Below are 60,827 nucleotides of genomic sequence, written 5' to 3' on the forward strand. Positions count from 1 at the left end.
ATTAAAGCTGAAACCAAAATTCAGTTTGTCTCTTATCCCCTGCCCCAAATAAAGAAAGAAGGTAGCATTACATTTCCTGTTTTATAGTTCTTAGAAGTACAGTTCTGAGCCTAAATATTGATTTTAGGAGATGCATTCTCTCTTTTCCTGAATAATCCAATATGTTTATTCTGCAAGACTCTGAAGGAAGAGATAGGGTGCTCATCAATGAATAGGCAGAAGGGGTAGGCTGAAAATAGGATAATGCTATCAAGTCATGCAATCATCATGAAACTGAAAACAATTCAATTCATCTACCACTATGCTGCCATGCTGAGTAAGAGAGAAACATGCATACCCGTGCAAGGTTAGGACAAATTCCATGAAGCACTTTGGATGTTTATTTACTTGTGTGATTTGGTTGTCTCTTTCCTATAACATTTACGGCATTTTATTGTTAGCCATTATGTCTGTTTAAGCATTTAACAGAATATCAAGATTTTAATAAACAAATATCTCTACAGAGGTACAGTACAGAGGGAGCAAGTTTCATAGCCCTTCTTCCTGCAGAAGTCCAAAACCATGGGGGACTCTTGCCTCGCCTACCTTTTATTATGCACTACAACCTAGGAGCAACAAGAAGGCCCCTCAAATCTCCTAAAAAAAGGGGTGTGGCCTGGGCTTTTCATGAGGTCTATTTCTGACCAAACAATGCTTATAACATCACACAGCTTTAGCAGAGGCAACGGCAAGCCTCTTTTTCAGGCCTTACTATCCTTGAGAGTCTCAGACACTGCTCCTCTTCTGAGTCCTTGGGAGCCTCAGACACTGGGCTGCTTGGAGTCCTTTGCCCTTTTCTTCCTTCTTCCCTTGGATGATGTAGGATGCAACAAGCTGTTTTCATGGTGATCATGTTCACACAAGTGTGTCACACACCCTATGGAATTGTGCCTTTTCTCACCTGCTTCTGTTTTGCCTCTCTTTTTCTTGTGCTTTTCTTTCAACCTGACATTCTTGTCTCCTGTTCCCTGATCTCTGACCTGGCTGGCCTCCAGTTGCATGACAGGAAGATGACTTTGCTTTAGGATGTCTTTAAAAGATACTGCGGCCTCTCTGCATCGCTGCCACTCATCTTCACTATCCTCTTCACTGCAGAGCAAAAATAAGGGGCATGTTACAAGCTCACCTATTTCTTCCTTACAACTCAAAACAAGAATGCCATGTGTGAGAAGAGCACAACTGAACTATTACACAGGGAAAGAGGAGCCATTTCTCATAGCATAAGGGGCAGACATTATTTACAGTCTCATTTTGCTCCTCAGCTCTCTTAGACTTCTGTCATTCTGTATATGAACAGAGAGGTGGTTTGTTCTGATGCATGACTTTTGTGTATAGAACTCATTGGTATTTGCAGTCTAGAAATAGATTTTTATGTTATGTTATGGAGGCTCTATATTCACTGGATAGTACAGCATAGTAAAGCATCTGGATAACAGTGCAAAACTCCTGCCTCTGCCAAGCAAAACCTTTATTAACCAAAATACCTCCGATCACATTTTATGCACTCTTTTCTTTGAAGTAACCTATATAGGCAAAAGAGCAGTTAAAAAGCATTTTTCTATCTCTTCCTCCACTGTTCCTGCTAGCCTGTGCACAAGAGAGCCTCTAGACAGCAAAATCCCAAACTCTTGTCACCTTGAGCTAGGAGCACGTTGTTTGCGGGAAGAAACATCAGAAGCTCTTCCACAATTCTCTTCAACAGATGAGAAGAACAAGCGAAAACCTGAAACAGAAAAAAGTTGCAAGAAGAAAAGGGTGCTTATAATACCTAGAGTCTCCATGTTATGTATAGGCTGGGCACTCTTGGGTCAGGCTGTAACAGCACAGTTACTTAAGCCAAAAGGTTCCAGGCAATCTTCTTGCTCACTGGCACTAGGTGTGAATATACTTACAAAAGTGTCTTTAGAAACCATTAACATGATGCACTAAACATACCCTCCTCCTGGGACACTGTATCTGGTACTGCTGTTACTGCAGGTGTGGCCTCATTCTGTGACACCAAGATGCATCTGAAAAAAAAGGAACATTTCTTAAATAAGCTTCAGGAAGTGGGGAACTGAAAGTGATCAGTGAAGAGTATAAGCAACACAATGGAAAGGAGCTTGGAGGTTTGAATTTCTCCCAGTTCCATATAGGTCTGAAGGTCTGAGGTTAAATAGGAAATTTAGTTATTTATTTATGGAGTCATTTTATTGTAAATGTCTTTATTTTCATTTGCTAAATATGAAATGAGAAAGGGAGCTCGCAGCATAGCTAATGCATTGATAGAAGGGATGCATGCAGCATAGGAAGGAAACATGTAGCAAAGATGAAGAGGTAGACACAATAAGAGGGAGGTGGCCAGCATTGAACAAAAATATTACCTGTCTATCATGGCTTCCAGCTTCTTTGCAACAAACTCTCGAAATGCTGGGGTGGTTTTTAATTCGCTTCCATTGTTTTCATGGTCCTCTGTTTTAAGTCTTTAAGGAAAAATAAGATTATAAGGGAAAGAACTTCATAAAGATAAGTTGGGAAATCGAAGATAAACAGAGCCTGCTTTTGGATGCCCAGAAGTGCCCCATTAAATGCTGCTCTTCTCTCCATCCATGTCTACAGGATTTCTGTATTGTGATTTATGCAGGCCATGGCAAAAACAGGCATGGTCTTTTCCTAAAACAACCTTTATTTTTTTTTTTTACATCTAGAATGAAACAAGTGGGGAAAGCATGTAAAACACAACACATGGAATTCTTTCCAACTCCTATGCATGTAAATCTATTCAAACAAGTGACTTGCGAGTTAATGTTGTTAAAACTGATAGATGATTCTTCTAGGGGACCATTAGGTATTATGCTGATATAATAGGCATATCATTCACCAGAATCGTGGTCTAAAGTGCAATTGAAATTTACCAAATCTGTGATGTATATGGCTGCCGACAAGCACGAGATGATGTTCCACCAACTGCTGGCTTTGAGTCCCATTTTGCTTTTTGACATACGCCACCATCATGGCACTGTCAGAGAATACCCTGACAGGAGAGCAACTGATGAATGGAGCAAACTCCTATAGGGTCAACTGGATCGCTCCGAGTTCCAACAGGTTGATGGGCCAAGAAAACGCCTTCGGCAACCATAACCCCCTGGGCGAGATGAGATAATAAGCCCTCCAGCCCAAGAGGTTGGCATCCATTGGCACCACTTCCCAGTGTTAAACTGGAAACAGAATGCCCTTCGACAGGTTGGCCTCCAACAGCCACTATCTCATGCTCCTCTGGGCCTCAGTAGACCATGGATGTCGAACACTGTAGTCCTGGGATACCAGGGAGGGACCAACAGCTGAGGAGAGACTGCTGTAGCGGGCACATGTAAGCCTATGCCCATGAAACTGCCTCCATCGCTGCTGTCATGGACCCTAACAGCTGAACATAGTCCAATGCCCGTGGACTCTACAACCGCAGGAGAGCCCAGGCTTGAAAATGCAATTTCTTCCGCCTGTGCTCTGAAAAAAAACCCTCTCTCCTGGTGGGTGTCAAACAAGACACCCAGGTACTCCAACCACTGAAAGGGTACCAATCTGCTCTTCTCGAAGTTGACCACCCAGTCCTCAAGGACTGTAGCAGATGAATCACTTCTGCTGTCATGGTCTGTCCCCACTGGAATGACGAGGCCCAAATCAGCCAATCATCTAGGTAAGGATGCACTCTGATCCTCTGTTGCGGCAGGAAGGCCGCTACAACCACCATCTTTGGCACCATAGCCAGAACAAAGGGTATGGCCCTGAACCAGAAATGTTTCCTTGCTCTCAGGCTAAGAGGCTGGAGCATGTGCTCAGAAAAAGTGTGGATTTCTGCAACTCCCAGACTGCGGGTTGAGATTGAACACCTGAAGGGACGCAACAGAATAATCTTTTCCCAATCTCTGACTGCATTTCCTTCTGTCTGTGCTCTTTTTTTTTTAGTTCAATAATTTTTATTGAGTATTTTGAAAAATACAGGGAGCATTTCAAATACATAAAAACAAAATAAAGCTTTGTGTATAAAGAATCTGCAAATATATATTTAACTGTAGAGGACCATAGCAGTAAGAAAAGCTCCAAGTATTGGAACTGCTTGTGAAGACTATATGAGAAAAAGATGAGGGAGAACAGAAATAGAAATTAAAAGAGAAAGGAAAGAAAGAAGAAAAGAGAAGAAAAGGAAGGGAAGACATGAGTGTCTACGAAGCAGAGCGTACATAGGAATCCAGGAATGACCAGGGTGATTTTTTGCTCTTCAAATTCATGGAGGTTCGGAGTGTAATTTTATTCTCATATGCATAGGATTCAAATCTATGATACATACACAGAGAGTTCCACCAAAAAGTATAGTCTAGTAGCGAAGATGATTTCCAATTTTTCAGAATGTGCATGAGAGCAGTCACAAACATGGTATTGATGAGCTTAGGAGGACAGTTTGATTGTGCGAAACAGGGATGTTGAGAGCGAAGGATTATAATGTCCATAGAGATCTCTTCCGAGCAGTTAGTGATAGATTGTATGGTGTTCCAAATTTGAGTCCTAAAGGAGCGGACCAAAGTACAATGAAAAAACATATGATCAAGAGTTCCCTCCTCTTTCAAACAGTTCCAGCAAACAGAGTCTTGCTTTAAGTTGGCTTTCCACATGTGAAATGGGGTCCATACTGCATTCCACATAATAAAGAACATTGATTGTGAAACTCTAGAAGATAAAAGCGGGCGGTTTGTTGAAGACCAAAAGAGTTCCCAATCAATGTCAGAAAGCGGAGTGGTGAGTATAATATCCCAGTGTTTCATAGATTGAGGTGAAAAAGTGAAGGAATGATCTCTCAAAATATTATAGAAAAAAGATATAGCCTTGCCTTTTAATAGAGTCAATAAAGACCAATGGCGGATAGTATTTTTGGAAGTCATGAAGTCAAAACGTATATGCACAGAAGACAGCACTCCAATGAGTGAGAGCCACTGTGAATAAACAGAAGAAGGCAGCAGGTTTGTGGAGCAAAGTATATCAAAAGGAACTGACACAGTAGGAGTAGACAATTGATGGGCAAACCATATACCTGCCCGCTGCCACCGTTTCCATGAGAGGGATTTGCCATGGTTTTGGATTTTGGGATTATTCCAAAGAGACATGAATGGGCTAACATTAACTGAGATCTCAGCTAATGTATCTAAAAGATGAAGAGCATGCTGCGTTGAACCCAACAAAGAGTACCTTCTCAAATGTCTGGGTACTGACACCGTTAGTAAGCAGGAGATGTGTAAAGGCGTGCATAAAAAGCACTCCATTTCAAACCAAGCAGGAGGATCTTGGGGATAGGAGTCAGTAACCCAGTAAGCTCCATATTTAGCTAGTGAAGCAATATAATAATGATAGAAATCCAGGAAGTTAAGACCACCGTTAATCTTAGAGGCTTTCAGCTTGGCGAGAGCAATTCGAGGTTTTTTCTTGTTCCAAATGAATTCAGATAGCTTCCTATTTAGCCAATGAAAAAACGACTTCCGGCATAGAAGAGGAAGCATAGAGAGAGTGTAATTAATTTTGATGTAGGGTCATTTTGATGGATGCTATTCTACCCCACCAAGACAAAAAAAGTGGAGACCATCGAGATGTAGTATTTAGAACTAGATTTTTGACTTTAGATATATTAAGATCTTGAGCAAGAACCGGATCCTTATGTATTAAAATCCCCAAGTATTTCACAGCTTCATGTGACCATGAGAAGGGAAAATGAGCCAGATCTGATTGAAGAATGTTATCATTCAGAGGGAAGATCTCTGATTTCTCCCAATTGACAGAGTATCCGGATAGGAGGGAATATTGTTTGACAATATGTATAAGATGAGGAAGAGAGGATAGAGGGTTCCTAAGAAAAATTAAAACATCATCAGCATAGGCTGCTAATTTGAAGTCTCGATCAGAGGAGGGAATACCGTTAATTAAGGGGCTTTGTCTAATAGCAGAAAGAAGAGGCTCCAACACTAAATTAAATAGCAATGGTGAGAGAGGACAGCCCTGTCGAGTGCCTCTTTGAAGGGAAAATTTATTGGATAAAGAGTTGTTAATCAGAATACGAGCTGTGGGTTGGTGATATAACGCTTCTATCCAATTCGTGAAGAATGAGCCAAAATTATACCATTTCAGGACACAGAAAAGAAAAGGTCACTCCACCCGGTCAAAGGCTTTTTCAGCATCAATAGCTAGGCCTATTATAGGGTCTGACATTGTTTTAGCGTGAGCGTTAATATGGTGAAAGAGGCGCAGGTTATCTCCTATATATCTTTGTTTAATGAACCCTGTTTGATCTTTATGTATAAGAGATGGAATCACTTTGGTAAGTCTTAATGCAAGTAATTTTGCCATTATCTTGTAATCTAAGTTAAGGAGAGAGATAGGGCGGAAGTTTTTAACCAAGGTGGCGTCTCTGTCAGGTTTAGGAATTACTACAATGGTGGCTTCAGTGAAATTGAATTGTTTGTCCGGAGTGGAATGGAGGAAATCATAATATGTAAGGAGATGAGGGGCTAAGATGGTGCGAAATTGTTTAAAGAATTCGTTAGTAAAGCCGTCCGGGCCTGGGGCTTTCCCAGCAGGTAGGGAAGATATGGCAGCTTCTATTTCTGATATAGTTATCGGGGAATCTAGTTCCAATTTAACAGAATCCGATATGGTCGGATGAGTTAAGGAGGAAAGAAAGGAGTCTATATCTGATTCAGGAGCAGCAAATTCGAATTGGTATAATGAAGCATAAAAATTTTCGAATTGAGAGGAGATTAAAGATCTGGTTTTGACTAATTGACCTGATGGATCTTGAATAGCCGTGATATGTCTTTTGGATTTAATTTTAAGGTATCTGGCCAAAGGGCGACCCATAAGATTATCTCCCATATAATGACCAGAATTGGAAATGAAGATATCACGCCTGGCTGTACATGAAACTAAAGTATTATATTCATATTTAAGTTTTTGGATACGTTGGAGAGTAGCTGTGTCATGTAGGTGATTAGACATATGTTGTAATTCTAATGTTTTAATAGAATTTTCTAAGTCTTTTTCCTTTATCATGGACTGTTTCTTTTTCCAAGAGGCAATTTTTATCAATTCACCTCTAAGGGTTGCTTTGTATGCTTCCCAGACAATGGAAGGACAGACTTCAGGATCTTTAGAGTTATTTTCAAAAAATTCCGCTGTGAAAGAATTGATTTTTTCAACAGTTTCCTCATCTAGGAGTAAAGCGTTGTTCAGCCGCCAAGAGGGGGATTCTTTGCGTGGAGCCGAGATGGAAATATATAAAGAGATGGCAGCATGATCCGTGAGAGAGATTGGATGTATGATAGTATTGGTAAGATCTTGAATAAGAGAAGAGGATAGGAGAAAGAAATCAATTCTCGAGTAGGTATTATGTGGTGGTGAAAAGTGTGTGTATTCTCTGCCTTTCGGGTGAAGTAAGCGCCAAGGGTCCACAAGGGAGAAGGCATCATTTAGAGCATGAAGAGCTGTGAAAGACTTGGATTTGGAGGGTTTGCAAGAAGAAGATCTATCAATATATAAGTCTTGGATTTGATTAAAATCTCCTCCCAATATCAGAGAACAAGAACCAAATTCAACCAGCGCCAGCTGAATCTCTTTGAAAAAATCCGGGTGATCTTTAACCGGGCCATATATATTGAGAAAAACAAAATTCACTGAGTGCACCGCAGCATGTACCAGACACCATCTTCCCTCCGTGTCTGTTTTAAAAGAATGAATAACGGGAGAAAGTTTATCATTGAGAAATATTGAAACACCATTTTTCTTTTGATGAGTTGCAGGGGAATATAAGTGAGTGGAAAATCCCTTTAGTTGGAATTTCGTGGCAGCAGCGGGTGGGAGGTGGGTTTCTTGCAAGAAAACTACATCAGGGTGTTTGTTGGACACATAATTAGCTATCTTTTTTCTTTTAATGGGATGGTTCAGACCATTCACATTAAAGGAGAAAACATGTAAATCAGCCATAGTATATGATATGCAGTGGTGAAACATATATCTCCTCTGTCTAGAAAAGATAACTGATATATTTGTAAGGTCAGGCAAACACTCCTGTCTAAGAAGAAAAATAGAAAGAGCCCCTCTCCAATACATCCCAAGATGTACCGGGGAGGGGAAGGCCCATTTTGGATGCAGGCCAGCTGGGAGGAGGAAATCCATGAACCTCAGATCATCTACTTAGAGGTGAGGGGGCGTTAGAGGTGGGGGGGAGGTGTTGTATGGCAGGGGGGTGTCACTTGGCAGTGGGAGAGAGTGGGCAACTCTCCTGCTGCAGAAGGCGTACATGGCTGGGCAGTGGTAGGTGTTTCTTGGCAGCGGGAGAAACTCAGAATTTCTCCTGCTGCGGGGGGGGGAGAGTGTTTGCTGTCAGCGGGAGAGAAGCAGCATCTCACTTGCTGCGGGGGGGGGGGGGGGGGGGGGAAGGTTGCCACCGCTGCAGGGAAGGGGTGTTCTGATATAAGGGGAGAGAATGAGCATCTCTCGCCCTGCATCACAACACAGCTTTGTAGCTGTCTCTGACACTGTCAAGTCTTTACCGGCACCACTGGACCAGTCGCTTATTTTTGTTGTCAAAAGCCTACATCACTTTTTGAAAATGACTCAGCATTTTTAAAGAATCCACTAGAGGGCTCATTTCAATGCTGAAGAGCCCATTGCATGTCGTTGTCGGAGACTGCTTGACAGAGATAATCCGCTTTGATAATCTGCCGCTAAAATGTGTACAGGCTAAACCATCAGTAAACAGTTTAGCGACGGTATTAAAGTTTTGAGAATCTGGGCCTTAGAAAAAAATACTTGAAAATAATAAATCTGCAGAGCGATGAAGAAACACTTCTGAGCATCTTGCTTGCAGAAAAAAAACTGAGGGGGCAGGAGCAGCTCCCTGGGAAGGAAGCAGAGTTCAAAAGATGATTGACAGCATTCTGCATGCAACTTGCAGGTTCAAATGCAAAACCCTAGCATTCAGGACCACTAGATACATTGCACTAGAACTGAAATTTATCTTTGACTTCTTTTGTTGGGGCCAATTTGTCTAATACTGATTTATTCCATTGTTCAATTAACAAATCAACATCTTTGTTCTGAATGTCATCTCTTAATTCTTCACACAGTTTTTTGGTGAATATATTAGTTTCAACTTTCAATATTCCCTCTTGTGTACTCAACACAAGGCTAGGATGAAATGGTGGTGGTTGGGGCTGTGCTCACCTGAGGCTATGTCGCAGTGGTGTGGGTGAGACCACTGGGGCATGTACTTACCTGAGGCTAGGATGCGTCACAGTTAATGAAGACTCTTTCTTAATTCCATCTGAGAAAAAAATATACAACAAAATAAATGAAGATAACTGTAAGCTGTCTCTTCCATGTTTCTTGCAGGCTACAACTTGTTATTTTCCCCACGATCATTTGAATCTTTCAGAAAAAGAAATAAAGAACTCTATTACTCCCAGGATCTTGTTGATAGAAATCATATCAAGCACTTATTACACCTCCACCTGTGCTGATCTCCACATACATACATCCCCTTTCTTATCAGATGAAAGGAAAGATTAGGTACTTACCTTGATAATAATCTTCCTAGTAAATAGGCACATCATTCTGGAACACTTGGGTTGTGTATCTCTGATCATGAGATCCTGTGTAGAGAGCCTCATTTACATTTTTCTGCTCCACCTTTCATCCCTCTGGGTTGTCCTGTAATTCCTCAGTTTGTATCAAAGCAAATGGTCTGCCCTAAAAGAGAAAATATAAAGGAGACTATTACCAAGAAACAAGTTTGTTCTGCTCATATCATAACATATAACATGAAATCATGAAACATCTAAACATTTAACCCTTTAATGTGGTGAAACGAACAGGCCATCTACTTGAGTGCAACTTGCATTAAAAGTCCTAGAATTCTGAAAAATACTCCATGGTCTCTTCACAACAGTGCAGGTTCCCCCAATCCTTGACTGTATTGGAGAAAGCAAGAAACAAGGTATCCCAGCAGTTGACGAGACTGCCAAGTTGTGGGGGCCAGCAGGCCACAAATCTCCTGAATTTGCCTCGCAAACTTCAATTTGTTCTGTGTCGTCTCAAAATGGATTCCCAGTTATTCCAGGGATCAATGGACTCTTCCTGAAGTTGACTACCCAGTCCAACGTCTGCAAGAACTGGACTACTTGCTCTACCGCTTTCACTCCCTCATCTCTTGAGGGTGCTCTTATAAGCCAATCGTTCAGGTAAGAATGCACCTGAATTCCTGCTGCCATAACAATCACCTTGGTAAAGGTTCATGGTGCGTTGCTAGGCCAAAGAGAAGAGCAGAGAACTGGGAATACTGGTCCAGAATATGGAACCTCAAGAACTTTCTGTGAGCTGGAAAGATGGGAATTTGCAAGTATGCCACTGTTAGATCAAGAGAGGCAAGGTATTTTCCTGGCGCACCCGAAGCAATGACTTATCGCACTGTTTCCATTTGGAAGCGGGGAATCTTGAGGGCTGCATTGATTGACTTTAGATCCAGAATCGGTCTCCAATCTTCTGAGTTTGTTTTGGGCTCGATAAAGTATTTGGAGTATCTGCCCAAGCCCCATTCTCCTTGCGGTACAGAATTATGGCTCCTAGAGCAATAAGTCTCTGAACTGTTGCCTGCACCCGGGCCGCCTTTTCCGGCAACCCTGCTGGAGAAGTGAGAAAGAGGGCTAGAAGGGGCCAGGAGAATTTTAGCTTGTACCCCTCCCAAATGACATCTAGCACACATTGATCTGAAGTGATCTGTGTCCAATTCTGCCAGCCTGCCCCTCACCCTCAGGGGAACGGCTGCTATCCTGGCATCATTGCTGTTTCTTGGAAGCTGCAGAGGAACAGGATCTGGATCCTTGAGGATGCCTGGTGCTCCCAAATCTTTGTCTCTAGCCCTGGAATATCCTCCGATTGGAGGACGCTGCTGAATACTGGCGAAACTACCGGGAGCCACAAACATTTCCCCTACCAGACCCCCTTGCATTCCAGGGTCTGCTATCTGGCAAGGATTTTAGCTTGTGATCCACTACTAAATCATCCAGGCCCTTGCTAAAGAGCAACTGTCCTAGAAAGGGGAGTTTGCTCAGGGTCGCCTTGGGAGGCAAATCTTCTACCCATTGCCTGATCCAGAGAATTCTGCTGGCGGAGATGGCATAAGCTGAGACCTTGTTCAGGACCCTGAAAAGGTCATACAGAGTTTGCAACCTAATCAACCCCTTCTAAGAGGAACTGGGGGTTTGGCGTTGCTGTCTGGATCTGGAGCCTGGCTTAGCCGAGAGTAGCATGCTCAGGCAATATAAGACACCCCCGCTTCCACTTTCAGTACCAGCGCAGCAGCCTTGAATTGTCTTTTGAGGACAAAGTCTATTCTGCCAAGGTAAGTGAACAGTGTGTCAAATGTACACTTATATTTAAAGGATTTGAAGGGAGGATTAGTAGAAATGTCTTGTGCATCCTTGAGGACTAAACCCCCTTTACTAGGGAGTGAAGACACTTCATAACCTGAACCACAAGTGAATCCACTTTAAGCATAGCAAACCGCTGCTGAAACTCAGCATCCATCAGGTAGAGCTTAGCCATGGACTTAGCTACCCCTAAAAGCCCTTGGGAACATTCCAGCGATCTGTTAACATCTTAGAAATCTTTGAATGCGAGGAAAAAAAGGCATTCTGTTCTTTGGTGCTGCTAATGAGCAAGCACTGAGCTGTGGAGATTTGAGGCAGCTCCAACTTTAATTCCTGGAGCGCCTCCGCAATCAAACCTTGCAGGCTGGAGGGTTTGAATAACCTTCGCACCCTTGGTTCCTCTCCAAGATCCAGGTCTGCCACCTGACTGTGGTCAGCCCCTCCCAGCTAGAATGCTGAGTCTCCCTGAGCCGAGGACCCCCAGTGAGAAATTAAAGGCACTGAACCTTCATTCTCTGAGTCCACCAGATCTTGGGTCCCTATGAAATCTGCATGGCTTCTTTGGGTGGACCCTGTGCCTTTTGCTAAAAATCCTGGCGCAACCTTTGACGAAGCCCCCGTGGGGTTAGGTCAGCTTTTGAAACCTAAAAAGGCTTCATACATCATGTGTATAAATTCGGGAGTGAACTACTGCCCAGAGGATCCTAGCAGGATATCCTGCGCTAGCTTCTAGTGTTTGCCCACAAGCACGTAGCTGCACTTCACCGGGGAAGCCAAGTCCACTTTCTCTGGCTCCAGTCAGAATTCTGGCCCAGAAAATGCTCCAACTGAACACCTAAGCCATTAGAGGCAGAAGAGGTGAAGCCTGAAGCTTCCGCCCTCCTCAGAACGTGGAACGACCCCCTTCAGATCGGCATCCGCCACAAATCTGACATTAATCTGAAGTATTTCCACTTGAGGAGTCCTTCTATACTGTTTTCTGTTAAAAATAAGGGGTATTGAGGCAGATGAAGGCTTTTAAAATAAATTTGGGAAATCCAAGATAGCTGCCACAATAGCTCCCCCCCACACAGTTTTCCCCATAGCCTTAGCCTCCCCCCCCCAAAGTTTTTCCCATAGCCTTACTCACTGTGCCATGCTGCTATGCTGGAGCTGCATAGGGAAACCTTAGATCAGAGGTGAGAGAAGATTTCTGCCTCAGACAAGCCTAGAGTCCAACTGATGTTTTGTTTCTTTGGACTCCTGTCCAGCACCCAACATGGAACTGGACCCTCAGACTTCCATTGGAGCTGCGCAACATCATGGGGAAAGGAATACAGTCAGCCCTGATCCTAGATAAACTGCCACAAGAGCTGCTCAGTTTGAGCTCAAGCCCACTGTGGACAGAATCTGGGGTGAGCTACTCAAGCCCAATGCAGATGAACCTGGGTCGAGACTGCTTCCAAGGGTATAGATCCTGAGCTCTGAGAACTACTGATGTAGACTGACCACACAGGAATCATACAAGGCATGTGACTAAGGGCTACAGATCTCAGCCCTGAGAGTCTGTATCTTCTCCGTAATACTGGGGTCTTCTGCAGCACCAAAAAGACTCTGACTGGATAATAAAAAACACGAAAATAATAAAAATTAAACTCGAGCAGAACAGACAGGATCCCTACTCCTTGCTGTTCAACAGTAAAACTGAAGGGGTGGAGCTCATCCCAGAGTGATGGGAGGTGGAGTAAGAAAACAAACAGTGGGCTCTCTACATCCCTCACAACTAAGGAGAAATTAAGTTCTTACCTGCTAATTTTCTTTCTGTTAGCTTGTAGACTGGAATAGTCCTTATGAATGGGTTATATACCTCACTGTTACTAGCAGGTGGAGACTGAGAACAAACTTGTATATCAGGCTAGAATCTGCCTAGCAACTCAGTCTGCCGAATAGCCAAGCAGAACCTAGGAAAGACTTCAACTGAAAACAGAATAACACATTCCGAACAGGAGTGGATAAAACAACAAATACAGTGGTGCCTCATACAACGAACTTAATCCGTTCCAGGAGCAAGTTTGTTATGTGAAACGTTCGTTGTGTGAAACGCGTTTTCCCATAAGAATACATGTAAAACAAAATAATTCGTTCTGCAGCCCTGTTTTCCCATAAGAATACATGTAAAACAAAATAATTCGTTCTGCAGCCCTACATTTCCCTCCCTCCACCTCACCTTATATGCAGAGTTTGCCAGCTTTCTTTTTCACCCAGCCGCACGCTTTCAAAAAGCTGTGCACGCGCAGCTGCTGAAGTTGATCAATGTTCTCCTCTCCTGCAACTTCCGGTTTCCGGTTGCGTCAGAGGAGAAGATTGAACAACAGAGCATGCGCGCATGTGCTGCTCTTTGAAAGTGTGTGGCTGGCCGAAAAAGAAAGCCGGAAAACTCGGCATCTAAGGTAAGGTGGAGGGAGATGATGGAACACTGCATTCAGACAGGAGGGTGCTGCTGTTCCCGGCTCACATTAGGAAGCGGCGAGAGTAGTTCCGCCCCCCCCCCCCCGGGCCCCTCGGGCGACTTCGTTGTGTGAAACGAAGTTCGTTATAGGGAGCAAGACAAAAAGTTCGTTATGCGCAGCGTTCGCTGTGCAAGGCGTCCGTTATGCGAGGCACCACTGTACTTATAAACTACTGTTGGAACATGTGTAGAACTTAATCCTGGAATAGAAAACATCCCCACAGCTCAACAGCTAAGCCAGCTGAGTCATAGCTGCTGTTCTTACTTCTTCCCAGCCTAGAAATTCTAGAACCCGCAGAAAAAACAAAATCTGTACACGAGCAAAACAAAACACCGCAATCACTGCACAAAAACAGACAGGGTGGGGGACTATATCAGTCTACAAGCTAACAGAAACAAAATTAGCAGGTAAGAACCTAATTTCTCCTTCTGTATCGCTTGGTAGACTGGTATAGTCCTTACGAATGGTCTTACAAAGGAAACATAGAAATAGACGGCAGATAAGGGCCACGGCCCATCAAGTCTGCCCACTCCAGTGACCCTCCCTATCTATCTTTGCGGATAGATCCTACATGTCTATCCCATCTGGCCTTAAAATCTGGCACACTGCTGGCCTCAATAACCTGAAGTGGAAGACTATTCCAGCGATCAACCACCCTTTCAGTGAAGAAGAACTTCCTAGTGTCACTGTGCAGTTTCCCGCCCCTGATTTTCCATGAATGCCCCCTTGTTGCCGCGGGACCCTTGAAGAAGAAGATGTCTTCTTCCACCTCGATGCGGCCCGTGAGATACTTGAATGTCTCGATCATATCTCCCCTCTCTCGACGTTCCTCGAGTGAGTAGAGCTGCAATTTCCCTAACCGCTCCTCGTATGGGAGCTCTTTGAGTCCCGAGATCATCCTGGTGGCCATTCTCTGGACAGATTCCAGTCGCAGCACATCCTTGCGGTAATGCGGCCTCCAGAATTGCACACAGTACTCCAGGTGCGGTCTCACCATGGATCTATACAGTGGCATAATGACTTCAGGTTTACGGCTGACGAAACTCCTGCGTATGCAACCTATGATTTGCCTTGCTTTGGATGAAGCTTGCTCCACTTGGTTTGCAGACTTCATGTCTTCCCCGACAATCACCCCTAAGTCTCTTTCTGCTTCAGTTCTTGTCTGAATCTCGCCATTTAGGGTGTAAATCTTGCATGGATTTTGGCTTCCCAGGTGCATGACTTTCCATTTTTTGGCATTGAAGCTGAGTTGCCAGGACCTAGACCAGTGCTCCAGCAGAAGTAAGTCATGCACCATATCATCTGCCATTGCTTTTTTGTCTGTTGTGCTTTTGCTTACCACATTGCTCAGTTTGGCATCATCGGCGAATAATGTTATTCTACCTCGGAGTCCTTCCGTCAAGTCTCTTATATAGATGTTGAACAAGATCGGGCCCAGGACGGAGCCTTGTGGCACTCCACTTATCACCTCCGACATTTCGGAGGGGGTGCCATTCACCACCACCCTCTGAAGCCTACCCCCCAAGCCAGTTCCCAACCCATTTGGTTAATGTGTCGCCCAAACCTAAAGAACTCATCTTGCTCAGCAACCTAGTGTGGCACGCTATCAAATGCTTTGCTGAAATCCAGGTAGACGATGTCCAGGGACTCACCAACATCCAGCTTCCTCGTCACCCAGTCAAAGAAGCTGATCAGATTGGATTGGCAGGATCTCCCCTTAGTGAATCCATGTTGGCGGGGATCCCGTAGATTCTCCTCGTCCATGATCCTATCCAATTGGCGTTTGATTAGGGCTTCCATTAGTTTGCTCACTATTAAAGTGAGTCTCACTGGTCTGTAGTTTGCCATCTCTATCCTGGAGCCTTTCTTGTGTAGTGGAATGACGTTAGCCGTCTTCCAGTCCATCGGGACGTTACCTGTACTAAGGGAGAGATTGAAGAGCGCGGATAGTGGTTCCGCCAAGATATCACCCAACTCCCTGAGTACCCTAGGGTGTAGGTTGTCAGGCCCCATTGCCCTATTGACCTTGATTTTTGACAGCTCGCAGTAGACGCTGCTGGATGTAAATTTGAAATTACTAAACGGGTCTACTGATTTAATCCTTGTCTGTGGTTGAGGGCCGATTCCCGGTGCCTCGCGGGTGAAGACTGAACAGAAGTATTCATTTAACAGTTGGGCTTTTTCCGAGTCCGTTTCTACATAGTCTCCGTCTGGTTTTCTGAGTCGTACTATCCCGCCCGAGTTCTTTTTCCTGTAACTGATATACCTGAAGAAAGATTTATCTCCCTTCTGGATGTTCTTTGCTAGAGACTCCTCCATGCGGAATTTGGCCTCCCTAACTGCTGCTTTGACGGCTCTTGACTTGGTCAGATAATCTTCTCTGGAGTCCTGTGTCCCTGATTGTTTGTAAGAGATGAATGCTTTTTTCTTCTCTTTGATGAGGTCCGAGATCTCCGTAGAGAACCACTGTGGCTTGTTGTTCCTACTCCGTTTGCTTACTGATTTAACATAGCGGTTGGTTGCTTCCTGTATGGTGGTTTTCAAAGTTGACCACATTTCCTCCACGCTGTTGGTGTCTGCTTGGATTTGTAGCGCCTGGTGAACGAAGTCTCCCATGTCTTGGAAGTTTGTGTCCTTGAACTTGAGAACCTTGGTCAGTGTGGTAGATTTCGTGAAACCTTTCCTGAGATTGAACCATATCATATTGTGGTCACTGGAGGCCAAAGTTTCACCCACCGAGACCTCTGTGATACTTTCTCCATTGGTAAGTACCAGGTCCAAAATTGCCTGATCCCTTGTTGGCTCAAATACGAGTTGCCTGAGTCCTGCTCCATGCAAAGAGTTTAATAGCTTCCTGCTGCTGCTGGAAGCAGAGGAAAGCGTGACCCAATCCACATCGGGCATGTTGAAGTCACCTACCAATACTGTGTCCCCCCACAAGGTGATATTCTCTATATCTCTGATTAATTCCATATCTAGGTCTTCTTGATGTCTTGGGGGTCTGTATACTACGCCAAGATACAGGCATTTATCCTTCCCTCTGGCCAAATTTACCCAAAGGGATTCCCCAGTGTACTATACATCTGTGATTCTGGTGACCTTAATGTCATCTTTAGTATATAATGCTACCCCACCTCCCATTTTGCCCTCCCTGTCCCGGCGAAGCAAGTTGTAACCTGGTATGACCATGTCCCACCCGTGGGAGTCTGTGAGCCAGGTCTCAGATATCGCCACCACATCCAGGTCGGCATTCCTCATTTCTGTTTCCAAGTCTAGGATCTTGTTTCCCAGACTGTGGGCATTGACGTACATAGCCCTCCATGTTGTGTGTTTGTTATATCTCAATGGGGACAATCCCTCTTTATCAACTAGGACACCATTAGTATTTTTCGCGTGTCTCTTACACTCCCTAGACCCAGAGTTACAGCGTGTACCTATCCCGGACTCCCCATGACTACAGTGTGCTCCTATCTCAGACTCGGTAATGTGTGTACCCTGTGGGGGTATTCCCGTTTGGGCTACTTGAGCTCCTTTAGTGCAATTTGCAGCGTATGCACTCTCGCTGGTCCCAGAATTACAGTGTGTACTCCCTCTAGACCCAGAATAGCTATGTGTACTCCCCCTAGACCCAGAATTGTAATGTATCCCAGAAATGTAGTGTTTACTTAGTTCAGACTCTAAAGAGTATTGGTAGCCCGTACCCTCCCCCAACTTACCTAGTTTAAAGCCCTGTGTAGTAGGCGGGCTAGACGGTGTCCAAGGACGTTCTTCCCCCCTCTTGGTCAGGTGTAACCCGTCTGGTCCCAGCAGTCCTTGCAGTGCCTCTCCGTGGTGCAGGAACCCAAAGTTCATCTCCTTGCACCATTCCTGCAGCCAGTCGTTCACCCTCCGGACTCGATCCTCCCTGGCACTGCCCTTGCCCCTCACTGGGAGGATCGAGGAGAAGACCACCTGCGCATCCATCCTCCTCAGCTTCTCTCCCAGGGCTCTGAAGTCTTCAGGTATGCTCTCCGGGGTGCCCCTAGCAGTGTCGTTGGTTCCGACGTGGATGAGAATCATAGGGAAGTGATCTTCGGGCTTGATGAGTCTGCTCAGGCTACCAGTTACATCCCGGATCCTGGCCCCCGGTAAACAGCAGACCTCTCTTGATTGCAGATCTGGTCTACAAATTGGTCCCTCGGTGCCCCTTAGCAGTGAATCCCCGATGACCACAACTCTGCGCTTCCTAGGGGTGGGCCGACCTGTGTACTCTGGAACCGGAACCGTCTGCTCAACCACTTCTTGTACCTCATTGTCAGGACCTTCCTGTAGCAGCTGGTATCTGTTCTTAAGGGGGATATGTGGTGTCGATGTAGAGCTGCCCTGTATGTGAGAGAGAGAAACAGAATTAGGTTTTCTGCGTTTTCCTGTGGAGGAAGTCACCAGCTGCCAGGAATCAGCGTCTCCAGTGACCTCCTGAATTCCGATGGTTGGATTCAAGTCTGAGGTTCTGGAAGCTTTGGGTGTCTCAAGGATGGTCTTGTCAGGCTCTCGTTCGGTGATCTGAGACAGTTCCTGGATTATTCAGTCGATGAAGGTCTCGTCATCACGGATGCTCCTTAAGCGTTGAATCTCTTCTCTCAGACTCCTCAGCTCTAGCAGGCGGCTTTCCTCTGGCTGATCAATTGGTTCCGTCTGAGTGGAGACTGAAGACATCTTTGAGGGGATGGCTTCGGTCTGTACAGAGACCTCTGCCCTCTGTCCAGGCTCCCCTTCTATCTGTACGAAGACCGTAGCCATCCCCTGGGTACTCTCGGTGACTGAGCTGCCTGTCTTGACTGAAGTCTTGCTGCCTCTAGTTCTGCTTGCCATATATAAAGGTTTTTTATTATTATTTATCTTTTTTTTTTTTTTTTAATAGATATGTTAGAATGGGGGCTGTTAGGTGTTGGTCAGAATGTGTTGAGGTTGGAGGGATAAATTAGTTAGTTTGTTTAGGTCAGAGGGATATATTAGTGTGTTAATTGATAGGTTGCCTGTTGTGAGCTAGAGAGGACAGACTAATTTAAATATTATTAAATATTAGAGGATAGATGATAGCGTGGTCTGCCTGTTAGAATAGAGTGGTTGGTGTGGTCCACCTGTTAGGTGTGCTTGTTGGTTAGGTAGGAGTAGAGAGTTGAAAGACCTGGAAGAAGGAAAGATTGAAGTTGATTGGTAAATTAGCTAGTTGTAGGATTTTAGAGACCAGCTGAAATTGATGGCCCTTCCTTGATGCCCTTTGCAAAGGCGCTCTCGCTAAGGCGAGCGCCTTTGCCACGCGCCGAACGGCCGCGCGCCGTTGGCTCGAGCCCTTTTATGGGGGGGGGGGATCTGCTGTGACGTCGGGGGGGTGGGCGGAGTTACCAGCGCGTCCCGTCCGCCTCCTCCTCCGACTCTGGCGATTTCAGCGCTTCTCTCCGCTCCCCTGCTTTGCCTCCTCCGTCCCTTGTAAGCTCCTCCGCTGCTTTTTCTGATCCTTTCTCTGTCTCCTCCACTCCCGTATGCTCTCCGCTCCCTTTCTCCGCCTTCTCCTCCTCTCCGTGAGCTCTCTGCCCCTTTCTCCGCCTCCCTGCACTCTCTCCGCCCCTTCCTCCGCCTCTCCGTATGTACTCTGCTCCTCTCGCCGCTGCTAAGAGCCTCTCTCACTGGTTCAGCCTGCCTGCCTGCCCTCGCTCCCTGCAAGCACTCTCTCGCCGCTCCCACGTGCTTGCCTGGCTGGGAATGCAGAGAAGACCAAACTGCAGCCTTGCAAATATCAGGAATGGCAGTCACACGCTGATCTTTCAACAATCCACGAAAGGCTGACAAGGCCGCAAGCTGAACCTGGAGAGAAGACCAAGCCAGTCCCCTGTCCAGGCCATCCTGCAAAAACTGTAAGATTTTAGGCAGGGAAGCGCGAAAAGAGACCACTCCACACGCATCACACCACTTCTCAAAGAGACGCCAAACCCTCACATAAGCCCGAGAAGTGTACAGCCTCCAGGACCCCAATAGAGTTGAGATCACTTTATCTGAATACCCCTTCTTATCTAGGCGACCCCTTTCAAGAGCCAAGCCATAAGATAGAACATTGGAATGGGGCCCTGAGTCAGAAGGTCGTCCAAGAGAAGCAGAGGAAGAGGATCCGCCACCAGATGCACCACCAGATCCACGTACCAAGGGCATCGAGGCCAATCCAGAGCCACCAGAACCACGAGGCCTGGATGGCGAATTATGTGGAGAACTCTGTCCAGTAATGGCCACGGAGGGAACACATAAAACAGCCTCTCTGTTGGCCATGGTTGAACCAGAGCATCCAGGCCCTCAGCCTGACCGTCTCTGCGATGACTGAAGAAACGGGGTGTTTTGGCGTTGACACTTGTGGCCATCAGGGGCTGACCCCAAAACTGGGATCTAGCACAGGACGACTGAGAAAGTCCGCTTGAACATTCTCCACTCTGGCTATGTGGGAAGCTGATATTTCTTGAAGGTGTAACTCCACGCAGACCATGAGCAGAGTCGCCTCCTGTGTCACCAAAGTGCTCCTGGTGCCCCCCTGATGATTGACATAGGCCACCGCCATGGCATTGTCCGACAGAACCCTGACTGACTTGCCCATCAGAAAGGACTGGAAGGCTAGCAACGCCAGATGGATGGCTCTGGTCTCGAAGATATTGACCGACCAAGAAGCCTCCTCCGTGGACCAGGTGCCCTGAGCTGAGTGACCTAGACACTGAGCTCCCCAACTGAGAAGACTGGCAACCGTGAACATAAGAACATATAAGAACATAAGCAATGCCTCTGCTGGGTCAGACCTGAGGTCCATCATGCCCAGCAGTCCGCTCACGCGGCGGCCCAACAGGTCCAGGACCTGTGCAGTAATCCTCTATTTATACCCCTCTATCCCCTTTTCCAGCAGGAAATTGTCCAATCCTTTCTTAAACCCCTGTACTGTACTCTGCCCTATTACTCCCTCTGGAAGCGCATTCCAGGTGTCCACCACTCGTTGGGTAAAGAAGAACTTCCTAGCATTCGTTTTAAATCTGTCCCCTTTCAACTTTTCCAAGTGTCCTCTTGTTCTTTTATTTTTCGAAAGTTTGAAGAATCTGTCCTTATCTACTCTCTCTATGCCCTTCATGATCTTATAAGTCTCTATCATATCCCCTCTAAGTCTCCTCTTCTCCAGGGAAAAGAGACCCAGTTTCTCCAATCTCTCAGCGTATGAGAGGTTTTCCATCCCTTTTATCAAGCGTGTCGCTCTCCTCTGAACCCTCTCGAGTAACGCCATATCCTTCCTAAGGTACGGAGACCAATATTGGACGCAGTATTCCAGATGCGGGCGCACCATCGCCCGATACAATGGCAGGATAACTTCTTTTGTCCTTGTTGTAATACCCTTCTTGATTATGCCTAGCATTCTATTTGCTTTCTTAGCGGCTGTTGCGCACTGTGCCGTCGGCTTCATTGTCATGTCCACCATTACCCCCAAGTCCCTTTCTTGGTTGCTCTCATTCAATAATATCCCTCCCATCGTATAGTTGTACCTCGGGTTTCTGTTTCCAACATGCAATACTTTACATTTCTCAACGTTGAACTTCATCTGCCATCTCGCCGCCCATTCCCCCAATTTGTTCAAGTCCCTTTGCAATTCTTCGCATTCCTCTTTAGCCCCAGCTCCACTAAATAGTTTTGTATCGTCCGCAAATTTTATTATCTCACACTTCGTGCCTGTTTCTAGATCATTTATGAATATATTAAATAGCAGCGGCCCGAGCACTGAGCCCTGCGGAACACCACTCGTGACCCCCATCCAGTCCGAGTAGTGGCCCTTCACCCCTACCCTCTGTTTCCTACCCGCCAACCAGTTTCTGATCCATCTATGTACGTCTCCGTCCACTCCATGGTTCTTCAGTTTCCGGAGTAGACGTTCGTGAGGCACCTTGTCAAAGGCTTTTTGGAAATCAAGGTATATGATGTCTATGGGGTCTCCTCTGTCCATCCGTTTGTTAATTCCTTCGAAGAAGTGCAATAAGTTCGTTAGGCACGATCTCCCCCTGCAGAAACCATGTTGGGTTGTTTTCAAAAGTTCGTTTCTTTCCAGATGTTCATCGATGTGTTCTTTAATCAGTGCTTCCGTCAGTTTCCCCGGAACCGAGGTCAAACTCACTGGTCTGTAATTTCCTGGGTCACCTCTTGATCCCTTTTTAAAGATGGGCGTGACATTGGCTATCTTCCAATCCTCCGGGATCATGCCTGTTTTCAAGGATAGGTTGCATATTTGCTGCAGTAGTTCCGCTATCTCCTCCTTTAATTCCTTCAGAACCCTGGGATGGATTCCGTCCGGACCCGGGGATTTGTCAGTTTTAAGTTTTTCTATCTGCCTGTGTACATCATCAAGGCTCACTTCCATGGATGTTAATTTTTCTGCTTGATTTCCATTGAATATTTGTTCAGGTTCCGGTATGTTGGTTGTGTCTTCGTTTGTAAATACAGACGAGAAGAACATGTTGAGTCTTTCTGCGACTTCTTTCTCCTCCTTCACCGCTCCCTTCCTGTCTCCTTCGTCCAGCGGTCCTACCTCCTCCCTAGCTGGCTGTTTCCCTTTAACATATCTGAAGAACGGTTTGAAATTTCGCGCCTCCCTGGCTAGCCTCTCTTCATACTCTCTTTTGGCTTTTCGAACCACACGGTGACATTCTTTTTGATACTTCCTGTGCTCCTTCTGGTTCCCTTCAGTTTTGTCCTTTTTCCATTCCCTAAATGAATTTTTCTTATTGCCTATCGCTTCCTTCACTATTTTAGTCATCCATACTGGGTCTTTTGTTCGACCCTTTTTGCACCCCTTTCTGAATCTGGGGATGTGCAGATTTTGTGCCTCGCTCACTGTGTCTTTGAAAAAAGACCAGGCATGTTCTACTGTTTGCCATTTTTTGGAAGTGTTCCTAAGTTTCTTCCTTACCATTTCCCTCATTGCTTCATAGTTTCCTTTCCTGAAGTTGAAAGATGTCGCTATGGTTCTCTTTCCGTTCGGTATGCCTACTTCAACCTTGAACTTGATCATATTATGATCACTGTTTCCCAACGGTCCCACTACTTCCACTTCCTTTGCAGGTCCCCTTAGTCCATTTAGGATTAAATCCAGAGTGGCATTTCCTCTCGTCGGTTCTCTAACAAGCTGCTCCATGAAGCAATCTTGTATAGCCTCCAGGAATTCTGTCTCCCTAGCGCATCTTGAGCTTCCAAGACTCCAGTCTATCCCAGGATAGTTGAAGTCTCCCATAACAACTGTGTAACCGCTTTTGCATTCTCGCTTCATCTCGGCATCCATTTCTTTATCGCTATCTCCGGTTTGCCCGGGTGGACGATAGTATAGGCCCATCTTTATTTCATGCCCTTTCCTACCCGGTATTTTAACCCATAGCGATTCCAGTTTGTTGATCATCTCCGCTGTGTCCATTCTTGTCGATTGTATGCTTTCTTTTACGTATAGGGCTATTCCTCCTCCTTTCTGACCTGACCTATCCCGGCGATAGAGCTTGTACCATTGCGGCAGATCCAGACTCGCCCCTTGTACAAGATGGGGGGTCTGGAGCCACCACCGAAGACTGCCCCGAGCTAAGCCTAGAAGCGGAACAGGGTGATCCAGACTGTGCCTCTGAGGCGACCACCTCCAAAGAAGAGCATTCTGAAGAGGATGCATGTGGGCCCGCGTCCACCTCACTACATAGAGGGAAGCTGCCATCGACACCAAGACTTGGAGGAAATCCTGCGCCTGAGGACACCGGGACGCCATAAGCAGGCGAATCTGAGATTGCAATTTGCTTACCCGGGCCTCCAGAAGGAAGACCTTCCCCAAGAAGGTGTCGAACAGCATACCTAGATACTTCAGGCACTGAGAGGAAGACAGCCGGCTCTTGGCAAGGTTGACTACCATCCCAGCGACTGCAAAAACTCCACCACCCGAGCCATGATCCGGGTGCTCTCCTGTAACGACTTTGCTTGAATCAACCAGTCGTCCAGGTAGGGATGAACTAGAATGCCCTCTTTGCGCAATGCCGCCACAACGACCACCATCACCTTGGTGAACGTCCACAGAGTCATGGCCAGACCAAAGGGAAGTGCACAGAACTGATAATGCTACCCCAAGATCTCAAAGCGCAAGAAGCAATGATGGGAGGCCCGAATAGGAATGTGCAAGTAGGCCTCGGTCAGATCTAGAGAAGTTAGAAACTCACCCAGCTGAACCGCCAGATTCGCAGACCACAGAGTTGCCATGCGGAAGGAAGGCACGTGAAGAGAGCCCTGTTGACCCCCTTAAAATCCAGGATGGGCCAAAAGGTCCTTTTTTTCTTTGGCACCACAAAGTAAATCAAGTACCAACCTGTGCCCCACTCCTGCGGGGTAACTGGAACCACCAAGTGGAGATCAAACAATCTTTGAAGGGTCTGGCGAAAGGCCTGCTGCTTCCACGCCACCTGCGAGGGAGAAGCGAGAAAACGGTCTGGCAAGGAAAGGCAAAATCCAGAGCATAACTGTCCCGAATCACCTCCAGAACCCATTGATCGTACGTGATGTCTGCCCACTTTGGATAAAAATCCCTCAGCCGGGTGCCCACCGGAACCAAGATGGGCGCCAGCAAGGAGTCATTGGGCGGCAGGGGCACTACCTGCACCCCGGCAGGCCCCACGAAAGGACTGCATGCATTGGAAGAACCTGCCTTTAGAGAGCCCAGGGGACTGAAAAGAGGCAGCCCCTCGACAATGGCGGAAACCACATGCAGCGCCACCTCGGGCCAGCGGCCTAGGCCTATCCTCAGGCAAACGAGGCACTTTACAGTCAGTGACCTGTCCAGGTCCTCACCAAACAAGAAAAATCCCTTAAAAGGAAACTTTGTCAACTTAGCTGTGGACGCTGAGTCCAGCGAGCTGCCACTGCAAACACCAACAACTTGACAGAAGCTCTCAAGAGGTCATACATGGTATCTGAAAGATAATAAGCACCCAATTCAATCTTTGCCACCTCGCGCTTGAGCAACACCAGCCCACCACACATCACTGCTTGTACCGCCAGAGCTGTCACATCAAAACTCTGTTTAAGGAGGGACTCCAACTCACGCTCCTCCAGGTCCTTCAAGGCTGTACCGCCCTCAACAGGCATGGTATGCCTCTTAGAGATGGCTGAGATTACCGCGTCCACTACAGGCGACTTCCGTGGAGTGCACAAAACGAAAGAGAGCTTCCGGCACCTGCCACTCTGCGAGCATAATATCCTGAATATCCTGATGCATAGGAAAAGAGTGGGAAGCAGAGCGGATCCCCTTATGCAAGGGGTCCACCGTACATGGGGGCTCCAACACAGTGTCCTCAAAGTGCAAAACTGAGGAGACCTGAAAAATTAACTCATGAAGCTCTTCCAGCTAAAAAATACGCACCACAAACGCATCTTCACCAGCTGGGGGGTGCTTGAACCTTTCGCTGGCAGAATCTGACCCCCCAAGAGGATCCTGGAAATTTCCCCAAGGGTCCAGGTCCTCATCAATAACATCTTGCTCCTCTGGGCAAAAATCCTCATCCCAAAAGATCCTTGGGCGTTTGGATGAGAGAGAGGAATAGAGGGGGACAAAACTGCCTCTTTGCGGGGCTTCAAAGGGGAAGATGTCGAGGGCAACCCCCCCCACGAGACCCCAACAGAGCGGACACAGAACCTCCAGCCGCCAGCACATAAGCTTTACAAAGTGCTAACATAAATTCAGGGGGAAAAACCCCTGGCGGCTCCAAGAGATTCCCTACCCCAGCAGGGGACCCTGCCATACCTTGCTCCTGTATTTCCAGAACAGGGGGAAGGTCACCTGAGGTAACAGAAATGAAGGAGGAGGTTCCCGCCTGTCGTGTCTGAAAAGCCTGGGACTTTCCTGACGCTGAGGCACCGACCAACATGAAAAGGTAATCCCCAGCCGCTCCGGCAGTAAGGGAATCCTTCGCAAGGTACATGCGGTGGGTGGGGTGCTCTGGCCGCCGGCATCCGCTACCAATGAGGCTACTTGACCGCTCCGGCCTGCACAACGCTTACCCAAGCCGGCCATGAGTACCTCGCATCTGGAGCACAATGAGCATTTTTTTTCCTTTAAAAGTGCTCATTGTGCTGAAAACTACCCTAGTTGAAAGAAAAGTGTCGGTTAGATGAGAAAATACAGTAAAAAGGCATTTTTAAAGGGAAATGAGCTCTTTAGACTGGCTCACCTCAGGATTTTGTCTTTTTTTTTTCAGAACAGACTCCACGGCTCTCAAAGCCGGCTGAGGCACCTCTACAAAAATATGGGGAGGTGGAGGAAGGAGGGGGAGGGACCCAGCATGAGACCCACTGAGTTTAACACCCCCGAGGTTGGACGGACCCCAAAACAGGACCCGTCCAAGCTCTATCTGGCACAAAAAGGGAACCCAGGGGTCCAAAACAAAATTCCAACAGTACTAAGAGGGGAGCCAAATAAGTCTTACCACCTGCTTTAACTGAGACTGAGGAAGACTGAGTTGCTAGGCAGATTCTAGCCTGATATACAAGTTTGTGCTCAGTCTCCACTTGCTGGTAGCAGTGAGGCATATAACCCATTCGTAAGGACTATACCAGTCTACCAAGCGATACATTACATTACATTTGTGATTTCTATTCTGCCTTTACCTTGCGGTTCAAGGCGGATTACATAAGAATTGTTATGATAATAAGACAAACATATTGTTAGGATATTAAGAAGTACTTAAGGAAGAGTTTGAACATTTTCTAATTTGCTAAGGAGTAGTTGGTAATTGAAGAAGGAGTTCAGAACATGTTTGGTTGTGTTATATTGGTTTTATATATTTTTTGAAGAGTAGGGTTTTTGGGTTTTTTTTATTTATCATTTTCATATTTAAACAATCAACTTGTACAGAAAGCTTTAAGCATGAAATAATAATATTATGAAAATTATTTAAATAGACTATATATATATATATATATGCTTAAACTTAGCTCTAGTCCCCAATTAATGGATTCCAAGATTAAACTTAACGGAATAAAGAAAAATTAATGAGGAATACAATGGCTGACTTGACTGAGATCAAGTTGACTTAATCACCTCATTACAATTTCTAATATTGGGCTTTTAGATCTTATCTTTTTCCTTCTCCAGTCGTGACAGTGATAGGAAAGTTGTCAATTGAGCAGGCTCAAAAAATACATACTTTTGAGAAGAATAACTCACTACACATTTACAAGAATGATGTAAGTAAAATGTCGCGCCTATGGCCAGAACCCCAGGTTTCAACAAGAATTCTTTTCTACGTTTTTGGGTATCCCTGGCCGGTTTTTGTTTCTTTTTTGAAGGTTTTGTAGTCTGTGGTTGAAGTCAGCAGATTGGTGAGTTGTCGGTCAAGTTTCGCTGCTCTGGTGGCCAGTAGGTTATCATACATAATGGGGATTTAACCTGATGGTCAAGACTACCAGTCCTGTTGCACAAGAATGGTACTTGAAGCTGGAGTTCAAGTATGGTCTTTTTGGAAGATCACCCAAACATATATTTAGGAATAATTAATTGCCCCAAGTGCACTAAATTGCAAACAGATATGAAGGTCAACATACAAAATATTATAGTAATCTGTATGGTGACCAATAAGTGCATGATTTACTAAGAGATAGGAAAGATGAGGGATTAAGAATCTTTATGTATTGCATAGTATAGCTATGGATTTTATGTATGTGTTCTCGACTTCAATCACATTTTGAAATAAGAACAGAATATTAAGTGTAAAGGAATGCAAGAACATATAGGGAAATCATGCAAAGCATAGCTCAAGGAATTCTTTTCAACCCTCTTTGTGCATATGTGTGTTCGTAAGTATGCAAGTGTCAGTATATGTATGTACTGTACATGTACAGTATAGTTTTTTTAGGGTGGGGCAGTTGCAGGGGAACAAGTTTTTGAAGATGGGGAAGATCGGGGAGGGAAGCAGTTGCCGAGAAGTGAATTTTGCAACTAGGACAGTTGTGGAGTTAGTCTTTTTGGAGTGGGGCAGTTGGGATAAGAGCTGGGAACAGGAAGAAACCCTACAATTTCCAAGTTTCACGCCTTGTCCTAGAAAAATACATAGAACTATTTTTTTTTTTTTTTGGGGGGGGGGGGTGGAGACTTATTTCTCTTAACCCCTTTGTATAATTCTTTCCAACTTCTATTGTTTGGAAAGAATAATAAAAATATGACTCATTTAAATACCTTGTTGTTTAACAGGGGCCATGAACACCCGATTCTATGGGAACCTGCTAGGTACTCGAGACCTAGACCAGCTATTTTCAGTCAGATTGCTGAGCTTGATGGAACCCCTATCGCACCACAGCACAAGTAAGAGTCTCAACTAAAGTCCCTGATGAATCAGCCCTAAATCCAATCCTTTTTATAACGAGACTGGACCCATAATGCCCCAAACCCCTTCCTCAGGCACTTGTTTCCCCTAGCGTTGCTTCCTTACTCGAACTGCTCGGCGGCTCCCATACCGCCTCCCGAAAAGGGCCCAAATCTTCACTACTTTCAGAGTCTGATGCCGCCATGAATAGTTAGAGAAAACCGCCAGGGCTAGAGCGTCGCCACTCTCCAGAGCAGAGAGTCTTTAACAGAACAGAGCGTCTCCACACTACGAGGAGGAGTAGAGCACTTCAAGTTCATGAACCCGCACGAGAGGGAAGAACATTTACGTAATAGCGCTCTCTTTCTTCCGGGTCAGATTGTCGCTGATGTGTGGTATTCATTTCATCACCCGCCTCCAAACCAGACAGAGGCGGGACGTGTTCGGATTACTGGAAAGGAAACGGCAGCTGGAGGCGGAAGTGAAAGGTTCTTGGTTAGTGTCGTGTATTAACGGGAGGTCGTTGTCTGGTGCGTACTTGAGAAACTACTGATCCGAGCAAAGGAGCTGTGATCCCACGCTTAATATCGTTTGCAGGCAAGAACAATAAATCTTGGCTCATTCCGCCCCCAGTAGTGCCCCCCCCCCATTATCTTGTCTATTACTGCTCTCAGTCTGAGGGTTTAAAAATTTGGATTTTGTATTGAATTGTTTTGTCTAACTAATCTGCGGTTTCTGAGTTGCTCGATGCTCCACCAGGTTCAAAGCGACTTGCAATTTTAGTGGTTCACATGTTTTGAAGTTACAATAGAACAGAATGTAAAGTAGACAATGTGCAATGAAGGAGATACAGATACGAGAGATGAAGGATCTTGGGGGGCATCATGATTACAAAGCATAACTGGGGAGTGCAAACATCAGGGTACAGCATTGATAATTATCAGTGGAGTATAGGTTCTTGAAGAGGAGAGTCTTTATTTTCTTCTGAAATCTGTAGTAGTTGGGTTCCATCTTTTTTTAAAAATTATTCTTTATTCATTTTTTAATCTTACAACAAGTTTACAAATAATAAAACATTTAAAATTAAATACATCACTTGAATTTCTTTCTAGTATAACATCAAACAAATAAATTTATTCCCTTCCCACCCACCCTTTCCTTTAGCATTCAATCAAAAATATACAAATATAAATATTCTTTACTATTGATTAAACCTATAGTAAAATTTTAATTCACCCTCCTCTTCCCATTTGCAAATATACTTTCAATAGAAAATGGTGTCTACTCATTATAGTAAGTCATCAATGGCCCCCAGATCTTTTAAAATTTATTATAATACCCTTTTTAGTTGGGTTCCGTCTTGATATCTGTTGGAAGGCTGTTTCTTTGGTGCCAAGGTAAGTGAACAATGTGTTAAATGTGCACTTATATTTAACTCCTGTGGGTGAAGGAAGATTAATAGAAAAGTTTTTAGGTTTTAGATTGATATTGAGCAGGAATTGGTGAAAAGGTTTATAAGTGGTTCTGCAGAGTTTCCGGATATGAACATTGTACAAGATAGTTTGAAGGTAATACATGCATTAATGAATAGCCAGTGTAGGTTTTTGTAGTAAGGCTTGATAGTCAATTTTTTTAGTTTGAATATTAATCTAATTGCTGTGTTTTGTATTAATTGTAGTTTGAGCATGAGGGTGGAGTTTATAGAGACAATTGCAGTAGTCTAATTGGGACAACACCAGCATTAGTGTCAAAACGGCAAAGTGACTGCCATGAAAATAGGGTCTGATTAGCCTCAGCTGTCTCATACTGTAGAAGGTTTTTTTCCCCCCATAGGTGAGAGACTCCGGGTTCATAGGAAAGGGTGGAATCAAGTATGATACCAAGTACTTTAGAAGTTTTGTCAATATCTAATGTGGTTCCTGAGGGTAATATGACAGTTGTAGGGACAATGTGCAAGGTACTATGAAACCATAGAACTTTGTTTTTTGTTGTGCCAAGTTTGTTTGTTGAGTGTGGCTCAGGAATGTATTTTGTCATGCCATTTGATATTCTTTGGACAATATCTGTGTGGAGTCATGCTTGATCGGAATGAGAAGGAGGATGTCATCTGCATATGATAACAGACATCTATTGTTGTTAATGTGTCTCAGTGAACTCATGAAAAGGTTGTATAGTATTGAGGAGAGAGGGGATCCTTGAGGGATACCTCAGGATGCTTGCCAATTTTTGTAGTAAATCTCATCTTTGTAGCCAACATATTTTCTGTTCTGTAGGAAGTCCTTGAACTAGTGTAGGACAGTGTCAACAATACCTATTTCATTTAGTTTGGTTGAGAAGGTGGTGCTCGACTGAGTGGAAGGCAGCTGAGATATCAAATTGCAATAGAATTGCCTGATGTGCCATATTTGCTTGATTTTGTTGGTTAAAGTTAACAGAAGTTCTGTGTTATGCTATGGACGAAATCCGAACTATGGAGGCATGAGTATTTTTCAATACAGGCAGTTGTTTACAGACATGTACTTCTAGAAGTTTAGTTAATATTAGGATGCCATAAGGGTGGGTGGGAAGGGAATAAATTTATTTATTTGATGTTATATTAGAAAGAAATTCAAGTGATGCATTTAATTTTAAATGTTTTATTATTTGTACACTTGTAAGATTAAAAAAAGAATAAAGAATTAAAAAAAAAAAAAGAAGGATGCCAGCAATCAGTCTATAATTTGAAGGATTTGAAAGATCTTCATTTTGAGTTTTGGGAATTGGGATGAGGGCGATGAGACCTATTTGGGGTGGTAGGCTATGATGTGGTCAGGAGCATCTGCTAGTAAGCAAGTGGGGCAAATATCAAGGATGCTGCTGCGTCTAGTTTTCTCAAGAGCGCAACATTATTTGTTCTCTCATCTACTGCAGCCATGCTGGTACCACTCTTAGATTTTATATAGCATGTGAGTTCTTAGATTTACTATATTTGAAAATAGATCAAGTGCTTTTCTTGTTCCACTTGCTGTTCTCATTCAAGTGTCTTATATATAATAAGCGTTGCTTATAGAGACCCTCAGAAACACCACCTGATACTCATTGCATTCATTGTCTTAGGTTTTAAGTGCTGTCTCCTCATCGGGGCAGTTATAAAAGCATAGCTCTCTCCTAGTGTTATGTAATATATATAAATAAATAAATAGTTCAGCTTTTGGTTATTTTAAAGTGACTAGTGACTTATCTTTTATGTGGTCATCCGTTAAGGGGTATCTTAGCCAACATTTTTCACCAAACAGTTTTATCAAGGCTGTAACTCCCTTTGTTCAATTACACGCTGCTCTATTCGACCACAGTTTGTGCACAGCAGCTTAAAAAGTTTGTGACATACTGGTTTAGGGTTTAGTTGGCTGTCGAGAAGGAATTTATGGAATTTGGAGACACTAGCATTGTCTTGGGATTCAAGTGTCAAATTGAAGTCACCCAGGACAATTACTCTTGTGTACTGGCAAGCAGGCCTGTGGAGTCAGTTTCAGTCAGAAGCAATTTTTGGGTTACTAGAGTCAGAGTTGGTGAAAATGTGCCAACTCCAACTGCTAATAGAGTTAAATTTATGTCATGCAAATATTATAATGCTTAAATTTCTTATTTCACAGATAATAATTTGATTAACCTATTTTTTTCAGAATATATATTACTTTTAGAATAAAATTTGATATAAAGTTCTTTGATTACAAAATGTAATATATTTTATGATATTTATATTAGTGAAAATGGCACCTAGAAAATGACACGGGGACAAAGTTTGTTCCCATCCCTGCAAACCAAGGCTGTAGAGTTGGTACATAAAACCTTCGACTGACTCTTATTTATCCTTAGCCAAGCAGGCAGAATATTCTCACACGTGGGCAATGACATCCACGGAGCCCCGATATGGACAGTGAAAAGTATAGTATCACTTTAAGCTTTTGCAAGCTTTTAGACTGCCTGCACTACGCATGCATGAGTGCTTCCTGGCTGATGCCAGCTCACGAGGTCATCAATTTTTCACTTTCTGTGGAGTGAACATAAGAACATAACATAAGAACATAAGAGTTGCCTCCGCTGAGGCAGACCATAGGTCCATCTAGCCCAGCGGTCTGCACCCGCAGCGGCCCATCAGGCCTATTACCTGAAACAGCGGTCCCTGTCTAATTTTATAACTTACCTTTACCTCTATTCTTATCTGTACCCTTCTATCCCTTTGTCCTCCAAGTACCTATCCAAAGCTTCTTTGAATCCCTGTAGCATGTTCCTACTTACTACATCCTCCGGCAGCGAATTCCATGTATCCACCACCCTCTGTGTGAAGAAGAACTTCCTGGCGTTTGATCTAAACCCTTTCAATTTCTCTGAGTGCCCCCTTGTACTTGTGGTTCCCCTTAATTTGAAAAGTCTGTCCCTGTCTATTTTTTCTATACCCTTCATGATCTTGAAGGTTTCTATCATGTCTCCTCTAAGTCTCCGCTTTTCCAGGGAGAAGAGCCCCAACTTTTTCAGTCTGTCAGTATATGAGAGGTCCTCCATGCCCTTTATTAGTTTAGTTGCTCTTCTCTGGACTTTCTCAAGTACTGCCATGTCCTTCTTGAGGTGCGGCGACCAGTACTGAACACAGTACTCCAGGTGCGGTCGCACCATTGCACGATACAGTGGCAGGATGACTTCATTCGTCCTGGTCGTGATACCCTTTTTAATGATACCCAACATTTTGTTTGCTTTCCTTGAGGCTGAGGTGCACTGCGCCGATGCCTTCAATGTGGTGTCCACCATCACTCCCAGGTCTCTTTCAAGGTTGCTCACCCCTAGCGGTGAACCCCCCATTTTGTAAGTGAACATCGGGTTCTTTTTCCCTATATGCATGACCTTGCATTTCCCTATGTTGAAGCTCATTTGCCACTTTTTGGCCCATTTTTCCAGTGTTGTCAGATCCTTTTGGAGATCTTCGCAGTCCTCCGTGTTATTTACCTTGCTATATAGCTTGGTGTCATTAATAACCTCACATTTCGTTCCTGCCTCCAGGTCGTTGATAAATATATTGAACAGTAGTGGTCCCAGTACCGACTCCTGCGGAACTCCGCTCGTGACCCATTGCCAGTCTGAGTAATGGCCCTTTACTCTAACCCTCTGTTTCCTGTCCGCCAGCCAGTTTTTGATCCATCGGTGGACCTCCCCTTGTACCCCGTGGTTCCATAGCTTCCTTAGCAGTCTCCTTAGTGAAGAAAATGTATCTCTTGTTACTCCATTGAGTTGCCTTCCCATTTCTTTTTTATTTCAATTCTTTTCTTCTATCTGTTGTCTACTTTTCTTTTGAAAACAGAAGAAAAGTAGAAGGAAAAAGAAATGTTGAACTTTCTTCAAAAACTTCTTTGTGTTTAGAAGCCTTCACACAAATTTCCATCCTTAGTTCCTCCATGATCATCAATGGATTTTCAGCCTTGTTTCTACTACCACCCTGGCTCATCCATTCAGACTGTGTCTGACTCCAGGGCTATCTATTAGAGGAAGTCAAACACTATTGATGAATACCAAAGTTTTTCTTCTCTTGTTTCTTTTTCTTTATTCAGATTATAGATCTAGAGTCAAACTTAGAGCAACTGGGACTTGTCATTACCAGTAGACTTTGACCATCGGTGGCATATTAGCATCAAGTCTATTTGATGTTTGCCTTTGTGTAACCAATGTCTCATCTATGTTGAGAGACTTCATGGGCTTCTTGCATCGAGTAAATTCATGCATGCCCTTCTTCTATGACATTGAGGCACAGAGGCATCGCAGTGGATAGTGCCCTGCCACTTGAGCATCGAGTCTATTTGATTCATGGCTTTATGGATAATACAGGTTGTCGTTTCTGAAGCGCATCGCCTTTTCAGGCACTCATGCTTCGATGCCTGTGGCACTGTTGATACCACTTAATGATATATGATTCTGGTACCTCCTCTTCATGCATCGATCTGCATCGGTACCGATTTATGCTAAGTGTAGCATGTTCAGCAATGGTACCTTCTCCAAGTTCTTCTTGCATCGTAGCATCGATGAACATCGAGCCTTGATACAGTAACAGTCTTTTCTTCAGTACTGGGGCGTTTACACTGTTGGTACAGGCCTGGATCCAAGGGGTGTACATTGAGAGGAATACCTCCACATCGATGCCAGCATTCTCCTTCGGTGCAGGCTGTGTCTCCTATTGGGTGTTCATTCTCTTTGAGGTCTCTCACCCCTCGACACCCTGCAGCACCATTGATAGTTTCAAGTTCAAGTTTCAAGTTTAATCAAATTTGATGAATCGCTTATTACATACTAAGCGAATAACAATAAAATATACGTTGTACAGTTTTTTTTTTAAAAGGGAAACAAACAAACTGACAAAACAAACATACTCAGGTACATACGGAAAGGAAAAAGGGAGGGTAAAAGTTACAAAATTGTTGTTCTTCAGATGAGAAGAAAGGAAAAACCAGATAGGTCTTAGGTATCGGTGCAGGATATACGTTCCAGGGTCGATGACTTTCTGTGCACATTGGAGCAGGTTCAAACGAAGTATATGTTTAGGCCTCAGTACTGGCCCAGCTTCAACATAGCTCTTTCAGGTCGCAAGGTACCTTCTGGGACTCTGCTCCTAAGTGTCACTCTGCTTCGCATCATTTACATCGATCTAATCAGAGTTTCCCAACCCTGTCCTGGAAGACCACCAGCCAGTCAGGTTTTCAGGATAGCCTTAATGAATATGCATGGAGAAGATTTGCATACCTATCACCTCCATTATATGCAAATCTCTCTCATGCATATTCATTAGGGTATCCCAAAAACCAGACTGGCTGGTGGTCCTCCAGGACAGGGTTGGGAACCACTGGTCTATATCATGACAGAGCTTCTCATTGGCTGCAGTTTGGGAGAACATGCCTTTTCATCAGAGTGGTACCGAAGACATCAGGGAGCATCATTGTTCTCTCCTCTACATATCATCCTATCCTCTCTATGTATTGAGTACTTCGGACAAGCTCGGTTATGATGGGGAATGGATCCCAGATCATGGCTACTGGATACCTTCTAGATGTGCAGCTCAGTATTCCAGTTCTAGTTTCTTAATTTCTGTCAGACTTTGAACTTTATTTTCTTATGGATCCGATGTGCAGACTCGCATAAGAAGGGAATTCGATGATTCGACTCCTGATTTTTCCCTAGACATCAGCTGAGGGCAGAGCTGTGGGAAAAGGACTGATGTCTGTACTGCTGGGCAGAGCTGTGGGAAAAGGACTGATATCTGTACTGCTTGGCAGAGGTAAGCCAAGCTAGCTGTTTGTAAAGTATCAGGCAAACTCAAAGAATAAAAAGTGTTTTGTTCTTATGAACTGGTGTTTGGTCTCAACCTTTCCTGAGTGTACAGGCTAGCTTGCCACGAGTTTAGCATATTACAAACCATTATTGAAAAAGGAAAAATTGGATGTGACTGTTTTAGGGAATTATAGGCCAATTGCAGTGTTGCCATTTGTAGGCAAAATTATTGAGAAGATAGTTCAAAGACACCTATAGGATTATGTTGAGAAAGAGAATTTGTTAGAAAATCATCAATATGGATTTTGAAAGTGGCATAGTGTTGAATGATGGATGAATTAAGAAGAGGAATAGATATAAAACTTCTGTCTTGTCTCATTGGATATGTCATCAGTCTTTGATATGGTTTATAATAAGATTTTGTTAAGTACTCTGTCCAATATGGGGATAGGTGGAACAGTATATAATTGGTTTGTTTCATACTTTCAGGATAGATCGATGCAGATACAGAGTAATGGATGTTTGCCTACAATGATGTTGATCAATAGGAGAGTTCTGCAAGGATCTGCTTTATCGGCACTTCTATTTAACCTGTATTTAGCATCCCTGGGTGGTGTACAGGTATTCCAGAATTTGGGAATTAGTTATCGTCTGTATGCAGACGTTCAATTTTTTTCCCATGTTGGGATTGGCAAAGTTAAGGAATAAATTAACTCGGTGTCTGCATGCAGTCAAAGATTAGATGAGTTGTCATAAATTAGTTTTGAATTTTGCAAAAACTGAACTAATGTTGATAGAATGAGTTTAAGATCCTTTGTGGTCAGAATTTGTTGAAGTGGACATGGTTATGCTTCCAGTACGAAAGATGATAAAAATTTTGGGTGTGTTTGGATAGGTTCACTTTTGAATATTAAAGAACAAAATATGTCTATTGTGAAATCTGTCTTTTGATTAGATTAAAACCAATGCTCTCATGCTATGATTTTCGTCTTATAGTACAGAATATTACAGAGACTAGACTATTGCAGTGCTTTGTATCTTGGAGCTTTCTGCTACTAATATCTTGGAGCTATCTACTATCTTGGAACTTTCTACCATTGCAAGTGTTTCATAATGCTGCAATACGTTTAATTCTAGGAGTTAACAAGGTTTGAGCATGTGACTTCTTTATTGTGACAACTACAGTACATTGGTTACCAATCAAATCACGTGTTAGTTTTTCAGACTATTTACCAAAATACATTTTGGTATCTTTCTCATACTGTAACTTTACACCATTCATCTTGATCCTTGAGATCAGAGAATGCAACGTGTCTATCCTTGGAAGGGATGCAGGAAGTGAAATATGCCAGTACTAGGTCTACAGTGCAAACTATATAGTTGAAAAAGTCTCTAAAGATGGGAAAGTAGAAATCAACATATAATACAAGGACTGGTCACTGCTAAGACCCCCTGGTAATTTTCCCAGCGTAATATTGAATGCAATTGACTCTCAGAAATGCCACCAGCCACTCAAATATGTTTCATAGTGGTTGGATTTATACATTATATCCTCACCGGGACATTTTTGTTTTGTTTTTAAATTTGTGAATGTCTTAATTTTTCATAAGGTGCAATAGTGCCAAAGTAAAACTTATTGTAGATAAGAGCTAATACTTAGCTTAGCTATACTGGTCCATTCTAAGGGATACTGTCACCAACATGTCACAACATGTTTCACCCAACATGGGTTTCATCAGGGCTGTGATCCCTCAATTAGAATGTGTTTAAAACCTATAGAGTGGTCGCGTCGTGGGAAACACATTCTAATTGAGGGATCACAGCCCTGATGAAACCCATGTTGGGTGAAACATGTTGGTGACAGTATCCCTTAGAATGGACCAGTATAGCTAAGCTAAATATTAGCTCTTATCTACAATAAGTTTTACTTTGGCACTATTGCACCTTATGAAAAATTAAGACATTCACAAATTTAAAAACAAAACAAAAATGTCCCGGTGAGGATATAATATATAAATCCAACCACTATGAAACATATTTGAGTGGCTGGTGGCATTTCTGAGGGTCAATTGCATTCAATATTACGCTGGGAAAATTACCAGGGGGGTCTTAGCAGTGACCAGCCTTTGTATTATGTGTTGAGTACTAGGTCTACAGCCATTTCTATGGAAGGAGTAATTTTATGGAATAACTTGGTAGGATACTTGAGGATGATTTCAAATATTTTTTAAAAATCTGTATATTATTAAACATCTCTTTTTATTGAAGCTTTTTGAATGATTACTAAACAGTGACTTAAATAATTATTTTGTTTGAAAGTGTTATAAGGATTGTTTTATGTTACAATTTTGTGTCATTTTTATGTTATATATTTGTATATATTTTTGTAACCTGCTTAGATTTAAGTGGGATATAAGCTTTTTAAATAAATAAATAAATAAAATAAAGTACTGGAACTCGTTATTGGAGGATGGGGCAACAGCAGTTAGCATAATTGGGTTCTGGAAAAAAAGTCCATAAACCATTCTTGAGGTAGACCAGTGTATATCCTCAGAGGGGTAAGTAGCGTGGAATCTTACTGCTGTTGGAATCCTGTCTTGTGCTTATGACCTGAAATGGAAACAGGATACTGGACTAGATGAACCCTTGGTCTCACCCAGTGCAGCAATTTTTAAGTAGGACCAAGCCCTATGTGGCTCTGTTCCCAGGCAGGACATGCATGAAATGGGCTTGATTTCTAGCAAGTCTGCTTGAAGTATTTGGAAACAGAAAGCTCTGATTTTGCCCACCAAGGTCCTCTCTGTGCTGATAGATGTGGAAGTCCCTTCAGGGAGTATATGGAACATGATGTAACAGAGTGAAAAAGCTCAGAGTAGTGAGAGTGTGCTCTCCCCTTCATACACAATGTACCATTCTCATTGTGTAGTGCTCTATTTTCTGTGCTCTGGTTGTGCATGGTTGTACAGGCCTTTACAAGCCCTGTCTTGTTTTGCTGTCTTCTGACTTATATTGGTAAGTATGCAAAATGAAAATGTTTTGTTAAATATTAAGTTCTCAATAGCTCGTTCCTTCTTTGTCTTTGGTTCTCTCGCCTCTCTGCCTGTCTCATTCCTTTCCTGTCTTTAGTTTTCTCTCCCCTCTCTGTCTGCCTATATGTAGGCTCTAAGGCCTGCATGTTGTTATGTTCGCCTTCCCTTCTCTCATCAGTCTGCCAATGGGTGGTAATTCTTTTCTTCTGCAGGTGGGTATTTGTGTTCAGTCTCTGCATTAGTATCAGAGTGCCAGTGCCTTTTTTTCTAGGAAGCCAGTTTCAACATACATTCCTTGTTCACCCTTCAACTCTTTTAGTCATCTTTCAGTCAGTTTAACAAAGTTTCTATTCTTTCTACCCCCACTATGTCTCTTTGTAGGGTAATATAGAAGGAATATAAGCAACCTGGTAAAAAAAAAAAAAAGAAGATAGGGATATGTGGATTGTTCCTTTAGCTCATTGATTGTATCCCTGGTTCCCACTGGAAAATGTGTGGCCCGGTAGGCACATCAGCAAGTGCTGACTTTCATTGTCTTTAATCTCCTATAGGGGTTTTAGTCTGTTACGGCTCTGAATCTCTTCCTGATTCTGGACAATGGCAACTACAGGCCCAACAGCATCAAGCTCTGCTGAGAACTCCAGCCCTGGAGGAGCTAACAGCAATGGTTCTGGGGAGAGTTTCAGTCAGGATAGCACATTCGAATGTAACATTTGCTTGGATACAGCAAAGGATGCTGTGATTAGTCTTTGTGGGCATCTCTTCTGGTGAGTGTATAACTGTGTTTGTCTCTTTGGAACTATATGTGTACCAGTGTGTGTCCTAGTCAGTGACAGTGCTTGGGAATTATTTACTACTAGTCTTTAAGCCTGTTGCATTAACGGGTGCTAGAATAGATGTGTGTGTCTTTCTTTCTTTCTTTCTCTCTCTCCCTCCTTGGCCACTTTCTGTCTGTCTTTCTTTCTTTCTCTCTCTCCTCAGCTGTCCACCACCACCCCTCACTGCTCACCCTGTCCAGCAGTAGCCCTTCTCCCTTCCTTTTACCTCCCCTGTGTCCAGCAGCACCCCTTCCCTGCTCCCCCTGTCCAGCAGTAGCCCTTCTACCTTCCTTTTACCTCCCACCTGTCCAGCAGCACCCCTTCACTGTTCCCCCTGTCCAGCAGTAGCCCTTCTACCTTCCTTTTATCTCCCCACTGTCCAGCAGCACCTTTTCCCTGCTCCCCCTATCCATCAATACCTGCTCCCAAATCGCGGCTGCTTCCATTGCAGGTCTGGCCTCGTGCTGAGACCTGGACATTTGCAGAAGTACCCCTTTTCCCTTACTTTCTCTCAGTCCTTGCATCTGTGGTCCTCTTAGATGGAGTTAGGGTGGGAGGGGGAAGTGGAGTGAAGGCAGGAGGCGGAGTCGCCGCCGTGGTGGTCACCATTTCAAACTGCATGCCTCCACATGTGCAGTAGGAGCCAGAAAACCGCCGCACACAAAACGCCACAGGCTCGTTCTACTGGTACGAAGCTACGGATCATGGACGCAGAGATCACGAAGTTTGAAGTAGCTTAGGGTTTTATTATAGCAGATTTGGTTGGTACATTGTCCTACATTGCTGCTCTGTGTCTTGCATATACTTACTTTCCCTGCTTTTGGGTACAAGAGAGGAAGGAATGTGGGCTGAGAATGCCCATCACAGTACCACACAAGTTGTATTACTATTGTATATACTGAAAGGGTTCTAATATCTTTCTCTCCTCATCTTTTACGCCATCTCCCTGGAATGTTTGCAGCTGGCCTTGTTTACATCAGGTGAGATATGTAATTGCCTTCAGATACTTATACAATACATTACATTACATTACCCAGCATGAAGTACAGGCAGTCCCCACATTAAGAATGAGTTCCATTTTTTAAACCTTTTTAAGTATGTAACTCGGATCCTGTACAGTACACAGTCTATAAAAACATTAAAGAAACAGTCCTCAAAACAAAGTACTGTAGTTTAAATAAAAAGAAAAGATAGGAGGTTTACACTTACTTTTGTTCTTCATCCGTCCAACTGTTCCCTCTCTACCACCACATCCAACATTTTCTCTCTTCCCCATGCATCTATACCTCTCCCATCACCAAGTCCAATATTTCTTTCTCCCTCCCTATGCCCAACAATTCACCTCTTTCTTCATTTCTTCTGTCACTTCCCTCTCACTCGGCACCCATGCTCAACAATTCTCCCTTTCTTTTCCCTCTACCATCTCAGCATCTCTTTCCCTCACTCCCTCCATTGTTCCATCCTATCTCCCAAGTTCAGGTTCCCTCCCTCCTTCCATCCTTTGTCCAAAATTTGTGCTCTCTCCCTTTCTTCTGTGTCCCAACGCGACCCTGCTTCTCATTTCCTGTCCAAACACAACCCTCCTCCTCCCTTCTGTGTGTCTCAACGCACCCCTCACTCATCATCTTTCCCTCTGTTCTGCATCCCAAATTCATGCCTCCCGTGGGTGTTTACCTCATCTGGCTTGCTCCCTCCTCCCATTGCAGTTCTCTTTGCAGCTGTGGCCACAGTTCCTGCATGCAGCCAGACCCTTCATGCCTCCCGCAGGTGTTTACCTTCTCTGGCCGGCTCTCTTGAAACTCTCCTCCCAGTGGCACTTCTCTTTGCAAAGGCGTGGCCACTGGTTCCTGCGCATGGCTCGTGGCTGACCCGGAAGCCTTCCCTCTGACGTGAGGGAAAGCTTCCAGATCAGCTGCAAACCATGTGCAAGAACCAGCGGCCACAGCTTTACAAAGAGAAGTGCCAGTAGAGGAGAGAGCCGGTCTTAGGAACACCCACAGAAGGCACGAAGAGTCAGGCTGCTTGGTGAGCTGCAGCTTTTCAAAGAGAACTGCGATGGGAGGAGGGAACTGGCCAGAGAGGGTTAACACCAGCAGGAGGCACAAATTTGGGATGCAGAAAGGAAGGAATGATGACGAAGGGCGCATTGGGACAGAAAGGGAGGAGGAAGGGGCACAACCCCAGTTCATAAATGCGAGTTTGACGTAAGTTGGGCATTCTTAAACCAGGGACTGCCTGTATATCGTTTTGATTTTTTATTTCTTCATTCTCCTGTTGTGCACATTGTCATGCCTTTGTTTCTTTGCAATAAGCTTTGGCTAATATTTTATTTTCACCATTTCAGTGGTTGGAGACTAGACCAAATCGGCAGGTGTGCCCTGTATGTAAAGCAGGCATCAGCCGTGAGAAAGTGATCCCTCTTTATGGTAGAGGTAGCACTGGGCAGCAAGACCCCAGGTAAGGGCATTACACTAGCCAACACTCCCTATAGAGGTGGTGGAGACAAAGACTGAATTCAAGAAAGTATGGGACAGGCATGTGAGATCTCTTGGGGAGAGGAGGAGATAGTGGATGCTGTGGATAGGCAGACTGTATGGACCATTTGGCCTTTATCTGTCATCATGTTTCTCTGTTTCAATTCCAGTTGTTCTGTTTTACTTGTAGTAGGTGCATTAGCTTTCTAGGGCCCCATGCAATATTTGTAGTGCTACCTGTTCTTAGATAAGGGTTATGTTGTTTAAATCATAAGAATTCATGTTACTATTGTATGGTAGATTTGCTACATTTATTTAAGTTGGAATTTTTTTTTAGGTTTTATATTTCACAACTTGCCTGGTAGTGGAGAGAGCTTGCTATCACACTCCAAAGATATATGAATCATTGTTTGTGTTGGGTTTTTTTTTTTGTATGGTCACGTCTATGGAGAAAATGTGCTAATTATGATCCGTACCTGTTATTGTGGGTAGATAATTTAATTCATAAATGTTGCCATACTGTATCAGACCAAAGGTCCATGAAGGTCATATATGTGAGCATCGTCAATCATGTGTCCCTACTGAGAAAAGGTTGAGAACCACTGCTATAGACTATATAAAACAGAGGCAATATTAACTTGAATTTTACATTTGAAATCTGACTCTGAGGAATGGGCATTATTTTTGTAAGGTTTTGTTAACTACTGGTAACACTGAATACTCATGAATGCTGAGTCCAAATGAATATCAAGATACCAACTAACAGCAAATTAACAGTAACAGAAAGCTGCAGTAACCAGCTTTGGATTGCATCTAAGCAAATCTGAGTAGCTGAACTTCTGTTTTATTTGAGTTGATTCTAATACGTTCTGGTGTATACTATTTATCACATCAGAGATACAAGTATTCTGTGTCTGGTATTTTGTCAGATGAGCCTCTGGTAGAATAACCAGAACAAAGTAAATAGAACCCTTAAGCTCATGTTTAAGGGCAGTGTCCCCTGGAGGTTTAAAGACAGTGAAGTGTCCTAAGGAGCATCAGAAGACAGACTGGTTAGAAGATAGTATTTGTACGTTTTGAGAGACAATGGCAAACTGGTTTGCTTCACATCTCAGACACCAGCTGCTGACAGATAAGTAAAATTTTGTGGCTGAGAGATATACAGAGTAGATCCCATATCTCACATGTAAAAGAGATTGGCAAGGAGACTCATAGGAGAGTGTTCCTTGTGCAGATCCCCTGTCCTGTACGAAAAGGTAACTGGGGACTCCTAGGAGAGTTTACCTTGTGCAGATTGAATGTCTCTAAGTATTCATGTTCTATTCCTGGTTTCTTGAGAGACCTTTATATAGACACTAGATTTATATATTTTTTACTTCTCTCTGCAGAGAGAAAACTCCCCCTCGACCTCAAGGTCAGAGACCAGAACCAGAGAACAGAGGGGTAAGTATGACTAGATTTTTAGAATAAAGAAGGGTGCTGAGGGCCAGGAATGAGAGTGGGAGCTGCAGTCACCTGATGAAAGAGTTGCAGTTTGTACTGTAATTCAGCTGGGACCTAATTGCAGCAGCTCTGAGATTGGTGATTAAGGAATATTTCTGTTCTTGGCCTAACCCTTTCCTTGACAATTGCTTTCCCCCTTTCTGGGCAAATGTGTACCTTTTCTGAGACAGGCTTTAGGGGGGAGGTTCCTGTTTAATTCCCATGAGAAAACAGAATAGAGTGCTCCCCTCTCTTTCCAGTAGCAGGGCCTCCATCTCCCCGAAAGGAATAGGCTTAGTTCCCTTTTAGGTTCTGCTCTTTTTAATGCACCTGAAAAGAGTGCTCTTTTTTTTGGCTTGTAGCAGGGCCTCTTATCTCTCTTATCTCTACAAACTTGGCCCCTTTCACCCTGTGCTCTTTCCAGAGGAAAAAATAGGAGTGAAAGCTTTCCTAGAACAGAGATAGTAGTATAGTTTCTGCCACATAAATCTTACAGTATGGCATAAGCAGGATTGTTTAAGTTATAGTTAATAGAATGGGAAGTTTTTGTTCCTACAATTCTTTTGAGCTTCTAGTTTGTTCAGAACAGGGCTAGGATATGATGCCAGGAGCCTTGATTTGTTACTACCCAGATCTCTTCTTGACTTCTCTTAGTCTCTATTTTATTCTTTGCTTTGCTTTTAGCCTTCTTGGCAACACAGGCCTCAGTTGTCTTACTGCTGACTTACTGCTGTAATATTCCAAGCAGGTCCCACCTCATGAACAGCCCAACAAACTGTAAATGGTGCAGGATTCAAAAGGAAATTATATTGATTTTGTTTTATTAGCATAAGCTTTAAAACTAGCATCTACCTGTGAAATTCCACAGAGGACTGTATAGTTGCCTGCCCTCATTCTTGTCCCAGCATGTCAGATCTTCATGGCAGGTTGTGTATACACACCTAACTATGGATTATATATGTAAGTGAGAAGTAGGTGAGGAGGACTGTATATTGGTCTGTCTTAGGGATTTGGGTGTGCCCACACTAGAAAAGGGGGGGGGCTACCCTCCTTCCTAAACACTTACACCTAACACGCAAAACCAAAGATAAACACACACACCACTTTACCATGGTCTCACAACCAGTAATTCCACTTTATTCTCCTATACAATATCAAGAGAAAGGGGAAAAGTTATACTTGTACATCAAGAAAGGAAGGAATACACAGCAAGATGAATGCACAAATGACAAAACAGATAATGACAGAACACATGACAAAGGCAGGACAGTCTGGAGGCATTGTTCTCCCAGAACAAATTCCTCTAGACAAGGAGCAAGGCCTCCTCCTTTCATTCAGGGACTGTAGCTTAAATAGGGTTCTAGGTAGAGATTTGACCCATTCATAACAACTAAATGGCCCATTGTGAATAAGGTCAAGCCAATAAACAGTTCTCAGTTTTGATCTCCTTTGTTTGTTTCCAGCTGGTCACAATTCTACCAACAGTAAAATTCAAATTGTCTGTTAATTGCAATGGTGTGCTAGATCAATGGCGTTAATTTGTTTATGCATACTTCCCCAAGACAACAGGTGATATACCTTGTACTCTGGGTGAACTCATTTATCAGAATTGGAAACTTTGATGAAGGGAACACAGAAAATGCTAGAGACTGAGGGCCTGATGGTCTGATGCTCAAAAGTCCCTGTTAAAATTCTGTGTGCTGTTCTAGTGCCGGTAAATTTTCTGATTTCTAATTTAAACAACGAGCGATGCTCAAAAAAATTTGCATGCAAATGAGAGTCATAGAAATTTTATCAGATTAGTTGTTGGAGAAAGCGACTGACACATGAGCAGAATAATTCATGGAAAGAGGCATAAATCGTATGTGTACCTTATTGAGGCACATCATAGACACATGACATTTGAGGGAGGGAAGGGGGCAGAGAACAGAATGCACCTGTGTTTGAGGAATTTTGTCATGCTCTCTGTTCTTATGTTTATCTTATAGGGGCTATCGCCTGCTTTGGTACAAACTGAAGGGGGCAGCATAGTACACTGGATAAGGAGGAGAAGTTGAAAATTCCAATACCTTCTGCACAGTTAGCGGGTTCAGATTAAATACCTATCCATTGAGAATGACACACCTATTTACAAGAAAAAAGATTATCAAGGTAAGAATCTAATCTTTCTGTGTATTAAAAACACATCTCAGATACATGTGTTAAAAGCACATCTCATCCGCAGTCATTAAAAGTGTAGCAGAAGATCTGTGGCTGCTGAATGCATGAGAGATGGAAGTTAAAAAATACAGGATACATTCATCATACTTTTATAGAGTGTGGGGGGGGGGGGGGCACTTTATAATATGTGCTAGTGTTAGAAGCGTATCTCATATGTGTTCATTAAAAACATATACCAGCATGGCTGGGGCTGCTGATTGCATATGTCCCACCAAAGCAGTGTAGAAAAAAAGCATATATATCTTGCATTTTCACATTTGCATAGTTTGTTGGTAGTTCTGCTCTTAACACGTACAGGTATATGAAAACTATTAATAACAAACCACATAGAACAACAATTTATAGCGCATTCTGAGCTCTCTGGGGAAGATAGGATATAAAACGAATTAAATAAATAAAATAAATGAGAGGAGAATATTAACCAGTGAAAACATTTATGGAGCTCTACATACCTCAGCACTTTTTATGTCCTTCCTTTTCCTAAAGTTGGATGAAGAAGTGTGCCTCTTTCTTGTTGGTTGCCATGGCCATTAATTCAAATGTTGGCTGACCTCCATTGTTATCCAAATCTTTGGAAGGCTCTTTGAGACAATGACCACTCTCCCAGGTCTAGAGTCTGAATGCTTAGATAATCATCTTGTATGCTGTCCACTCCCGCTACATGCGCCACCGATAAGTGTTTGCAGGTGACTCTCTGCCCCACGGAACAATTGGGCTTCCATTCACCACGGAGCACTCTTGGTGCCTCCCTGCTGATTGACATAAGCCACCTCCGTGGCATTGACCATGAAAACTGACCACCTTGCCATGTAGGGAACTCTCCAATGCCTGTAACAACAGGCGTATGGCTCGTAGTTCCAGCCTGTTAATGGACCACTTCCTCTGAGACCAAGTTCATTGTCCCTGAACTGGGTGCCTGTTGCCACATGAGATTCACAAAGTCAGGGGTGAACCCTTGCCGAGGTAGCTCTGGGCTCCCCATGGAAGATTCCAGTTTACTTTTCTTGGGCTCGATGGTATCTGCACTTCTCTAAGTCACTACCCCAGGGTTTTGGAAGCATTTTACTCCCCTCAGGTGCAATCCTCTGCAGCTCCACAGCCCTAGAAACATCTGTGGGGGCTATGCCCGAGGCTCCTGCCCCCCCCCTCAATTGTCCCAAGGTACGTGACGCACGGACACTCCTCAGTCAGTCATCCAGAGCAAATCTGGCATGATATAGGGGTATTAAGGTCTGAGGAGTCCATCAATAATGTTTTTAAGTTAAAACAAAAAGTGTTTTGAGGCAGATGGAGACCTTAAAAACAAAATTGGGAAATTCAAGGTGGCCACTGCAACAGCATTTTAGCGCCAAAAACCAGCTGAAAATGGACACACTAAACTAAAGTACAGAGAGACATAAAAAGGGTTTTTTAGGGTAGGACAATCCTCTGCGCAGCATTTTAAAGACACCCCTCCACTCATTTTGTCTATACACTGCAATAGCAGGTACTCACTGTGCCTCAGCCTGCTTTAGTTCACATGTGCAGCTGGGATTTGGAGAATACTGCCTCAGAAAGGAATGTCCAGCTCCAAAACGATGAGATCTTTGGCTGCCAGTCGGACTGAAGTCTCAGACCCACATGGACCCGTGTGCAAAGGGAAGAGACAGAACGCAGATGGCACCCTGAAAGCCCAAATGGACAATTATGGGGTCCAAAGCAGCCTGCACTCAAACTCCTGATAATTAATCAGAGGGCAAGCTAGCTTCTAGGGGAATGGACCCCGAGCTTCTTAAATATTTAAGCAGGATGGCTGAACAGGTACCCAAGGGATTGGCCTGCTAGCTGCAGACACCTAATCTGCTTCTTGTCCCAGGCAGAGTTGACCCACTAACACTGGGTATCTCTGGAGAGCCAAAACCTCCAAAATTTGGAATAAAAACCTGAAAATAAAAAAAGGTGTTTTTTTAAATAAATCTTTATTCATTTTCATATCTTACAACAAGTGTATAATAAACAATCAAAAAAAAAATTTTTTTTTAAACAAATCACTTGACAATCTTACTTATAATCATTAAAGTATAAAAGAATCCCTTCCCACCCCCCCATCCATTAATAATATAATAATGGGTGGGAAAATAAAAAAAAATTTTAATCGGATCAGAAAGACACCTTCCAGCCTGTGTGCAGAAGAAAAAACTGAAGGGGACAGCACAGTGCACTGGATAAGGAGGAGGAGTTGAAAACTATGATTGATACTTTCTGCACAGTTTGTGGGTTCAGATTGAATACCCATCCGTCTAGAACAGGGGTCTCAAAGTCCCTCCTTGAGGGCCGCAATCTAGTTGGTTTTTCAGGATTTCCCCAATGAATATGCATGAGATCTATGTACATGCACTGCTTTCAATGCATATTCATTGGGGAAATCATGAAAACCCGACTGGATTGCGGCCCTCAAGGAGGGACTTTGAGATCCCTGGTCTAGAATGATATACCTATTGCACTAGAAGTGTATATTGTGTTCAACGCTACTGGCACCTCCAAACCTGCTGGTAATTTTAGAGCGTTAAAGGTTGGTGCTTCATTTCGTGCATAACCCAGCAATGTCTGGGCATTGCCTGGAGTGCTTATTTAATATTAATGACCTTGTACTGCGAGGGGGTGCTGAAAAGTTTTCAGCCCACCCAAGAAGAGAATGACATGGATGTGGTTCAATCAATGATCTGAAACAATGTCAAAACATAGAATTTCGTTTCTGCAAATTGGCACTTAATAAAATAAAATAACACCCTCTTCAGCTACAGTGACAAAATAACGCTCAGAATTTAAGAAGTTGGTTGGTTGGGACGAGAACTTTTCAGCACCCCCTCCTACATTTCCATAGTAACCTCAGAGGTTGCTACGAGGCATGGAAAAGACTGCAGAACCATTTTGTGCATCAGAAGCTAAAATGCTTGTACGCTAAACCAGTTAGAACTGGTTTAGCATCAAAGTTAAAAGCACGTTAAGTTTTGAACATTGGGACTTTAGTATTACCGTATTTTCGCGGATATAACGCGCACCCGTGTAAAACGCGCACACGGGTATAGCGCGCAGAAATCACGATGATATGTACAAAAACTTTTGTATACCGCGCTCACGGGTATACCGCGCATGATGCCCGACGCTCCTTTCGCCCGCCCTGACTTTCCGTGCGCTGTCCCGACTCTCCGTTCACCCCCCCTGACTTCCGTGCACTGCCCTGACTTTCCGTGCGCTGTCCCGACTCTCCGTTCACCCCCCCTGACTTCCGTGCACTGCCCTGACTTTCCGTGCGCTGTCCCGACTCTCCGTTCACCCCCCCTGACTTTCCGTGCACTGTCCCCCCTTGAAGTCCTGTCCCCCCTTGAAGGTCTGTCCCCATCCTGAAAGCCTGATGCCCCCCCCCGACGTCCGATACATCCCCCCCCCGGCAGGACCACTCGCACCCCCACCCCGAAGGACCGCCGACTCCCCAACAATATCGGGCCAGGAGGGAGCCCAAACCCTCCTGGCCACGGCGACCCCCTAACCCCACCCCGCACTACATTACGGGCAGGAGGGATCCCAGGCCCTCCTGCCCTCGACGCAACCCCCCTCCCCCCAATGACCGCCCCCCCCCTAAGAACCTCCGCCCGTCCCCAGCCGACCCGCGACCCCCCTGGCCGACCCCCACCCACCTTCCCCGTACCTTTGTGTAGTTGGGCCAGGAGGGAGCCCAAACCCTCCTGGCCACGGCGACCCCCTAACCCCACCCCGCACTACATTACGGGCAGGAGGGATCCCAGGCCCTCCTGCCCTCGACGCAAACCCCCTCCCCCCAATGACCGCCCCCCCCTAAGAACCTCCGCCCGTCCCCAGCCGACCCGCGACCCCCCTGGCCGACCCCCACCCGCCTTCCCCGTACCTTTGTGTAGTTGGGCCAGAAGGGAGCCCAAACCCTTCTGGCCACGGCGACCCCCTAACCCCACCCTGCACTACATTACGGGCAGGAGGGATCCCAGGCCCTCCTGCCCTCGACGCAAACCCCCCTCCCCCCCCAACGACCACCCCCCCCAAGAACCTCCGACCGCCCCCCCAGCCGACCCGCGACCCCCCTGGCCGACCCCCACGACCCCCCCACCCCCCTTCCCCGTACCTTTGGTAGTTGGCCGGACAGACGGGAGCCAAACCCGCCTGTCCGGCAGGCAGCCAACGAAGGAATGAGGCCGGATTGGCCCATCCGTCCTAAAGCTCCGCCTACTGGTGGGGCCTAAGGCGCGTGGGCCAATCAGAATAGGCCCTGGAGCCTTAGGTCCCACCTGGGGGCGCGGCCTGAGGCACATGGTCGGGTTGGGCCCATGTGCCTCAGGCCGCGCCCCCAGGTGGGACCTAAGGCTCCAGGGCCTATTCTGATTGGCCCACGCGCCTTAGGCCCCACCAGTAGGCGGAGCTTTAGGACGGATGGGCCAATCCGGCCTCATTCCTTCGTTGGCTGCCTGCCGGACAGGCGGGTTTGGCTCCCGTCTGTCCGGCCAACTACCAAAGGTACGGGGAAGGGGGGGGGGGGGGTCGTGGGGGTCGGCCAGGGGGGTCGCGGGTCGGCTGGGGGGGCGGTCGGAGGTTCTTGGGGGGGGGGCGGTCGTTGGGGGGGGAGGGGGGTTTGCGGCGAGGGCAGGAGGGCCTGGGATCCCTCCTGCCCGTAATGTAGTGCGGGGTGGGGTTAGGGGGTCGCCGTGGCCAGGAGGGTTTGGGCTCCCTTCTGGCCCGATATTGTCGGGAAGTCGGCGGTCCTTCGGGGTGGGGGTGCGAGTGGTCCTGCCGGGGGGGAATGTATCGGACGTCGGGGAGTCGGCCGGGCAAGAGGGCTTGGGCTCCCTCTTGCTCCGATCGTGGATGCGGGTGCGGGTGGGAGCGCGTGCGAGCGGTCGTTCGGGGTGGGGGTGCGAGTGGTCCTGCTGGGGGGGTGAATCGGGCGTCGGGCGGGGTGGGAACTATGTTTAAAAACTTTTGTATACCGCGCTCAGGCATATAACGCGCGAGGGGTATGCGCGGTAGGTAAAAACGCGTATAACGCGCGCGTTATATCCGCGAAAATACGGTAATTTGGCCTGAAAAAACCTGAACACATCACCCCATTTTACAAGAAACTCCACTGGCTACCCATCGAGGCCAGAATAATCTTCAAATTTGGCTGCCTCTGCTGCAAGACATTCCTCGGCACTGCTCCCTCCTACCTCCTGAAACACTTCATCCTACAGGACATACTCCGGTTCCCATGCAGAACACTCCTGTTTACATTCCCCTCCCCTAAAGGATGTTGATTCAAGAGATTTCTCAACAGGACTCTCACCTTCCAAGCAGGGATATGGAACACCCTAAGCGACCTATTCCTGAATTCACTAATATACCTTATATTCAGAAAATCACTAAAAACACACTTATTCAATAAATTTGTCTGAACGTCCAAAAAAGTTCAACACCTACTGCTTCTTACAAGTTCCCCCTCCCACCCACTTATCCCCTCCCAATTCCATCCAATGTTAACTCACTGTTATCAGCACCTCTTATTGTACACCATCTTAAACTGAAAGGTATTATGGGATATAAATAAAGCTATTATTATTTATTATTAGGAAAAGGCCCAATAGTTAGATAGCAGAGTAGTTGAAATCTGAGAAAAATCATAAGAGAATTATACTTTAAAAAGAAGTATGCCTTAATGATGTATGCCCTTATTTCATGGCAGCATTTTCCCAGAAATAATAGCTTGATATCTATTGTTTAAGCAGACATTTTGATTGCTCTGAGGTCAAATGACCTATGTCCTGCTCATTCCCATTCCCCCAAACATCTGCCCGTGCAGTTTTTCTTTGTGTGGAGGTCAACTACAGTTATGCAAACTTGTAGTTTTTTTATGCTGCTTGTACATTTTGCTACTGCAAAGCATAAGCCTTTTCAACACACACACACACAAGTGGGGAGAAGTTGAGTATGTTTGCAGAGAAACTCTGCATGTTATACATACTGTATGTATAGATACTGATATAAATTTGGAAATGATTTGTCAAAATTCTCACTAAAATACTTTCTGTAAGGTTCCAAGTTCTTTTCTCTCTGCTGCATCCTTTCCTTTTCTATCCTCACAGGGTTTCCAGGGCTTTGGTTTTGGAGATGGAGGTTTTCAAATGTCTTTTGGAATTGGTGCATTCCCCTTTGGTATCTTTGCTACGGCGTTTAACATAAATGATGGACGACCTCCTCCAGGTATGGATAGTTAAAGCACTTTCTCACTCTGTTGCAATCTAGCTACTCTCAGATAGTGTCATCCTAAGCATTAATTCAGATTCAATTGAACTCGGTTATTGGCCATGAGGAAGGGTCATTTGGTTCCTTATAAAGCACAATCTGCACTTTCTAGAGATGACACCTTCAACAATTAATTGCTCTGAAAGCCTGGTATTAAACCTAGTCTACTTATCACTGTAGTGTGTAAGCATGGCAAACTTCCTTCTAGCAGTGTCCTGTAAGCGTCAGCTGAGGTTTCAGCGGGATGAGCATCAGCTGGTTTATATTACAAGAAAATTAAGTTCTTTTTTTTATTTGAGGTTGCTTATATCTAGAATAATTTATCAAATGTAATTAGAATACAGTACAAGATTCATCTTTTATTTTGTCATTATTTAAACTAATACCTGTTTGATAAATATTTAGATTCCTGAATTATGTTTTATTTCTGCCTGGCCTTTTCCAGATATTGGCTGGCTGGTTAGTTTCTAGATTTTACCATTCACTTTGAACTTTTTTGAAGATCTGACATTTTATAAATTGACTAGATTAGATTAGAGCTTCTTCCCATTAGTGTCAGCAAAATGATCTTTCTCCCATTGTGCTCTGGGAGTGTTAGCTGAGGCTTATCACATCCAGTGCTCCCTAAGATCTACCTTTAATCTGTGTGGACAAAAAATCAAATGCATAAATAAACAGGAATTTATCAGATTGTTATTGTGTGGTAACAGCTGAATAATGGAAGTGGAGGGTTTTGACATAGGCAGCACAGGTTATGTTATGTGTAATCTTATATCGCACCAAATCCAGGTTATAAACAGTATAAGCATTACATAGGCTTAAATACATACAAACATAACAAATCAGATTACAATCTTAACAATTATGGTTATATATAGAAATAAAATAAAAACTTAAAAGAAATAAAGTAATACCTTTTTTATTGGCCTAACTTAATGCAATTTATAATTAGCTTTCGAAGTAAACCCCATCTTCAGATCAGAAATAAGCAAATGTTGACATATCGGTATATATAAAGGAAACATGAAAGCATTCCTGTGACAGTTTCACAGCAAGAGGGATGGGTGGGTAAGTAAGACACAGAGAAATGACAAAGCTGTCTTACATATAGTGTTTCAGGTGGTGAGCACAGTATCAGTCCGTTCACTCTCTTAGGCTAACATACTGCTGTTCTTGTTTTCCAGCTGTGCCAGGGACCCCTTTATATGTAGATGAGCAGTTCCTGTCCCGTCTCTTCTTGTTTGTGGCCTTGGTGATTATGTTCTGGTTACTTATTGCATAGAAGGGCATTCTGCAAAGGTCAGCACTTGGAAGACTGGAAGCTGAATACAGACTCCTCTCATATCCCAGCAGTGGATCAGAAAATCTGCTGGCATCAGAAAAAAACAAGGCTTCCAGCTGTAGAGCAGACACCAGATTCCAGCAAATTCAGAGCAAAAGGACTGAGGATGAAGAGAGCATTAGAGGTCGACAACATTGTCTCCTGTGGCATTTTGCAAGAAATACTGAGATAGGTTGATGCAAGGATTTACTGCTTTTGTTTCCAACAAAGGTATCTGGTGTTTTCCTTTCCCTCTTCAAGATTAGCTCCTGCAGTCCCAGCCGATCTCGGCAGGAAGTGCTGTAGAGAGTGGTGCAGGAGCATTGGCTCTGAGGGGGAAGGCTCACAGCTTTTTCAGTCCCGGCTCTCTAGGGAATGAGGTGAGAGTATTTTCCAAAATTATCTATATTCTTTATTATGAAACAGAGAAGCCCCTTGTTAAAAGAGAGACTGCTGCTGCTGCTTCCTTTTCCTGAATTAATGTCTAGGTCCTGAAAATTTATTTGGGAAATTTACATTTTTTTGCCTTATTTTTGGATATTAAGGAACTAGTTTAATTTTTTTTTAATTGGATCAGCCTCATAAATTGGTTCTCAGTGGAATTTGACTTCATCTGTCATCCCAGTGATGGGATTGAGACCGACACCAAATCTTTGCTGAGAGCTTGTTAGTAGGAGTTTGATTCACCCTGCTGCTGAGATGGACAGATGCCAGTTATTCTATTAACACAGTGTGATGTGCTGAGAATAGGAAGTCAAACTGGTGCTATGTTAGTCTGAAATGTGACACAAAGGTAGAAAAAATGCTCAGAACTGGTTGTTTCTATTTTGACACTGGTGTAGGTCTCTCAGAATCATTTGGAACACAACAGAAGTTTTCTAAAGTTTGATTCTGCATATGGTAAAATACGACTGGATCACTTGATGGTGTAATGAAGAGAGGGGAGAGAAGGCTGAATAAGGCTGGAAGACACTGCCAGTCCCTAAGGTTGAAATATACCTTAGGGCAGTGGTTCTCAACTCAGCCCCCTAGTTCGGTTTTCAGGATATTTATAAAGAATTAGCATGAGATATATTTGCATATGATGGAGAGCAGTGCATGAAAATGTAATTATGCATTTCATGGTGGATGTCCTGAAAACCAGACTGGTTGGGTGTGTTCCAAGGACTGGGTGGAGAATCCCTGCTCTAGAGGGTGCTCAGGTTTGTAAAGGTATAAAGTAAATGGTTTTACCTTTTTCATCAATGTATTAATTGATCTGATCACCGATTGGTTGGCATTTCAAACATGGACATGCTTTATACAGTTTGCTCCTGTCATGTTTTATGTTATTTTGTCATGTTATGAGATTTTATATGAATTACAATAAAGTTAATAAAATATATTGTGAAGTTCTGTGCTCTCTTCCATGAACTTAGTAATTGGGTACAAAGGCTTGATGGCTCAATAGCAGTGCTGTGCACTATGTGAAAATTGTGGATTCAGTTCTTGGACTGGTACACAAATATCTCCTATTGTAAAAGGAGATACTGTATTTGACTTCCTTTCATCAGGGTCAATGCAGAAAACTACTGTAAAGCAAACCTTGGGATTTATGTGAAAATTATTGGCCAAGTGATGCAAAAAGAAGGTGAAGATAGGTGTTAACTCATTAGTAAATGTGACCACACACTTCATTAAAATGAATGCAAATGTGGTCATTACCAATTCAGCAGCAAAGCAATAAAAAATGTGAAGGTATTTTGCAAGGTCAGCAGCCGTATAAAAAAGTAGGTTGAGAAGATTGGTGTCTAGTAGAGCTGTACGATTAAGGAAAAAAATGTTAGATTTTATTTTGCCAATTGAATCAATTTTTTAAAAAATTTGATACGATTCAATTCAATTTCTATGATATAGCTTTAAAATTAGCTGGTGGGTTTATTTTGCAGCCTCGTCACCCACCACACCCCCTTTCCCTCTCCAACCCCATGCTGACACTGTCTAATGCAGTGGTTCCCAACCCTCTCTTGGAGGACCACCAGGCCAGTTGGGTTTTCAGGATAGCCCTAATGAATATGCATGGAGCAGATTTGCATGCCTATCCCTTCCATTATATGCAAATCTCTCTCATGCATATTCATTAGGGCTAGCCTGAAAACCCAACTGGCCTGGTGGTCCTCGAGGAGAGGGTTGGGAACCACTGGTCTAGTGTAAACAAAGCAAACATTACCCAGAATTACCGACGAGAACACTCAAATAACACTGCATAGCACCCCCACTAAAACTAGAATCAGACCATATATTCGATAACCTATCCTGGGAAAATATTCACAACCCTGAGAAAACAAGACGAATCTGGCATCGCTTCGCCAAAGAAAACTTTCAGATCTCTGTTTAGTCACTGGTACTATCCCAACTATATTATTGCAATGTCCTTTAGGTAAGATACAAAGAAAATATATGGAAAAAAAAACTACAAACCTTTCTTTTTTTTTAAATTCTTTATTCATTTTAAAACTTACATCAAGTGTACAAATATTATATAATAAATACATTTAGCTTGAGCACTTGAACATCTTATCATTATATCTTATAATTAAAAAAAAGTAACCCTCATCCCACCCTCCCTCAAAACCCTCTATTCATTATAAGATCATATAATTTAAATCCCACCCCCCACCCAATACTGAATGATGTGTATTTAATAGAAAAATGGCATTTAATCATGACAGAAAGATGTTAATGGCTCCCATATTTTACAAACCTTTCAAAATCTAACAGCCAGCCTTATTTTCTTAGTAACCAAATATGATGTACCTTGAACTACACTGGTTCTCCTTCAAAGCAAGATGTATTTTTAAACTATGTACACCAATATTAATCTTCCATGGCAAAACACCTGACTATATAATACTTATACTTAATATTGACCACTATGAAAGTACATTAAATAGTAAGGAAAAGCAGAAAAAGAGGGGAAGAGTTTCACACCAAAAGTGGAGGAGGAGAGTATGGTGTAATGGTTAGAGAGCTACAGTCTCATCACCCTGAGGGTTGTAGGTTCAAACTCTGTACTGCCCCCTGTGACCCTGGGCAAGTCACTAAATCCTCCACTGCCCCAGGTACATTAAATAGATTGTGAGCCCACTGGGACAGACAGGAAAAAATGCTTGAAATACCTGTATGTAAAACCTCTTTGAGTGTGCTTATATAACTACAAAAAAGGCTGTATCCAATTCCTTTCCCCCTAATAGAAGGGCAAGCTCTGAAAATTGGAACAATTCCCCCACCCCCAATAAACAAACAAACAATTGTATCAGAATAAAAGTAAATTTGCAAAATTCAGTAACTGGTGTGCAATTATTACTCAGCTATGCTGATACAAGAAGGTATAAAAAAAATCAATATATTGAGAAGCCTGGTACTAATTTCATCATTATTCCTCAACTATAGAAGATGGAAAATAAGTGTATCAGGACCCAACACTATCCGTGTTTCAGCAACTTATGCTTTCATTAGGAGTCTGTATGTATAACAAACATATTAACTATACCTATATGTAAGATGTATGTCCAAAGACCACATCTGTGGCACTTTATACACTTTTCTTTCCTAGCCAAGCTAAAACAATCCACTGCTTGCTCTGTTACCAAAGTCAGTTGGACTCTCACCCCAGAGGCTGCCCATATCTCCAGGAGTCTTCCTCCTTACATGGGCTCTGGTGGGAGATAAGCATAACCAAAAGCGCTGCTCTGTCTTAGCACAAACTTTTTCCAAATACACTACTCCCCACTCTCACTTGGGTCAGGGTTATCCATATTCTCTCTCTCTCTCTCTTCCCCCCCCCTCCACAGCAATCTTATGCCTCCTGTTCTGTAGCAGTGGCATTCCTTGGGGGCGTGGGGGTCATACATAGGAAAACATTAAGATCATTAATACTCAACTTAGTCAACTACTTTGTGGCTAGTTACCTAAACAGACCTCTCTGTACAATCATTTTTTAAAAGTTTATTTAAAATTTATTATACCGCCTAATCAGGCTTCTAGGCGGTGTACATTAATCAATAAAAACAATAAAGTTAATAAACGTATTTGGGGGAATAATTAACCAAACAGACAAACTTGTACAGAAGGAAAAGAGGGGTCAACTACAATATTATAGGAAAGAGACATTGAAGGAAAGAACAAGAGGTGGGGAAAAGACCAAAAGAAGGAAAGTTGAATTGTCCTTAGGAGGACAGTTGTTATTAAACAGCATCTTTAAAAAAGAAGTTACTACTCGAAGGCGTCTTTAAACAAGGTTTTTAATTTAGATTTAAACTGGTTTAAATTTGTTTCCTCTCTTATGTAATTGGGTATAGAGTTCCAGAGGGAAAGTGCATGGTGTTAATATTGACAAGATGTTGTGTAACAAAGCGGAGTGATCTGAGGGAGGTATAGGATATAAGAAGTCTATTTATGAATTCCGGTTGATTACTAATTCTAGTTTTGAATGTATGGTAAGTAGAAGAATTTTATAAGTGATTCTATGTTCGATGGGGAGCCAGTGTGCTTTGATTAATAGAAGAGAAACATGGTCGAATTTCCTTGCCTGGAAGATAATTTTAACAGAAGTATTTTGAATAATCTGCAATCATTGGATTTCTTTCTGTGTGATTCCTTTGTATAAGGCATTACAATAGTTAATACAGGAGATCACCAGAGAGTGAATTAGAGTGTGGACAGATGAAGGTTCGAGTACTTTAGAAAGAGCGCAAATAATTGTAAACGGTAAAAGCATTTCACTACAGCACTGATTTGATCGTGGTAATTGAATTTACTGTTGAGGATGACTGAGTAATTTTAGGGTAGGAACTGTTTGAATAGGGATGGAGTTTGATAGGATTGAGTAGAGGCTGGCCTTCTTTGAGGGGAAAATCATCATTTTTGATTTACTAATATTAAGAGATAGCATGTTAGTAGTTAACAAGTTGTAATTTTTTTCTAGTTTTTGATTTACAAGATTGATGTCCTCAGGATTGTTCAGGTCAATTGGGTGTATTATTTGAATATCATCAGTGTAGGCGTAAATTGTTAGACCTATTGACTGGCCTAGAGTAAGCAATGGGGCCAGAAAGATGTTAAACAGTAAAGGAGATAAAATGGAGCCTTGAGGAATACCATATTTGAAAATGCTTTGGAAGTAGTGGCATTGAAGATTACTTTTGATGTCCGATCGGCAAGGTAGGAAGATAAATCAAGTGAAATGAGAACAACAGATTTGTGGTGGTATAGATGATAAAGGATTTTTGTGGTCAATTCAATCATGGAAAGTTCAGTTGAATGATGTTGATGGAAGCCAGTCTGATTGGGGTGTAGTGCTTTGTTGTTGTTTTTTTTCAATTAAATCTGAGATTTGTTGAAAAAACATTTTCTCAGTGAGTTTTGCAAGAAATGGAATGTTTGATATTGGTCGATAGTTTGAGATTTCCAGGGTACTAATTTTGTAATCTTTTATCTTGGGATAGAAGATGGATTCCTTCCAGGTTTTTGGTAGTGTGCCGGTAAGTAAACTGGTTTTGACAAGATCAAGGATATGCGGTCCAAAGATAGGGAAAAAACATTTTAGTATGAAAGGAGGAATAATTTCAGAGTTGGTACCTTTTAATATTCAAAGTGTTTAAGCATCTGAGAGGGTCGGTAAGATAAAACTTGAACATTTAGAAAAGGAGAGGTTTTTACTTTTTCTCTACTACCTATATGCTCTTTCTTTTACTTTCTGACAGGAGTGTCTACCTTAAACATTATCTTTGCTATATACACACATTGAACATGTGCAAAATATACTGCAATATAGTAATTTATTTAAAAGATTATGGCTGACTTGCATATTTTTTCTTTTAATGTGAATGGACTAAATCATCCCATTAAGAGGAAAAAGATAGCTAACTATATTTTTAATAAGCACCCTGATGTGGTTTTTTTACAAGAGACTCACCTGCCTCTCGCTGCTGCCTTAAAATTTCAATTAAAGGGATACTCCTCTCACTTTTATTCTCCTGCGACCCAGCGTAAGAAAAATGGAGTCTCAATATTTTTCCATGATAAACTCTCTCCTGTAGTTCACTCTTCTACGACGGACAAGGATGGAAGATGGTGCTTGGTGCACGCTGCGTTGCACTCAGTGAACTTTGTGTTCCTTAACATTTATGCTCCAGTCCTAGACCACCCAGAATTTTTCCAAGACCTTCAGATGGCGTTAGTAGAATACAGTTCTTGCCCTTTAGTACTTGGAGGCGATTTCAATCAAATTCAAGATATTTATATTGATAGATCATCTTCTTGCAAACCCTCCAAATCCAAGTCATTCACAGCCTTACATGCCCTTAAAGATGCCTTCTCCCTTGTAGATCCATGGCGTTTGTTTAATCCAAAGGGTAGAGAATACTCTCACTTCTCACCACCTCATAATACCTACTCAAGAATAGACTTCTTTCTTATATCCTCCTCTCTCATTCAGGACCTGGCAAACAATGTTATTCACCCAATCTCTCTTACAGATCATGCGGCCACCTCCCTACACCTACTTATCTCTGCCCCCCGCAAAGAATCTTCTTCTTGGAGACTAAACAATGCTTTACTCTTAGACTCAGAAATAGCTGACAAAATTCAATCTTTCACTGCTGAATTCTTCGAACTTAACTCCAAAGATCCAGAAATTTGCCCATCCATTGTCTGGGAGGCTTATAAAGTCTCCCTTAGGGGTGAACTTATCAATCTCGCCTCTTGGAAAAAGAAACAATCCATGAAAAAAGAGAAAGACTTAGAATCTTCTATCAAAGAGTTAGAACTACAACATATGTCTACCCACTTACATGATCCATCTATTTTTCAACGTATACAAAATCTTAAATACGAATTTAACACTTTAGTTTCCAGTACTGCTAGACGGGATATTTTTATCTCAACCTCTGGACATTATATGGGAGACAACCTTATGGGACGCCCTTTGGCTAGATATCTTAAAACCAAATCCAAACGCCTACATATCACAGCCATTCAAAACCCAATGGGGCAGATGGTTAAAACCCGGTCTCTGATCTCTTCTCAATTTGAAAACTTCTATACTACTTTATATAAATCTGATTTTTCTGCTTCAGAATCGGGGATAGACTCTTTTCTTGCTTCTTTGGTTCATCCGACCTTATCGGACTCTGTGAAATTGAAACTGGACTCTCCCATTACTGTATCTGAAATAGAAGCCGCAATATCAGCTATGCCTACCGGCAAAGCCCCAGGTCCTGACGGGTTTACCAATGAATTTTTTAAGCAGTTTCGTAATCTTCTGGCTCCCCATCTTCTTTCTTACTATGAATTCCTCCACTCTGATCCAGACAAACAATTCAACTTCACTGAGGCCACTATAGTAGTCATTCCCAAACCTGACAGAGACCTTACCTTGGTTAAAAACTTTCGCCCCATTTCTCTTCTTAATTTAGATTACAAGATCATGGCAAAACTTCTTGCACTGAGACTCAACAAAGTGATCCCCTCTCTTATTCACAAAGATCAAACGGGGTTTATTAAACAAAGGCTTATAGGAGACAATATA

At 43.6% G+C, this 60,827-nt stretch overlaps 2 protein-coding genes across 4 annotated transcripts; one reads left to right on the plus strand and one right to left on the minus strand.

Moving 5' to 3' along the window:
* Positions 1–347: 347 nt before the first annotated feature.
* C8H12orf43 (chromosome 8 C12orf43 homolog) lies at positions 348–28,699 on the minus strand. 2 transcript variants are annotated; one of them, XM_033954126.1, is made up of 6 exons: positions 28,468–28,699; positions 9,331–9,379; positions 2,403–2,501; positions 1,975–2,048; positions 1,675–1,762; positions 348–1,128 (listed from the first exon to the last, which is right to left on the minus strand). In XM_033954126.1, exons 1-6 carry the CDS (start codon positions 28,544–28,546, stop codon positions 801–803), a joined length of 717 nt encoding a protein of 238 aa, XP_033810017.1. In that variant the 5' UTR covers positions 28,547–28,699; the 3' UTR covers positions 348–800. The 2 variants fall into 2 exon arrangements, with proteins under 2 accessions (XP_033810017.1, XP_033810018.1); XM_033954127.1 differs by lacking the exon at positions 28,468–28,699 and adding an exon at positions 28,215–28,376.
* Positions 28,700–28,715: 16 nt separating this feature from the next.
* Positions 28,716–54,122, plus strand: RNF185 (ring finger protein 185). 2 transcript variants are annotated; one of them, XM_033954129.1, is made up of 7 exons: positions 28,716–28,836; positions 39,209–39,424; positions 40,437–40,455; positions 41,820–41,932; positions 43,338–43,392; positions 51,777–51,894; positions 53,121–54,122. In XM_033954129.1, exons 2-7 carry the CDS (start codon positions 39,255–39,257, stop codon positions 53,216–53,218), a joined length of 573 nt encoding a protein of 190 aa, XP_033810020.1. In that variant the 5' UTR covers positions 28,716–28,836; positions 39,209–39,254; the 3' UTR covers positions 53,219–54,122. The 2 variants fall into 2 exon arrangements, with proteins under 2 accessions (XP_033810020.1, XP_033810019.1); XM_033954128.1 differs by having other exon boundaries at positions 28,743–28,938.
* Positions 54,123–60,827: the final 6,705 nt, after the last annotated feature.

Source organism: Geotrypetes seraphini, chromosome 8 (genome assembly GCF_902459505.1).
Source record: "Geotrypetes seraphini chromosome 8, aGeoSer1.1, whole genome shotgun sequence".
NCBI classification, from domain to species: domain Eukaryota; kingdom Metazoa; phylum Chordata; class Amphibia; order Gymnophiona; family Dermophiidae; genus Geotrypetes; species Geotrypetes seraphini.

Coding starts and splice junctions, on each gene's coding strand:
- C8H12orf43 (XM_033954126.1), bottom strand. CDS start 28,546: ATGGCGGCATCAGACTCTGAAAGTAGTGAAGATTTGGGCCCTTTTCGG. Junction 9,380..28,467: donor GGAGCCGCCGAGCAGTTCGA/GTAAGGAAGCAA, acceptor TTTTTTTCTCAG/ATGGAATTAAGAAAGAGTCT. Junction 2,049..2,402: donor CTGGAAGCCATGATAGACAG/GTAATATTTTTG, acceptor CTTTTTTTTCAG/ATGCATCTTGGTGTCACAGA.
- RNF185 (XM_033954129.1), top strand. CDS start 39,255: ATGGCAACTACAGGCCCAACAGCATCAAGCTCTGCTGAGAACTCCAGC. Junction 41,933..43,337: donor ACTGGGCAGCAAGACCCCAG/GTAAGGGCATTA, acceptor TTCTCTCTGCAG/AGAGAAAACTCCCCCTCGAC. Junction 51,895..53,120: donor TGATGGACGACCTCCTCCAG/GTATGGATAGTT, acceptor CTTGTTTTCCAG/CTGTGCCAGGGACCCCTTTA.